The 72,089-nt window shown below is 36.5% G+C and overlaps 2 non-coding genes across 2 annotated transcripts; both read right to left on the bottom strand.

Annotated features, from left to right (window-relative positions):
* Nucleotides 1-26,036: 26,036 nt before the first annotated feature.
* On the bottom strand, nucleotides 26,037-26,142 carry LOC128294572 (small nucleolar RNA R71). Its single transcript, XR_008284881.1, has one exon. It is a non-coding gene; the product is annotated as a small nucleolar RNA R71 (small nucleolar RNA).
* A 9,057-nt stretch (nucleotides 26,143-35,199) lies between these two features.
* Nucleotides 35,200-35,305, bottom strand: LOC128294800 (small nucleolar RNA R71). The gene has a single exon (XR_008285107.1). It is a non-coding gene; the product is annotated as a small nucleolar RNA R71 (small nucleolar RNA).
* Between the last annotated feature and the right edge of the window lie 36,784 nt (nucleotides 35,306-72,089).

Here is a 72,089-nt window from a genome sequence, read left to right on the forward strand (position 1 = left end):
AATGAGGTGGAATAGAATTGATGGATGAATTGTGAACTATTAAGTGTTATTAGTTGATGTTTCATATTATATAAACTGTTGATTATTATTTATGGTACGAACTTACTAAGCTTTAAAGCTTACTATGTGAAATGTTCTCTGTTTTACAATGTTATAAAGCTAGCTCAGATTTGGGGATCGTTAGAGACATCAATCACATTATCGGACATCTATTTTGGTACCATTTTGAGAGTTGTACATATGGTATATTGCATGTATAGGCTAGAAGTATATGAATATGTTTTGTAAAGTGTATATCATGTCATGTGATATGGCTAGATTATGATTCAATTTAGAGTTTGATTTTGATATTTGATATGTGATGCAGAAGTGGTATATTTGATATATATATATATATAAGACCTAGTGAGAAATGGTCAATTTGGTAAGTTAGTAATGTAGTTTGGTTATGGAAATGGTATGATTTTGATATGAGAATGAATGTGAAACTTAGTGACAAGAACAAGAATAATTGAATGAGTTTGGTAGGTAAATATGGTATGTTTTAGTTTGGATAATGAGCATGAGTTTAGTTGATGAATATATGATATGAATGATGAGTGTTTTGTGGTTGAAATTGATTGGAAATATGATGTATTTGATGCTTGAATGGTATTTTTAGGGTTGACCCTAATTGGGTGGGAAATTGGTCTTGTAAATGGCCTATTTTTGTCCACACAGGCATGGACATGGGCGTGTGTCTCAGCCTTGTTGCTCAATGGCATTTCGAAATGAGCTTGGGTAGAGTACATGGTCGCACACACGGTCGTGTGCTAGGCCATGTAGCCAAGTCAGTTTCAAGCACGAGCTAGACGCACGGGCGTGTGACTGGCCGTGTGACCCAAATTAGGGGCCTCCCTAATTTTCACACTACCTAGCACATGGGTGTGTCATGTAGCCGTGTGGACAAGTCAGTATGTATGCCCTGTTTTGCCATGGTCTAGACACACAGGAGTGTATAATGCCTTGTGAGGTACACGGCCTGTTCACACTGGCGTGTGAACTTTATAACTTTGAAAAATGTTTAAGTTTCGAAAAATTTTGTATGAGCTCGATTTAGTCCTAACCCCTTTCTAAAGCATGTTTAAGGTCTTGTTCACCTTCATAAGGGACTCTATATTGATGTGTGACTTTGATGCTATGACATTTGTGAAATGAATGCGGAATGTTTAGAAGTGTCTGGTAATGCCTCTTTACCCTAGTCTGGTGACGGATACGGGTTAGGGATGTCACATTTGATTGGTATTAGAGCTATGGTTTAGTCGACTCTAGTACTAGCATAGCGTATGTGAGTCTAGCTATACATGCTATATATATGAACTGTGATAGTGTGATGATTCTTGACAGTTAAAATGTGTTTTTCATATAGCTAATGGATCCCCAACGAGTGATATTTGATGATGTTGCGAGCAATGTCCTACTCAAAGGGCAGTACCTGCTAAATCTAGGCCGATATCTAGTAGTAAGAGGGGAGAGGCTACGTAAGCCTTCTTTGAAATGATGACTAAGTGGTTCACGGAATTCGTACGAATGAATCAAAATACTCAACAACCTCCACCCCACCTGTTTCTCAACAAGTCCCGGTTGTGCCACAAGTAATAGATCCAATTCGATTGAGTAAGCCACCTGTTGATAAGATTCGAAAACACGGGGCTGAAGAGTTTTAGGCTACGATGAATGATTATGCCGAGAGGGTTGAGTTCTTGCTTGAGAACACCATCTGAGTATTCGATGAGTTATCCTGTACTCTAGATGAATGTATTTAATGCATAGTATCTTTGCTTAGAGATAACACATATCACTGGTGGAAAACGTTGATATCAGTGGTTCCTAGGGAAAGAGTTACCTTGGAATTCTTTCAGACTAAATTTTGGAAGAAGTACATAAGCCAGAGATTTCTCAATCAGAAAATAAAGAGTTTCTAGAATTGAAACAGGGTCAGATGACTGTAACAGAATATGAAAGAGAATTCATACGTTTGAGCAAGTATGCTCGAGAATACGTGTCTACTGAAGAGATTATGTGTAAAAGATTTGTTAATGGATTGAACAAAGACATAAAGCTATTAGTTAAAATACTTGAGCTGAAAGAATTTGTAATATTGGTTGAGAGGGTTTGTAAAGCCGATGACCTCTGTAAAGAAAAGAGAAAAGTTGATGCAGAGGCAAGAGACTAGAGAAAGAGATTGATGAATAAATCTTATCATTCCTTGTTGAAGAAATCAAGAGATTACTTTAATCGAGCTACTGGTTCAACAGGATATCAAAATAGAGATCACGAGAAGCAATACACTAATCCTAAAGCTCAAGCCACATTGGTATCGAGCGTTGGTAACATAAAAGATGTTAAGCCTGAGTGTAAGTAATGTGGAAGAAGGCATTTTGGAGATTGCTAGGGGAAAAGTAATAACAGAGCTTGTTATAGTTGTGGTTTACAGGATCACTTTATAAAAGATTGCCCAAAGTTAGCTAAAATAGATAATGCTCAAAACATGAGACTGAGTAACATTACAGCTAGAGGTAGACCACTGAGAAACACAGGAAATGCTAGTTGTGGTAGAGGTGAGATGCGAGACACTGTAGCTAGATCTGATGTTAGAAAACTTGCATGAGCCTACGCTATTCGAGCGTGGAGGAAGCGTCATCTCCAGATGTTATTACCTCTACTTTTACTCTTTATGATACTAATGTTATTACATTGATAGATCCAAGGTCTACTCATTCCTATATATGCTTGAATTTAGTATCCGGTAAGACTTTGCCTGTACAGTCTACTGAATTTGTAATTAGAGTATTGAACCCCATAGGCAAGTGTGTTTTGGTTGATAAAGTGTGTAAGAATTGTCCATTGATGATTTGGAGTAATTGCTTTCTGGCTGATTTGATGTTGTTACCATTTGATGAGTTTGACATAATCCTGGGTATGGACTGGTTAACATTGCATGATGCAGTTGTAAATTGCAAACGAAAAATGATTGATTTGAGATGTCAGAGTAATGAGATTATTCGAATTGAATCAGATGTTTTGAATGAATTGCCAACTGTGATTTCAATGATGTTAGATCAGAAATATGTGAGAAAAGGTTGCGAACCTTATTTAGCTTATGTGCTCGACACGAAAGTGACTGAAAAGAAGATTGAATTAGTGCCAGTTTTTTGTGAATATTCAGATGTGTTTCCTAATGAGTTACCGAGTTTACCTTTAATCTGGGAAGTTGAGTTTGTTATCGAATTAATACCGAGAACTACTCCGATATTGATAGCTATGTATAGAATGGCACCGACTGAGTTAAAAGAATTAAAGTCTCAGTTGTAAGAGTTGACCGATAAAGGATTCACAAAACCAAATTTTTCACCTTAGGGTGCTACTGTTCTGTTTGTGAAAAAGAAAGACGGCACAATGAGAATTTGTATTGATTATCGTCAGTTAAATAAAGTGACTATCAAGAACGAATATCCTCTACCTCGAATTGACAACTTGTTTGATCAGTTGAAAGGAACTACTGTGTTTTCAAAGATAGATTTGAGATCGGGTTACTATCAGTTTCGAGTAAAAGATTTAGACATTCTGAAAAATACATTCAGAACGAGGTACGGACACTATGAGTTTCTAGTTATGCCTTTTCGATTAACAAATGCACATGCTGTTTTTATGGATTTGATGAACAGAATTTTCAGACTGTATTTAGATCGATTTGTCATCGTATTCATTGATGACATTTTGAGTTATTCGCGTGATGAAACCAAACATGCTGAACATCTGAGAATAGTGCTGTAGACTTTGCGAGATAAGCAATTGTATGTGAAGTTTAGCAAATTTGAATTCTAGTTACGAGAAGTCATAGCTTATGCATCGAGACAATTAAAGTCGCATGAAAAGTACTATTCGACGCACGACCTTGAGTTAGCTGCGATTGTGTTCGCGTTGAAGATTTGGCACCACTATGTGTTTGGTGAAAAATGTCATATTTATTCTGATCACAAAAGCTTAAAATATTTGATGACTCAGAAAAATCTAAATCAACGATAGCGAAGATGGTTAGAGTTGTTAAAAGACTATGAGCTTGTAATTGATTACCATCCGGGAAAGGCCAATGTTGTTGCTAAATGCTCTAAGTCAAAAATCATTGTTTGCATTGCGTGTGATGAATACTCATTTAGCTTTGTCTGATGATGGTTCATTTTTAGCAGAATTGAAAGTGAGACCTTTGTTCTTACAGTGGATTATTGATGTTCAGAAGGTTGATAATGAGATTTTAACAAAATGAGCCCAGTGTGATCTTGATTCTTATTCTAAATTTCGAGTTAATAATGACGATTGTTTGAGATTCCAAGATCAGATTTGTGTTCCAAGAAATTCAGAGTTAATTCAGATGATTTTGAACGAAGCTCATAGTAGTCGGTTATCTGTACATTCGGGTAGTACGAAAATGTCTAACAATTTGAAATAGCATTATTGGTGGTCTGGAATGAAAAGAGATATCTTCGATTTTGTTCCAAAGTGTTTGATATGTCAGCAAGTTAAAGCTAAACATCAGGTGCCATCTGGTTTGTTACAACCGATTATGATTCCTGAGTGGAAATGGGACAAAACCACGATGAATTTTGTATGGGTTTACCTCTGACACTGAGTAAAAAGATGCAATCTGGGATGTTGTTGATAGATTGACTAAATTGGCTCATTTCATTCTGGTTCACATAGATTATTCACTTGATAAGCTTGCTGAGTTGTACATTTCTCATATTGTAAGATTGCACGGAGTACCTATTTCAGTTGTTTCGGATAAAGATCCGAGGTTCACATCACTGTTTTGGAAGAAACTGCAAGATGCATTAGTTACGAAACTACAGTTTAGCACTACTTTTCACCCACAAATGGATGGTCAATCCAAACGGATTATTTAGATACTTGAGGATATGTTGAGATGTTGTACTCTTTAGTTTGAAGGTTCGTGCCATTGATTGAATTTGCATATAATAATAGTTTTCAATCGAGCATTAAAATAGCACCGTACGAAGCCTTATATGGTCGAAAATGTTGAACACCGTTGTATTGGACAGAGCTTAGTGAGAATAAGATTCACGGGGTTGATTTGATCAAAGAAACAGAAGAAAAAGTGAAAGTAATACGAGATAGTCTAAAAGTAGCTATGGATCGTCAGAAACCGTATGCAGATTTAAAAAGAAAAGATATTGAGTTTGAAATTGGTGATAAAGTGTTTTAGAAAGTATTTCCATGGAAGAAAGTACTACGATTCAGCAGAAAAGGCAAATTGAGTCCAAGATTCATCGGACCGTATGAAATCATTAAGTGTGTCGGGCCAGTTGCGTATAGATTGCTATTAAAATCTAAGCTAGAAAAGATTCACAACGTATTTCACGTATCGATGCTACAAAAATACAGATCGATCCTTCGCATGTTATTTCCCTAACTGTGGTGGAAATTCAGCCTGATATGTCTTATGAAGAAGAACCAATCCCTATCTTAGCTTGAGAGGTTAAAGAACTGCGAAACAAGAAAATTCCATTAGTAAAAGTAATGTGGCATCGTCACAGTGTTGAAAAGGCTACGTGGGAGCCCGAAGATTCCATGAGACAACAATATCCAAAACTATTCACTGGTAAGATTTTCGGGGACGAAAATCCCTATGGGAGGAGAGTTGTAACAACCCGGTTTAGACCTTAATCAAAATAGTGGTTTTCGGACCACAAATCTGAGTAAAAAAATATTCAAATATTATTTTTCGTGTTTATATCATGTGAATTGATATCTGTGAAAATTTCGTGATTTAATTTTATCGTTTGCATGTCCAATTTGTGAAAAAGGACTTAATCGCGTAAAATGTAAAAGTGGCTAGCTATATGTTAAAAGTGTTTAAGTGTTATGGTTTTGTAAATGGGAGGTCCTTAACGACCCCACCCCCTTATCAGTTTTATTATTATAAGATTTCATTGTAGTATGATCGGAATAAATTCAGGGATAAATTCATACGATGTTATTCTTCTATTTCTATTGAATGGTATTCCATCTTATAAAAGTATATGAGATGTGATAGTTCAAAATGAGTTCAGAGTAACAGTTATTTGATTTTGGATATCTGGACATATAAGATTTCTGTTAATGTTATTATTGTTCTGATATGGAATAAGTATACAGAAGGATTAATGGTTATGTAAAGGATCTTTATATGAACTTTGATTGTGAAATGTTTGTTTATCTGGGTTGTAATAGATTATACAAGTATATGGAATAAAAGAAATCAGTGGTATTATAGAAGTGGTTGTGAGATAGAATTTCTATCCAAATTGAATCAAAAATTTTATTATTTTCTAAGAGAGAAATCTTATTGGATTATGATTTATCATTTGACGAGAAAAGATCGGTAAGATGGGGTTTGCATGTGCAAGGTTTTATTTGATGAAGTGAATAAAGTATCTATGATGTGATCTGTTGGTGTAGACCAAAGTTCCGGATTTTTTGGTAAAAAGAGATACATATGAAGAATGGAAAATTGTGATTCCGAGAATTTTGCTAAAACGTTTTTAGAGTGGAAACTATTTCTTCTGGTAAGATTTTTGGGGACGAAAATTCTTAAAGGGGGAGAGCTGTGATAGCTCTAATTTGGCCCTAGTCGGAAAGTGGTTTCGGGATCACAAAACCGAGTCCCAAAAATAATCAAATGTTATATTATGTGTTTATTTCATGTGAAAGTGCATGTGTGAAAATCCCATGCTTTGATTCTGCCATTTGTGAGTGAAATTATGAAATAGGACCTATGTTAAAATTTTTGAAAATGCTATAGGCTAATATGTAGTGGCCTAATAAATAGTAGTGCAAAATAGGATGATTTGCATGTCAAACTCCCCATTTTATGTGTAGTGGCCGGCCATGGTGTTAATGGTAGACAACATGTGCAAATTTTTTTATTGAAGTTATGGCATAAGTATGGCATAAATAATATATGTTATTTTGTGTCATAAAATGTTTAGTAATAGAATAACAAAAAGGAAGAAAAGGAAGGTTTTTGTTCATTCTTGCTCATGAAAGCTGAAAATGGAAGAGAAAGGAGAGGAAAAGAGCTCTTGAATGTTCGGTCACTTGGGGAAGAAAAATCCAAGCTCAAGAGCATAGAGGGGCAAAATTCGGATAAGGGAAAAGAGAAAATAATCGAATAGCCGTTGTAATCGTTCGACAACATTCAAGGTAAGTTCTTAAGTGTTTAAGCTTGATTCCTTTTTATATGCCTAAGAGTTAAATTAATATGGTAAAGGGAATGTAAATTTTATTTAGTTAATGTGCCGAATATGAAATGATTTAAGGCTACAAGCCGATTATGGCTATTATGCCTAAGTTGAATTGGATTTTGAAATTTGATGCACTAAATGAGTGTTACAATGAATAAACTATGCCGTATATGTGCTGGTAGAGATATTACGATTGTGATTATTGAATATCTAAAGGAAACTATGATGTGTATACAATTATTATATTTAGTCCGTTGTGGTAGCCGAAGGTGGCTTGGTACTAAAGTGATTAAATGTGAACTTCGATGAGGTAACTGTTAGTGATCGATGATATAAGTTATGCATTATAATATATATTTGGGTTTCAAACCTAACAGACGTAATGCCAGTGAAATGACATCGGACTTAAAGGTCTAGCAGGCTTATGGCCGGTGATGAAATCAGGTTATTACCTAGCAGGCAAATTGCCGATAAACTATTAAAAGTGTGGTGCTATAAGACTATGGGCTAATGCGATATGTGGATTCATTCCGTATAGTAAATTATTCAGGTACGAACAACCTAATTAAGTACATGTAAATTAAATGAATTTGATGATTGATGTGAATCGAACGTATAAGAAATGGTTTCATGTTTATGTTCAACTATGAGACCTTGTGGTAAATCGACAATCGAATTCGTTCAAATACATTAAGTTGGTCAGGTATGCGATATGTACTTATGCATGTTAAATCGATTGGAATTGAATCACAAATGTGAATTGAGAAGCATAGGTAAAAATGCCTATATGTGAGTAAGGGTAAAACCATCGTAAATTATCAATAAGGATGGGTTATGTGCGGAACCATCTTATAATTGTTAATTTGAAAGGTTGTATATGAATCAGTGAGCAATATGTACATATTAGATGAATTGTGACCTTTTGGTTCTACCTGAATTAAGTTGTGCGATAAATAATGTATGTATATGACTTAGAGTCGAATGGTCACTATGGGTTAAGTTTGAATGGTGAAATAGATATGTGATATTTATGTATGACTTTTGAACCGAAATGTAAATGATGGTGTTCATAAGGAGCTTATATCCGAATGTAGCAAATGACTACTAATGTGATATGTTGAATGAGAGGTGTTAAAATATAATTAAATATGCATGATATTCGATGTATATCCGGGTTAAATCCATGAGCTTCGTCTTGGTATTATATTCGGGTTAAATCCATGAGCTTTGTCTTTGGTATTATATCCGACTTCTGACCCATGAGCTTCGTCTTTGGTAAAATATCCGGTTAAATCCCGAGCTTCATCTTTGGTATTATATCTGGGATAAATCCCGCAGGCCTAGTGCTGGTATTATATTTGGGCCTTCGTGCCTAGCAGGCTTAGTGCCGGTGATGTGTATTCGAGCCTTCGTGCCTAGCAGGCGTAATACCGGTGAAATGGTATGTTATGTGAATTCGGTGTTCCTTGTAAGATAAGGGTTTAGCCGAATGTTAAAGATGAAATGATAGTGTATTGTATCATGCTTATATGGTCTAATGGCAAGTATAGCATGTTGGTAAAAATGCAATATGCTTTTATAATCGAATGATAAGTTTGAAATGAACGTGAGTGAAATGTTATGCATAAGCTATCAAATGCTAAGTGTGAAAATGAGATGAAAGAAAAGTGTTTGAGATGTATAATTATATACGTTCGAATGATGTTAATACTTAATTGATATGAATATGTTATATGGAACTTGTTGACTTGATTATTCGGACCTTTGAGCTTAGCAAACTATAATGCCGGTGAGATACTATTCGGGCCTTCGAGCCTAGCAGGCTATAATACAGGTGAACTGATATCGGGCCTCGAGCCTAACAGGCGAAATGTCGATGATTTGAGAAAATTCCATGACTAAGGTACCTCGTGTTAGGTTGACAAATGAATACATTCAGTACGTTAAGTGGGCCAGGTACGCATTATGTACTCATATGTGAGTTTGATCTGCAATGAATCATAAGCGTGCATTGTGATACATACGTGAATAAATGTTATAACTATATCTATGATCATGATACACCGGGTCAGGGTGTGAAAGTATTTGATTTAATTATGTTATACGAATTTAGATTAAGTGTGATAAGAATGCTGAACGTGCATTATGTGTTTGTATATATTTGGCTAGATGGCAATATACCTAGAATATGGCCACTTAAGAAATTGAATAATCGAAGTATAATTGCGTTTATTTGTTTGCATTGCTTAAGACTTACTAAGCTTATGAAAGCTTACTCGTTGTTACATTCCTCTGCTTTTATAGATTGTTGACTTTGTTACTGCTTTCGGGTTGGAGTTCGCAGAGATATTATCACAATCGTCGAGCTCAAGCTATTGGTGTAAGTAAATCCTAGTATTTCGAGTCTATGGCATGTATAGGGTTTTAATGTTGAGTATGTGATATTATAATTTAGCCAAAGGTGTTGGCTAGTGATGTTTTGGGCCTCGTAACCCCATATATGGGACAGATTGCATGTGAAAAGAAAAGTTTTAAATTGATTGAAATTTTTCGGCACTATTTTTGTGTGAGTGACTGAGTTTAAGTCGGGCAACACCTCGAACCCTGTTCCGGCGAGGGATACGGCGAGGGGTGTTACAGCTCGAGCTAGCCCATGCTTAAATTTAAGAAATTTTTGATAATTTGATGAGATTCCATTGATGAATTCATGAGTTTTGTGATGTAAAATAGTGAAATATGAAAGCTTAGTGATAGATAAACATGTTTTGTATTGTGATTTTTTATGAATTTGTTTATTATGGACTAATTTGTGAAAATGAGATTTTTGGGGGACTAAAATGTGAAATAAATGAAATATTTGGGCTTGTATGAGCTAATTGAATATTCGGCCTAATATATGTAAAATGAAATTTTGTGTATTTTGTAATTTTATGAATTAGGGACTAAAGTGATAAAATGTGAAAATGTGAGGGCTAATTTCTAAAATGCCCTAAATATGTGTATGGATGGAATTCAATAATTTGTTGAATAAAAGGGTTAATTTTGAATACATATAGATCAAGAAAAGAGGAATACGGATTGAGATCGAGGAAAATCGAAGATTATCGAGTAAACGATCCGAATCATTGATACGTGATATTCGTGACAGGTTTTAAAGATTTATGAATGAATCGTTCTTGAGACTAACTTATTATCACGATTGAGGCAAGTGTACCTATCGAACAATAGTATAGTTCAGCAAGATCGGATTTTTGAACCCAAAGGAACTACGAGTACTAGTATTTACTTCCTTTTTATTATCTAGCCTAAAATATTAAGAGTTTTGGTTATCCAAACTAATTATTAACTAAGAATGCACAGAAAGAAAATCTGGGAAAATACTTTTGGGAAAATTCGATTGATTAAGACAATACCTAAGGAAAAATCCACCTAGACTTCACTTGTTATTTGACTTTGAATCAGACAATTTATTCATTTGACTTGATCCGTAGAAATCCCTAAGTTATATTATTATCTCTCTCGAGACTAATAACGTCTAACCCTAGGTTGAATAATTGAAATCTCTTTCTAATTAACACCCTAGAATTGCATTAACTCGACCTATGGATTCCCTTATTAGTTTCACCCTAATCCGGCAAAATCTTATCACCCTATCTCTAGGCGTGCAATCAACTCCGCTTAATTATGACAAATTTACTCTTAGACAGGGTCTATTCCTCCTCTAAATAAGAGCTTAACTTGAATCAATATCCTGGAATATCAAAACAAGAATTAAGAACAAGTTAAATATTTATCATACAATTCAGAAAATAATAATAATATCCATTTTAGGTTTCATTCCCCTTAGGTATTTAGGGGGTTTAGTTCATGCTTATGAAAGAAAACATCTCAAAAGCATAAAGATAACAAAACATAAGAAAACCCAAAACTCCTGAAGGAACTTGAAGGGATATCTTCAGTCTTGATGATGAATCCGACTTCTGAGATGGATCAATAGGGTTTCATTGAGTAATTCTTGGCTTCCTATTCTGCGTACCCCTTCTATGTGCCTCCTTAGGTGTTTAAATAGGCTTTTGAATGCCTAAGAGCCCCCAAAATTGGCCTTTTCTGAATAGGGTTATACTTGGGCTCAGCAGGGACACGCCCGTGTGACATGCCTGTGTACGATTACTCCAGCCTATGGCCAAGGCTGTTGAACAGGCACGGGCATGTAGTATACCCGTGTAAGTCATGCTTCAATCCTGCCAAGGGACACGGCTGTGTGACATGCCCGTGTGAGATAGTCCAGGCCATGTTGATTTCCCACGTGGGTCCATTTTCTCCGTTTTTGGCCCATTTCTCGCTATTTTTACTCTCTTATGCTTACCTAAGTATAAAACATGAAATTAAAGGATTAGGAGCATCGAATTCACCAATTATAAGGAGAAACCATCCATTAATGTGCTAAGCATGGGATAAAAATATGTATAAATTACGGTTTATAAATTGACAATTCTGAGTACGAGGTAAGTTCGTATGTGATAAATGATGTTACAATTTATGTCTTAATGTTTTGATAATATTTAAAGTGTATATATTTGAGCTTGGTTTGAACACGATGATAAATCAACTATGTTAGGCACTAAGTGTGCGAGTTGGAATAGCTTTGGCTATATGAGGCACTAAATGTGTGATACCGAGATAATTTCGGTTAATTGAGATGGCACTAAGTGTGCGAGATCTTTATAGCTTCGGTTAATCATTAATGCACTAAGTGTGAAAATTCTTAAAGCATAGAAAGAATTCCAAATGAATTAATGTATTTGAACGAGAGGTGATAATAGAATGAATAAATATGGGAAAGTTCAGGTATGTTCGATACCTATATGGTAGACAATTCTATGTGTATGAAGTTTGATAAATTCATATGAACATATTAAATGAGATGAATAGAATTGATGGATGAATTGTGAACTATTAAGTGTTATTAGTTGATGTTTCGTATTATATAAACTGTTGATTATTATTTATGGTACGAACTTACTAAGCTTTAAAGCATACTATGTGAAATGTTCTCTGTTTTACAGTGTTATAAAGCTAGCTCGGATCTAGGGTTCATCAGCCACATTAATCACACTATCGAACATCTATTTTGGTACCATTTTGAGAGTTGTACATATGGTATATGGCATGTATAGGCTAGAATTATATGAATACGTTTTGTAAAGTGTATTTCATGTCATGTGATAGGGCTAGATTATGGTTCAATTTATAGTTTGATTTTGATATTTGATATGTGATGCAAAAGTGGTATGATTTGGTAAGCTAGTAATGTAGTTTGGTTACGGAAATGGTATGATTTTGATATGAGAATGAATGTGAAACTTAGTGATAAGAACAAGAATAATTGTATAAGTTTGGTAGGTAAATATGGTATGTTTTAGTTTGGATAATGAGCATGAGTTTAGTTGATGAATATATGATATGAATGTTAAGTGTTTTATGGTTGAAATTGATTGGAAATATGATGTATATGATGCTTGAATGGTATTTGTAGGGTGGACCCTAATTGGGTGGCAAATTGGCCTTGTAAATGGCCTATTTTTGTCCACACGGGCAGGGACATAGGCGTGTGTCTCAGCAGTGTTGCTCAATGGCCATTTCGAAATAAGCTTGGTGATACGTGATATTTGCGACAAGTTTTAAAAATTTATAATTAATCATTCTTGAAACTAACTATTATCACGATGAAGGCAAGTGTACCTATCGAACAGTAGTATAGCTTTAGCAAGACCGGATTGTCGAACCCAAAGGAACCAAGAGTACTAGTAATTAATTTCTTTTTATTATCTAGCCTAAAAATTAAGGGATTTGTTCCTCTAAACTAATTAACTAAACTAAGAGTGCACAGAGAGAAATTTGGAAAAAAGCTTTTGGGAAAACTCGCTTGATTAAGATAATACCCAAGGAAAAATCAACCTAGACTTCACTTGTTATTTGAATCTGAATCAGACGATTTATTCATTTGACTTGATCCGTAGAAATCCCTAAGTTATATTATTATCTCTCTCGAGACTGATAACGTCTAACCCTAGGTTGATTAATTGAAATCTCTTTCTAATTAACACCTAGTGTTGCATTAACTCGATCTATGGATCCCCTTATTAGGTTTCACCCTAATCTAGTAAAATCTTATCACCCTATCTCTAGGCGTGCAATCAACTCCGCTTAATTATGACAAATTTACTGTTAGACAGGGTCTATTCCTCCTCTGAATAAGAGCATTAACTCGAATCAATATCCTGGAATAATAAAACAAGAATTAAGAACAAGTCAAATATTTATCATACAATTTAGATAATAATAACAAGATCCGTCTTAGGTTTCATTTCCCTTAGGTATTTAGGGGGTTTAGTTCATAATTATAGAAGAAAACATCTCAGAAGAATAATGAATACAAAACATAAAGAAAAGCCAAAACCCTTGAATGGAAATTGAAAGGAGATCTTCAATCTTGATGATGAATCTGGCTTCTGAGATGGACCAATCGGCTTTCCTTGAGCAATTCCTTGCCTCCTACTCTGCGTCCCCCTTCCTAAGTGCCTTCATATGTGTTTAAATAGGCTTTAGAATGCCTAAGAGCCCTCAAAATTGGCATTTTCTAAGTAGGGTTATACTTGGGCTCGGCAGGGACACGCCCATGTGCGATTACTCCAGCTCGTGGTCAAGGCTGTTGAATAGGCACAAGCGTGTAGTCTACCCTTGTATGTCATGGTTCGATCCTTCCAAAGGGACACGGCCGTGTGGCACGCCTGTGTAAGGAAGTCGAGGCCGTGTTGATTTCCCATGTGGGTCCATTTTCTCCGTTTCGGCCAGTTTCCCGTTCTTTTTACTCTCCTATGCTCACCTAAGTATAAAACATGAAATCAAAGAATTAGGAGCATCGAATTCACCAAATCTAAGGAGAAACCATCCATAAATGTGCTAAGCATGGGATAAAAACATGTATAAATTACGGTGTATCACCTGGGCAGACCAAACGGTTGCACACACAGGCGTATGCTAGGCCATGTGGCCAAGTTAGTTTTGAGCATGGGCTAGACACACGGGCGTGTGACTGGCCATGTGACCCAAGTCAGTAGCCTCTCTAATTTTCGAACGACTTGGCACACGGGCGTGTCTTGTGGCCGTGTGGACAAGTCAATATGTATGCCCTATTTTACCGCGGCCTAGACACACGGGCGTGTCTAATGCCTTGTGAGGCACACGGCCAGTTCACACGGGCGTGTGACCTTTATAACTATGAAAAATGTTTAAGTTTCGAAAAATTTTGTATGAGCTCAGTTTAGTCCCAACCCCTTTCTAAAGCATGTTTAAGGTCTCGTTGACCTTCGTTAGGGACTCTATATTGATGTGTGACTTTGATGCAATGACATTTGTGAAATGAATGCTAAATGTTTAGAAGTGTTCAGTAATGCCTTTTTACCCTAGTATGGTGACAGATATGGGTTAGAGGTGTCACAGCATGATGCCATAGTAAATTGTTGTCAGGAAACTATTGAATTGAAATGTGAAAAAGGTGAGGTTCTTTGGGTTGAAACCGACGGATCAAGTGAATTACCTATTGTGATTTCATCTATATCTACTCAGAAGTATGTAAGGAAAGGTTGTGGAGCTTACATTGCTTATGTGTTGAATACACAGATGTCTAAATTGAAAATTGAATTAGTGCCGATAGTTTCTAAATATCTGGATGTGTTCCCAAAAGAGTTACCAGGGTTACCACCGGTCAGAGAAGTGGAGTTTGCTACTGATTTGGTACCTGGGACTTCACCGATATTGATTGCTTCGTATAGGATGGCTTCGACTAAATTAAAAGAATTGAAAGCTCAGTTGCAAGAGTTGACAAATAAGGGTTTTACGAGACCTAATTTTTCTCCCTGAGGTGCTCCAGTGCTATTTGTAAGGAAGAAAGATGGATCTATGGCGCTTTGTATCGATTACCGACAGCTCAACAAGGAGACTATAAAGAACAAGTATCCCTTGCCAAGAATTGATGACTTGTTTGATCAGTTGAAAGAGCAATGGTATTCTTGAAGATTGATTTGAGATCTAGCTACAATCAATTGAGAGTTAAAGAGTCAGACCTGCCAAAGGCTACTTTCAAGACAAGGTATGGGCATTATGAATTTATTATTATGCCTTTCGAATTAACTAATGCACCTACAATTTTTATGGATTTGATGAATAGAATTTTCCGACCATATTTAGATAAGTTTGTGGTTGTGTTCATCAATGATATTTTGATTTACTGGCGAGACGAGTCCAAGCATGCCGAGCACTTAAGAATTGTATTGCAGACTTTGGGAGATAAACAGCTATTTGCTAAATCTAGTAAAAATGAGTTTTGGCTTCGAGAAGTTGGATTTTTGAGACACATCATTTTAGGTGATGGTATTCGGGTTGATCCAAGTAATATTTTGGCAATTGTTAATTGGAAACCGCCAAGGAATGTATCTGAAGTTAGAAGCTTTTTGGGTTTAGCCTGTAACACCCCTAACCAGAGTCCATTGCCAGAATAGGGTTACGAGGCATTACCGATCAAATTCACATCAATATTACATACTTTAAACATTCATAATCAAAATCCATTGTACACATTCACATTGTCCCTTATGAGGCTCTACGAAACCTTAAAACATGCTTAAAAGAGGTTCGGGACTAAACCACTAACATTTTCAAACTTTGGGAAACTTAGAAAATTCTCATGCATTCAAGGGTCACACACCCATGTGAACAGCAAGTGTGTCTCACACGGCCACTAGACACACCAATGTCACAAGCCGTGTGGAAATAGGGCATATATATTGACTTGCACCACACGGCTGAGGACTCACCCGTGTGCCATGGCCGTGGGAAATCTGGAGGGGTTACTGACTTGGGTCACACAGCTAGCCACACGCCCATGTGCCAGCCCATATGTCACACAAGGTCAACACACACGCCCGTGTGTCTAGGCCATGCCAAACCTATAGGGTAAACTGACTTAATTCAATAGGCTACCCCAGGGGACACACGGCTGTGTAACATTACCGTGTGTCGCACATGGCTAAGACACACGCCCGTGTCTCTGCCCGTGTAGACAAAAATAGGCTATTTGCAAAGCCAATTTGCCACCCTTTTCTCATGCACACCTAGCAATCAAAATGGTACCATTTCAATAAATTTATAGGCATCCAAAACATGCCAATTCATATACAATTCATGCCATTTTATAATCAAACATTTCACTACTTAGATCATAATCCAAAACATGGCACATTAATATACCATAACAAACATTTTTCACCTAACTTCCAGATGCATAATCTTATCATCTATTTCCTACTTTAAAACATACCAATTCATCACCAACAAGCCAATCCACAACATGCCATTTTCCAAACAATAATACACCAATTGATAACTAGCTAATTTGAACAAACTTATAATCATCACAACAATTATACAAAACATGCCAAAACACGATGCCATAAATTCATCATATATCAACTATCAAACTCATAAATTAAGCCAACTTAAATGGCCAAATGCACACCAAAATTTACATAAAAAACAAGTCAAATCGCATGGCTATATCATATCTCAAAACATATCATCTTAACACTAGCCTATACATGCCATATATCATATTTGCAAATTACTAAAAGTACCAACAAGTTGATCGATACTGTGACGATGTTCTTGATAATTCCCAATGTCTGAGCTAGATTCGATAATCTATAAAACAGGAAAAGAACACACAAAGTAAGCTTTAAAAGCTTAGTAAGCCACATACAAAAAAAGTCATCATAAGAATATTTGCATAACAATTAATTATGCTAAGCATAGCTAAACACATACAAGTTCACAAACCTTTCTCATTGTACACATATTCAATATCATAATTGACTTCATCAAATACTTGTCTTTTCAATACTCATATGAAGCTTGTACGTACCTAAGTCACTTAACTCATTCACACATTCTTTCTCGACTTGAATTTGCCTATTGAACCATTCGAAATCGTTAAGGATACTCAAAACTCACATATAACTCATACAACACCATATGCCAGATATGGTCTTACATGTTATCACATATCGATGCCACTATCCAAAACAGGGTCTTACACGAAATCATATAATAATGCCAATGTCCCAGACATGGTATTACACGTAATCACAATACAATGCCAATGTTCCAGACATGGTCCTACATGTAATCACATCTCGGTAATCCTTCATGACATTCGTATCATATACTATTCTTAAGGTTCGTACGAGACTTTCATATATCATAACTTTATCGATTCTTGCTCATATTTTCTCGTTCAACGTTCATAGAAATTCAATGACAAATAAACATTTATAAATCAATTTAATGACATTTATTTGCATATGAACTTACCTTGTATTCGGAATAAACGGACTTGATCGACTATTCAACAACTTTTGATTTTCCTTGATCTAAATCTGATTTCTTTCGTTCTTGATCTATATATATTCAAAATTAATCCATTTAACCAACTCATTCAATGTAGTCCAAAAATACCTATTTTGGCTTTTTTACACTTTAGGCCCTAAAGTTTCACATTTATTCAATTTAGTCATTTTTTCACAATTACACAAAATTCTTGCAATTCAATTTAACCCATTCTTAGCCGATTTATACTTGAGTCCCTAGCAGCCCAAAAATTTCATTTATTCACACTTTTAACCCCACATTTTCATCTTTTCACAATTTAATCCCTAATTTGTATTTCATCTAAAAATCACTTTCTAATTCAAAAACATTCATTTTCCCTAAACATATAAATCTATCAACAATTATTCATTTTCCATCATCAACATTCAAAAACATCAAGCTATCATCAATGGAAACTCAAAAATTCATCAACCAATTCAAAAATTAAGGTACAGGCTAGCTAGAACACGAAGCAGCGATTACAAAAACATAAAAATCATCAAAAACCAAGCCAAAATCGTACCTTAATCAAGCTAGGAGAGTGCAAAAAATTTCAAAGCTTCAAACCCTATCTTTTTCCTTTGATTTTTGGTTGGAAGATGATAAAATAAAACTAATTTTTTTTTGTTTTATTAATAATAACATTATTAACCAATTTACAATTTTAACCTTACTTAAAACCATTTAAAAACATTCATTTAATGACCATTTATGTCAAATTCCACCATCAATGGTCTAATTACATCATAGGGACCTTTCATTTATTAATCCATGGCAATTAAGCACATTTAACATATAGAATGCCACTTTTACGTTTTACGCGATTTAGTCATTTATCTCAAATTGAGCTACTAAACGATAAAATTAGCTCACGGAATTTTTACACATCTATAATCACATGCTATAAACACCAAAAAAAAACATTAAAATAATTTTTCGACCTCAGGTTTGTGGCCCCGAAATCACTATTCTGATTTAGCTAAAACCGGGTTGTTACAACTCTCGCCCTTAGGGATTTTTGTCCCCAAAAATCTTACTAGTGAATAGGTTAAGGTATTAATTTCTCATAGCATCCTTGGGTTACCAAGTAGCTTCTTATACGCCGTGTCGATGCCATAAGACTTTCACTAACGCAGTTTTCCTATTTCTCAGCTCTTTGATTTCATTAGCCAAAATTCGAATCAGTTCTTCAATATAAGACATATCAGACTGAATTTCAAACTCAATCGGGGAAATGACATGCGAGGGATTGGATCTATATCTTTGTAGCATTGATACATGAAATACATTATGAATCTTTTCTAACTTAGATGGCAATGCTAGCCGATAAGCCACTAGCCCAATTCACTCAATAATATCATACGGCCAGATGAACCTCGGGCTCAATTTTCCTTTCTGACCAAATCGTAATATCTGTTTCCAAAGCGATACTTACAGAAATACTTTATCCCTAATTTGAAACTCAATATCTTTCCTTTTCAAGTCTGCATATGATTTCTGACGATCTAACACTGTGATAAATCGTAATTTATACATATTTTTACCCCATGCTTAACACATTTTATGGATGATTTTTCCTTAGAATTGGTCAATTCGATGCTCCTAATGCCTTAATTTCATGTTTTATACTTAGGTGAGCATAGGAGAGCGAAAGGAACGAGAAACGGGCCAAAAACGGAGAAAATAAGCCAATGTACGAAATCAACATAGCCTGGACTTCCTCACACGGGCAGACCACACGGCCGTGTCAATTTGGTGGAATCGAAACATGACTCACACAGGTAGAACACACACCCGTGCCATTCTAACAGGTTCTAGCACGGCCTGAAGTAATCGCACACGGTCGTGTCACATAGGCGTATCCCTGCCGAGCCCAAGTTGAGTCCAATTCGGAAAAGGCTAATTTTGAGGGCTTTTAGGCATTCTAAAGCCTATAAATACACCCTAGAGGAGGAAGAAAATGAGACACAAAGATAAGGAGGCAGGGAACTACTCAAGGAAAGTCGATTGATCCATCTCACAAGCTAGATTCACCATCAAGACTGAAGATCTCCCTTCAATTTCCCTTCAGGAGTTTTGGGTTTTCTTTATGTTTTGTATTCATTATTATTCTAAGATGTTTTCCATTTTAGTTATGAACTAAATCCCCTAAATACCTAAGGGGAATGAAACCTAAGACGAATCTTGTTATTATTTTCTGAATTGTATGATAAATATTTGGCTTGTTCTTAATTATGTGTTCTTAATTCTTGGTTTGATATTCCAGGATATTGATTCAAGTTAAGATTTTATTCAGAGGAGAAATAGACCCTGTCTAAGAGTACAATTGTCATAATTAAGCGGAGCTGATTGTGTGCTTAGAGATAGGGTGACAAGATTTTGCTAGATTATTGTGAAACCTAATAAGGGGATCCATAGATCGAGTTAATGCAACCTTAGGGTGTTAATTAGAGTAAAGTCTCAATTATTCAATCTAGGGATTAGACGTTATTAGTCTTGAATAGGGATAATAACATAACATAGGGATCTCCACGGAATAAGTTAAATGAATAAATCGTCTGATTCGGAGCTAGAATAACAAGTACAATCTAGCTGGATTTTTCCTTAGGTATTGTCTTAATTCAATCGTTTTCCAAAAGTAATCCCCCAATTCTATTTTATGTGAATTCTTAGTTTAGTTAATTAGTTAGTTAAAACAAACCTCCTTATTCTTAGGCTAGATAAAAAAAGACAGTCATTACTAGTACTTTTAGTTCCTTTGGGTTTGACAATCCGGTCTTGCTAAAATTATACTACTGTTTGATAGGTACACTTGCCTACATTGTGATAATAGTTAGTTTCAAGAACAATTCATTATAAATATTTAAAACCTGTCACGAAAATCACGATAAAGTTTTTCGCGCCGTTGCCGGGGAACTAAGATATTAGGAATGCTCAATTTTTACTACTTTAGCCATTTATTTTTCTTGCAAGTTAATTCTATTTTATCATTATTATTATTTATTAATTTACTTTTTCTTTATCTTGGCAGGTTTTTATAGTTTATGACTAGAAGAAACTTGTCAGGACCACTACTTTTTGACGAAGAAATCGATCACATAGTTCGCAGAAACCAAAGAGAAATAAGGCGAAGCTTAAGATACACAGATAATGAGGATAATACTCAAACCCCAACTGAGGATATGGCTAAAAACCAAGACAATTAGCTACCTTCTGCGATACCTGTTGAACTAGCAAATCAAAATCCTGCTCCTTGTACTATGTAAGATTATGCTAAACCTACTTTAACAGGAATAGAGTCAAGTATAGTTAGGCCTGCTATTGCTGCAAATAGTTTTGAACTAAAACCTAACATTATTCAAATGATACAACAATTTGTTTAGTTTGATAGTTTGCAGGATGAGGATCCAAACACTCACTTGGCAAATTTCCTGCAATTCTACGATACATTTAAAATTAATGGCATTTCTGATGATGTCATTCGTCTTCAGTTATTCCCTTTTTCATTAAGGAACAAATGTAAGGCCCGAAAAATCCTGTAACCCAAAAATCCCAAAATCCTGAACTTTCTTTGTTTTTGGTTTTGATAAAAACTGTGTTTTATGTTCCTAGCCATGTGATAATTATAGTAAGTCTTAATTATGGTTTGAGTTCGAACCTAGGAATAAATGAAATTATAGTTTAATTATTAAAATAATTAGGGTTGGCAAGTAGTTGGGCTTTTAAATAAAAATAGGGGAAAAATAGCATCAAAAAGCCTTGTGGAGGAGTGGCTAAGTGACGCCACTTAGGGAGTAGGGAGGTGGCATTAGTAGCTAGAAAGGAGATCCAAGGTTCAAATCCTAGCTTAGTATTTTTAAAAGTTTAATTTTGGCCTTCTAGAAGGATGGAAGTGGCGTGAAGATGGACTCCAAGGGGAGTGTTCAGAAAAGAAAATAAAGGAAAAGATCGAGGGGTTATCACGGAGAAAAATAAGAAGATGAGAAGGGAGAAGTGATGGAGCCGAATTGGGAATTGGGCATGGAAAATTTAGCTATAAGGGCTATAAATAGGGGCTGAATACAGGGTTGCCAGGCTACTACCAAAATTCTTCTTCACCTTGTTGCCAGAAACCCCTTTCTCCAAAAGATGAAAACCAGAATCTCCCAAGGGCTGAATACTCTTTGACCGAATCTAATGTAAGTGTTGCTCTTCCAATCGGTTTTCTTTTCTAGAGCCCAATAATGGCAGCAGAAATCGAGAGTCCATTCTAGAGCGACTTCGATCGAACGAGGCTGAAATTTTTAAAGGCGTGGCTGGCATGGCCTCTAATGTGGCTGAATATTGGTTGGAGGCCACTGAAAGAATAATGGAGGATTTGGACTGCTCACAAGAATAAAAGCTGAAAAGAGCTGTGTCACTATTAAGGGAAGAAGCCTACCAGTGGTGGTTGACAGTGAAAGAGGGCACCCAACCGGAGCAGGTCACTTGGGAGTTCTTCTAAGCTGCTTTCCAAGGGAAGTATGTGGGTGCAAGCTATGTGGATGCTAGAAGGAAGGAGTTCTTGAACCTGACCCAAGGAAACAAATCAGTGGCAGAGTATGAGGCTGAGTTTCTATGCCTTAGTAGGTATGCAAGAGTAATGGTCGCAACGGAGTATGAGTGTTGTGTTAGGTTTGAAGATGGAATTAGATATAGCCTCAGGGTATTGATAACTCCATAAAGGGAGCGAGTTTTCTTGGAGTTGGTGGAGAAGGCAAAGATAACGGAGGAGGTAAAGCATACTGAGCACTTAAATCGAGAAAAAGAAAGGGTTAAGAGTAAAAGGGAAGCTAAGACTCCTGGTGTTGGACAGATGCCTAGGGCTAGGGCTAGAGTTAATGGTCCAGATAGAGCAGGGCCCCCTGCTGTTAATCTTGGGGTGCCACTTTGTGCTGATTGTGGGAAAGGTCATGTAGGCGAGTGTTGGAAGAGGACGGGAGCTTGTCTAGCTTGTGGATCTATGGAGCATAGGATCAGGAATTGCCCTAGAATGTCAGCTCAGGTGCCAGTCATGGACCGAGGTGGTGTACAGCCACTGAGGGGTGGTTAGCTACCGCCGAGAGGCCGTGATCAGGCCAGGGGTGGAAACGGTTTGGGTCGTGGAGCACCAGGCAGAGGTGCTAGTCATGTTGAGGCGAGACAGCCAGCTTTGGTCTATGCAACACGTCGTCAAGAGGATGGAGACGCTCTAGAGGTGAATAATGGTACGTACATACCCATAGTGTACTATTTACCTAAGTTGGAATTAGAGTGCGCAGCGGAAGTGTGGTGTGGTAGTCTGTGTTAGTAGTTGGAAATTGTGAGGACAAAATTTCTTTTAGGGGGTAGAGTTGTAACGCTCCAAAAATCTCAAAACCTAAAAATCCCAAAATCCCAAACTTTCTTTGTTTTCGGTTTTGATAAAAATTGTGTTTTATGTTCTTAGCCATGTGATAACTATAGTAGGTCTTAATTAAGGTTTAAGTTCGAACCTAGGAATAAATGAAATTATAGTTTAATTATTAAAAGAATCAGGGTTGGCAAGTAGTTGGGCTTTTAAATAAAAAATAGGGGAAAAATATCATCAAAAAGCCTTATGGAGGAGTGGCTAAGTGACGCCACTTAGGGAGTAGGGAGGTGGCATTAGTAGCTACCAAGGAGATCCAAGGTTCGAATCCTAGCTTAGTATTTTTAAAAGTTTAATTTTGGCCTTCTAGAAGGATGGAAGTGGCATGAAGATGGACTCCAAGGGGAGTGTTCAGAAGAGAAAATTAAGGAAAAGATCAAGGGGTTATCAAGGAGAAAAACAATGAGATGAGAAAGAAGAAGTGATGGAGCTGAATTGGGAATTGGGCATGGAAAATTCAGCTATAAGGACTATAAATAGGGGCTGAATACAGGGTTGCCAGGCTACTGCCAAAATTCTTCTTCACCTTGTTCCCAGAAACCCCTTTCTCCAAAAGCTGAAAACCCTTTTCTTTTCAAGATCCAAAAAGCCAAAAACCCTTTTGTTTTTATTTCTTTTCTTCCTGCCGATTTCTATTCTTCTTTACACAATTTTTTGTGTCTCACTTGGCCGATTTCTTCTTCTACTCTTCTTCTTTAATCTGTACCAAATAAACTTTATTCACCATACTAAGTTTGAAAAGTCGAAAAGCCGAATCTCTCAAGGGCTGAATACTCTTTGACCAAATCTAGTGTAAGTGTTGCTCTTTCAATCGATTTTCTTTGCTAGGTATCGATTATTGTCCCTTACTCTTTCAATCCACTTTGGTAGGGAATTAGTATCGGATCTCGGATCTTAGCTCTCTGTCGAATTGCTCTTTAGGTGTTTGCGGCTTTGGTAAGTATTCCTCATCCATTGGCTAAGGTTGGCCAAATAGCCATAGTAAGGTAAGGGGACTTGTGTTGGATATGAGTCACCTGTTATTCTGGTTTTAATAGTTACAATTGGTGCAGATCTAGGAGTTGATCGTGGCTAGTGAAGGGGTTATTATACTTATCGCGCAAGGTAAGGTTAAGGTGAGATTCTGACTTTTGGTAAAGTATTCAATAAGTATCTAAGATTAATCTTTGAGTGATATCGATCGTAGGTTTGGGCTATAGAGATTGCATCACGCTTGCTTACCAGGTGTGTACATACACTGCACACACATTATGTATCGGCAAAAGCTGAAATGCCGAAAAGCCGAAAGTTTGGCTACGGTAGTCTTACGAGTGCGCAAACACTCGTAAGGGGGAGACCGATAGGTTGCCTAAGGCCCACGGGCGATTCTGTGGACTTGGGTTTTGATTTGGCCATATGGGGCAGAATGAGCTAAATGGACCGGAATGGGCTGTTGGGCCCATAATAGGCAAAAACTGAATGTTGATGCTATGTGATAGGAACTTGTCTGTGAGCATGAATATGAATGTGACTGGGCCTAACGGGCCATATAAATGTGATTTGGGCCTAATGGGCCATATACAAGTGATTTGGGCCTAATGGGTCATATGAATATGACTGGGCTTAATGGGCCAGATACAGGTATGTGAAATTGTTTGGGCTTTGTAAGGGGTTTTGGGCCTAGTATATGATATCTACATAAGACTTAATTAATATATTGCGACTGTAGACAAGTCAAAGGGTTAAGGTGTGGCAACGGGTATATGCATGTCTAGGATTGGATCTAGGGAGAGATTGGTACTTAAGCGATCTTAATGACTCACCTCCTCTTCTCTAGAATCTTACCTGGTGCATAGTGTTCTTTCATTTTAGCTCACGGGACCCGTTAACGGGCCAAGGTAAGTGAAAATCATAATTAATGGAAAATACCGAAATGCCCCTAAGGGAAAAAATGACCAAAATACCCCTATTTGTAGAATGTAAGTTTTATGGATGTGACATGCATACATATGATATTCTGCTTAGGTTGCATATGGGTGGGAATTATGGAACAGAGGAAGTATATGAGGATCACATGGCTGCTTGACAATCGTGGATTCACCAACAGCTTTTAAAGCCCAATATGTGAATGAAGGTAGTTCCACAACCGGGCTACCATGGTGTGCGGATGGGTGGGTCGATATTTATATCCCCACATGCTGTGATGGGGGACGGAGCTGTAGTGTAGCGGAGGGATAATTTGGATGGGATTGCATTGCATGATTGATGAATGATTTTTTTTTAATGCTTGTTTTTGCCGAGGGTTGTACACACTGAGTTTGCGAAAACTCACCCCCCTCTTTTATTTTATTTTCAGGTGATGCTCAGTAGAAGGTTCGATGTTTGGAGGGACTCTGTGTGGCCGGCTAGCAAGATAATTCGGACTTGGTTTTTTTAAGCATTTAAGTTTTTATTTCTTTTTAAGTGTGTTCAGACCAGATTGTAATAAGATTTTCAATTACTACTTGAATTATTTTTATTATTTTCATTGTAATTACGAGAAGTTGAACATGAATTTCTTAAATTATAGTTTGTTTTTTACGTTTCCGCAACTAAGTTTTTTTTTTAAAAATATCAAATGATTTAAACAAGGCTTTCGTAACTGAAAGGTTTTTTTTAGTTTATTAGGGTTTTTTTTAGAAGGGTATTCAATGAAAACACAGTTTTTGCTAAAACACTTCAATGTAACACGCCAAATTCGACCATAACGTCTGGGCCGAGTTTGGGGTGTTACAACAAAGCTAAGCAGTGGTTGAACTTGTTACCACAAGGGTCAATTACTACTTGGGAACAAATGACCGAAAATTTTTTATTAAAATATTTTTCGCCGGCTAAAACAGCCAAATTACGTAATGATATCTCTTCCTTTGTGCAGATGGACTTGGAAACTCTTTACAATGCATGAGAGAGATACAAGGACCTACTGCGAAGGTGTCCTCACCATGGATTACCTCTATGGTTGTAAGTTCAAAAATTCTACAATGGTGTGAACCCCTCGACAAGGAAAATGAAAGATGCAGTAGCCGGGGGAACCATCAACAACAAAACACCTGAAGAGGCTTATGAATTTATTGAAGAGATGTCATTGAATAACTATCAGTGGCAAGTCATGAGGACTAAGCCAACTAAAACAGCAGGCGTTTATAACTTCGATTTGGTTACTATGCTGTCAAACCATGTAGAACTTTTAAATAAAAAGATTGATGGTTTACTTGGTTCTACTCAGGTACATCCAGTAATAAGGTGTGATACGAATGGAGGAGGAGCATGCACAGAGTATCAACCCTTCAACCCTAGCATCGAGGAGGAAGAAGTCCAATATATGGGTAACAATAACTCTATATCCTAAAATAACCCATATAGTAACACTTATAATGCAGGTTGGAGGAACCATCCCAATTTCTCGTGGGGCGGTCAAGGAAATCAAAGACCACAACATCCTCCGGGTTTTCAACAACCACCCTATCAACAGGAAAAGAAACTGAACCTTGAAGAGATGTTGTCTAAATTTATCTCGGTGTCAGAACCCGTTTCCAGAACACCAAGAAAACACTTAAAAATCAACAAGCGTCGATCCAAGGACTCGAAACTCAGATAGGCCAGCTTTCCAAACTAATCTCCGAACGACCACAAGGTAGCTTGCCAAGTAATACTGAACCCAACCCAAGGGAACAACTCAACGCGATTAATGTTTGTAATATCCCGAATTAGGGCCTAATCGGAATAGTGGTTTCATGACCATAAATCTGAGATAGAAATAATTATTTTATAATTATTTTGAGGTCTATGATATGATTGCATGATGGTGTGAAAATTTCGTGAAGAAATTCTATGCATAAAGTGCTTAATTTGAAGTTAGGGACTAAATTGAATAAGTTGCAAAACTTGCATTCTAGAAGTTTCTAGTATGACATTGCTTTGAAATATTAATTAGGAGGTCTTAAATAAAAATTTGACCAATTTCAAAGTTTATGGACAAAAACTGGACATGGATGAAATTTTTGGAAAGTTTAGTAGTAAGGGCATTTTGGTCATTTAGGGGTAAAATGAATTAAAATACAAAATTAAAAGCCAATTTTGCTCATCTTCTTCACTATGGACGTGTATACCAAGGGAGACTCCATGGATAGGGTTTCCAAGCTTCCAAGCTCGATTGTATGTTCGTTCTAACCTCGTTTTTAATGATTTTTACGTTTTTGGAGGCACGGTAACTTGATTTAGCTTATGCTAGCAATAATTCAACCTAGGGTTCATATTTGGAAAAAATACCCATAGGTGAAATTTGTGTATTTTGGTGTTTTATGATAGAATATGAGGTTTTAAATTATGTTAGACAACTTGTGCTACTCGGTTTTAAGTGAAAACGAGCAAAAGGGCTTAATCGGTAAAAATACCTAATAGTCATAAGTACATGTTAGAGTGAGAATTTGATGTTGCCATAAAAGGGAAAAATGATTAGAATGTCATAAAACATAAGAAAATAGGATGAAGTTTAATTTCCGAACCTTGGGGCAAAAGTGAAAATATGCAAAAGTTTAGGGGTCAAAATGAAAATTTTTAAGAATATGAGTTTTCGACCCGTATGAATAGTGTAACTAGTTATTAGGCTAAATGTGATATTATAGATGAAGGAAATCGAGATTCGGGCTTAAATCGGGAAAATACAAGGTTATGGACTAAAATGGTAAATTGTTGTTTCTGGATCGAGGTAAGTTCGTATGTTAATAATAATGCAATACCATGCATGAATTGTAATTCTCTATTGATATGGCATAAATTGTATGACTTAATATGTTTAAGAGAAGTTGATGGATGGTATGTATGATATGGAAAAAAATAAATTGTAATGCTAGTTGTATTATGTGAAATTGAATGGAAAATTATTGCTACGTGAATTGAGTGTTAAATTACTATTACCTGGGTTGTATGAATTGCTGCACGGTTGTACCTGATGAGATTTCGAAAAGTTTGTACGTAAATAATTTATCGATTCTTTTTATTTTATTATATTATGTTATCATATGAAATGAGGCTACCTATAGATTGACTATTTGTTGTAAATTGAAAAAAAAAAAACTATGAATAAATTTGTAACATGTTGGAAAGTGAGAAATTTCCCGGTTGAGCCTTCGGAATAAAAACGATACGAATGATCTATTGTGAGGTCGCATGTGTAGTACTAAGTGCAGGCTACTATGCGTACCCGAAAACTGTGATCACGTGTGTAGTACTAAGTGCAGGCTACTACGTGTATCAGATGGTTAGATCACGTGTGTAGTATTAAGTGCAGGCTACTACGTGTATCAGATGGTTAGGTCACGTGTTTAGTACTAAGTGCAGGCTACTATGTGTACCAGATAATTGGTCGCATGTGTAGTACTATGTGCAGGCTACTATGCATACCAGATAGCTTTGGCTACAAGTGTCAAAATATGTGCAGGCAATTGAGTATCAGTTATTATTCCGAAGAGTTCAACGGGAAAATCGATTAAGTAAAAATACATATGAACATGATTATATGATGAATAAGTGCAGGTATATGTTTATGAAAATTATGAGCAATGTGCTCGATAGTTGGGTGAACTTCGATAAGATAAAATGGATTAAGTGGAATTATATAAGAATGAATTTTAGTATTAAAATAGTGTTGGACAGCAGCAGTTGCGTGATTTTGAAAATTCACGAAAAATTGTGAAAGTTGAATAAAAATGTAAATGATATATGAAAATAAATCTTAATGAGTCTATTTTTACATGAAAGAAACAGGGAAAGCAAAAAAAAATTATATTGTGTGATATTTAAATTCTTGTGAAATAGGGTTTGAATGATTTCGAGATCCCCTGTTCTGACTTTAGAAATTCACCATAAATTGTAAACAAATTATTAAGAGTCATACCTTACATGTATGGATTTAGTATTCAGTCTATTTTTAAGGGAAACAAACGTTATGGTCGTTGGAATTCTTTACTGGGAGAAATTTGGTTTGTAGTGAACAGAGGTCAGAATAGTCGTACTCTGAAACAGGGGAGACTTTAACTAATAAACTGTACTAATTGGCCAGACTAAAAATTCTGAAAATTTTATGGGAGAAAGATATATGAATCTAGTTTCAGGTTAAATTAACGAAATTAAATTTGGAGTTTTGTACCTTCAGATATGAATGATTTAGTAACTATAATTCAATAACACAGCTTAACCTGAACATGTGTAATTGTACAATTATCGTGTTTTGTCTTAAAAACCGTGGTAGCAATTGCTTATTATTTTCATATGAACTTACTAAGCGTAAAGCTTACCTATCCTCTCCATTTATTTATTATTGGTAGGTCGACTCGGAGTTGGAGATCGTCGGAGGCAAAATCACACTATCAAACTATCATTTTTGGGAGAATTAATTCAAATATTAGAAATATCAAGTGAGTGGCATGTATAGGAAGTTGCTTTGTGATATGTATTTTTATTATGATTTTGACCATACGTATTAGTCTGCATTGAGTTATTGTATAAAATCATGAGATGTGGTCCTTATCCATTATGGTTTATAAGTTTAATTAATCATACCATGTCCTATGTTTTGATGTGATGATATAGTTAGCTTTGTTTGTTATTCATGTGTTCGAAAAGTTTTGAATTAAATGAAATTTTATGGCCTGGTTTTCGTTTATGTGTATTGTTAAGTTTGGTAATGCCTCGTACTCTGTTCTGGCCTTGGATACGAATAAGGGGTATTACAATGTTCAAGATGAAGAAGGATTCGTTGAGTTTGAGCCAGAACCGAGGCAAGAAACTGTGGTGAGCAGAGGTCAAGGTGAGGTAGGTCATAATAAAAACAAATCAGTGAATGTCGAATATAAACCTTATGTGCCATACCCCAACGTGACAAGGAAAGACCGCTCAGATGAACAATTTTGTAAATTCCTTAAACTCTAAAACAATTACATATTAACTTAACGTTTATTGAAGCTCTATCGTAGATGCCAAATGCAATAAAATTTTTAAAGGAGCTTTTAGCAAATAAGCGGAAGTTGGATGAAGCGTCGCATGTAGAGCTAAACGTAGTTTGCTCAGCTATTCTACAGAATAAACTACCCAACAAACTAAAAGATCCAGAGAGCTTTACGGTTCCTTACTTAATTGGTAGTTTAGATGTTAATAATGCATTAGCTGATTTAGGGGCTGGTATTAACGTCATGCCCTACAAAATGTTCAAACAATTAGGTCTTGGGAAACCCAAACAGACTAGGATGAGCATTCAATTAGCAGATAAAATTATAAGATTTCCTAGCGGTATTATTGAAGATGTTCTAGTTAAAATCGATAAATTTATATTTCCCATTGACTTCATTATTCTAGACATAGAGGAGGATAGCAACACTCCTTTGATTTTAGGATGCCCTTTTTAGCAACTGCTAAAACGATTATTGATGTTGGCACAGGTGAGCTCACGCTCCGTGTGGGAGATGAAACAATCATCCTTCAAGCTCGCAATTCTAGCAACACATCGGAAATTGAAGGTGATTGTCTAAACCATTCTACTAAAACTGACAATATGGTGCAACCTACTTTGCAGGAAATAAGTCTGAAGGAAGTACATGAGCCATTCTCAAGTAGTAGTAGAGGACCTATTCATGAATATCGAAGGCTACAAATCGAGGAGCTAGATGAATGGCGGACGCATAAACCGAAAACACACGATAAACCAAAACTAGGCCAGAACGAGCTCAATACTTTTCCAAATCAACTTAAGGGTGGAGATAAAGTATTATTAGATGCTGTAGATCCTCGCATTGTCACTACCAAACTGAATGAAGAAATCCCTCTTACGGTACTTAGCATTTTCCCATTCGGTATAGTCGAGGTAAGTCATCCCAAGTTCGGCACTTTTAAGGTAAACAACACCCGTCTAAAACCTTATTTTGATGAGAATGATAGCAGGAATGAGGAGTATAAACTCCTCGAACCACCATGACCATTCAATGGAGAGGTAAGTCGAGCTCAGACTATAAATAAGCGCTTCTCGAGAGGCAACCTGAGCACTAACTGTATTAACTTCTTTAAATTTAGTTTTTAACATGTAACTTGCAAACAGAGCTCTTGAATACAGGTTTCCCACACAGACACAGCCTATACACGGGCGTGCCTTAGGCCGTGTGAAAACAGGGCAAAGATTTCCCCACCACGGGCTACAATAAATTGCCACAGCCATGCGACATGGCTGTGGGCAAACCTGCCAAAACAACACGGGTGTACGACACGCCCGTGCCTTGAAATCGTGGCTGAAACTGTCAAATTAACACGGACGTGTGGCACACCCGTGTCTAGCACCCCTGGTCAAACCTCTTAAATTAACACGGGCGTGGGAGAAGTGAACGAAGCCAGGCACAGTTGTGTGACATGGCCATGTGCACCCATACGCCCAAGGAACACGGGCGTGGACTAAATGTCAGACACGCCCAAATTCAAAATTCGCGAATCACACGGGCTGAAATTGGGGAACACGGGCATGCTACCTGGCTGTGTGCCCAAAAATCTATAAATAGGCTGCACTATTCATTGTCTTCTTCACCCAAAAACCCTAACCCTAGCCGCTGCAAGTCCATACGCCCTCCCCGCCATGCCCGTGCGCCACCTCCAACTCTATTTTAGATGCTCATTCTCCCCTTTCTAGTGTTTGTTTACTCTTTTCCCTTTAATTGCACTCATTTTTCATGTTAAGTTATCATAGTACTATGCAATTTTTATGTTCTTTTCATCTCTTTATCACTCACATTTCATATCTAGGGTTGTTATTATCTTTTCATCATAAAGTTCTTCCTCGTTGCATGATTTATCTACTAGATTTTATTAGTTTAAAGTGAAAATACTCATGACTTTTAGGTTGATATTCTCCATCAAAAAAATGTACTAACATGGAATTATTTGCCTTATTCTTTTTAGGAAACTCATACTATTGTCATGCTAATGATACACCATAAAATTATTTTTGATTAAGTCTGCTAGTAGTTGTGACTGAGATTATTAGTTCTAATTTATGACTTCTGCCTTTTTGGATTTCCTTTTGTATTACCTTGAACGTTCCTCACGACGAAATAATGGTTTTGCTTGTAGGTATACAATGTCTTCTTCACAAGGAAAGAAAATCGCTGTCCCTGCTTCAAGGAAAAGGAAGGGAGCGTCATCTTCCTCGGGTCCCACCACCCTTTCTTGCAATTCCCCATCGGGCCCCAAGAAGAACATTTCCAAATACTCCAGGCTCGACCTTTAATTGCGGGCTGCTACTTCGACTGGGCTGCAGTAGAACAAGTTCAGTTGGCTAATGCAATTCGGGCCCTCCTAACCACCGATCCTTGGGAGATTTTCTTTGGGATCACCGAGCCAACATATTCTGAGCTCACGATAGAACTATGCTCAACGTTTCATCTTCAGACCGTAATGACGAACTACGATGATCTCGACACGGTGCAATTTCGCCTAGGCGGATTATTCCACCAGCTCAGCGTCCTAGAATTCGGTATTGCATTGGGCCTATATACGGAGGAGTTCAAGGAGGAGAATGACTTAGATACTTTCAACCGCCATATCCATCGTTCTCCTTCACGGTGCTTGGACGCACTAGTACTAGGTTCAGCCACCTACAATCCTAGCCGCTCCAAGGCATTGGCTCTCCCTCTATCTCTAAGTTACCTATACGCCATTTTGAATTACACGATTACAGGAAGGCGAGAGAGCACTGGCATCGCCAGCACTCACGACGCCTACTTTCTATGGTGTATGTCGTACGGGCACGTCATCAACCTTGCCTATTTCATTACCCTTGCCATTCAACACCAGACAGAATGGCACAGGAAGGGGGTCATCTCCATTGGCCCCTATGTTACTCGGTTGGCTCGACACTTCGGGCTCCTTCGCATTGTGGCCCAAGAATCATCCTTGACCCTCATTGGCTAGATGTCTCCACAAGGCATCTCGAGCATGCTTAGCATGAGGATGATCGAAAAGGGCCAAGGAACTGCTAAACTGTAATTTATACATATTTTTACCCCATGTTTAATGTATTTTATGGATGATTTCCCATTAGAATTGGTGAATTCGATGCTCCTAATGTTTTAATTTCATGTTTTATACTTAGGAGAGCATAGGAGAGCGAAAAGAACAAGAAACGGGCAAAAAACAGAGAAAATGGGCCAAATTACGAAATTAGCACGGCCTGGACCTCCTCACATGAGCAGACCACACGGCCGTGTCAATTTGGCAGGCTTGAGCACGGCCTAAAGTAATCGCACACGGGCGTGTCCCTGCCGAGCCCAAGTTGAGTCCAATTCGGAAAAGGCTAATTTTGAGGGTTTTTAGGCATTCTAAAGCCTATACATACGTCTTAAAGGAAGAGATAAGAGGACATAGGGAGGGGGTAGGAAATTACTCCAAGGAAGCCGATTGATCCATCTTAGAAGCCGGATTCATCATCAAGACTGAAGATCTCTCCTCAATTTCCCCTTCAGGAGTTTTGCGTTTTCTTTATGTTTTGTATTCTTTATTATTCTGAGATGTTTTCTTATTTAGTTATGAACTAAAACCCCTAAATACCTAAGGGGAATGAAACCTAAGATGAATCTTGTTATTATTTTCTGAATTGTATGATAAATATTTAACTTATTCTTAATTATGTGTTCTTAATTCTTGTTTTGATATCCCAAGATACTAATTCAAGATAAGCTCTTATTCAGAGGAGGAATAGACCTTGTCTAAGAGTACATTTGTTATAATTAAGCGGAGTTGTTTGTGCACCTGGACATAGGGTGACAAGATTTTTCTGGATTAGGGTGAAACCTAATAAGGGGATCCATAGATCGAGTTAATGCAACCCTAGGGTGTTAATTATTCTTGAATAGGGATAATAACATAACTTAGGGATCTCCGTAGAACAAGTTAAATGAATAAATTGTCTGATTTGGAGCTAGAATAACAAGTACAATCTAGGTAGATTTTTCCTTAGGTATTGTCTTAATTCAATCGTTTTCCAAAAGTAATCTCCCAATTCCATTTTCTGTGAATTCTTATTTTAGATAATTAGTTAGTCAAAACAAAACCTCTTTATTGCTAGGCTAGATAATAAAAAGACAGTCATTACTAGTACTTTTAGTTCCTTTGGGTTCGACAATCCGGTCTTGCTAAAACTATACTACTGTTCGATAGGTACACTTGCCTACATCATGATAATAGTTAGTTTCAAGAACGATTAATTATAAATATTTAAATCCTATCACGAAATAACGCGATCAAGTTTTTGGCGCCTTTGCCGGGGAACTAAGATATTAGGAACGCTCAATTTTTATTACTTTAGCCATTTATTTTTCTTACAATTTAATTTAATTTAATTTTTATTATTATTTACTAATTTAATTTTTCTTTCTCTTGGCAGGTTTTTATAGTTTCTGACTAGAAGATACCCGTCAGGACCACTACTTTTTGACGAAGAAATCGATCGCACAGTTCGCAAAAACCAAAGAGAAATAAGGCGAAGCTTAAGATACACAGAGAACGAGCAAGAGGACGATACTCAACCCCCAACCGAATAGATGGCTGAAAACCAAGACAATCAGCTATCTCCTGTAATTGCGGTTAATCAAAATCCTGCTCGACACACTATGTATGATTATGCTAAACCTTCTTTAACAGGAACTGAATCGAGCATGGTTAGACCTGCTGTAGCTGCAAATACTTTTGAACTATAACCTAACACTATTCAAATGATACAACAATTTGTTCAGTTTGATGGTTTGCAGGATGAGGATCCCAATGCTCACTTAGCAAACTTTTTGGAACTATGCGATACATTTAAAATTAATGGTGTTTCTGATTATGCCATTCGTCTTCAGTTATTCCCTTTTTCATTGAGACACAAAGATAAACAGTGGTTGAACTCATTACCACGAGGGTCAATCACTACTTAGGAACAAATGACCGAAAAATTTCTATTAAAATATTTCCCACCGGCTAAAATGGCCAAATTACATAATGATATCTCTTTGTTTTTACAGATGGACTTAGAAACTCTTTACGATGCGTGGGAGAGATACAAGGACTTACTGAGAAGGTGCCCTCACCATGGGTTACCGCTTTGGCTTCAGGTTCAAACATTCCATAATGGCCTGAATCCTTCGACTCGACAAATGGTTGACGCAGCTGCTGGCAGAACCATCAATAATAAAACACCTGAAGATGCCTATGAGTTTATAGAGGAGATGTCACTGAATAACTATCCGTGGCAAGTCATGAGGAAAAAACCAACGAAAATAGACGGTGTTTATAACGTCAATTCAGTCACCATGCTCTCTAATTAGGAAGAACTCTTGAATAAGAAAATTGATGGTTTTCTTAGTTCTTCACAGGTTCACCCTGTAATACAATGCGAAGCAAGTGGAGGTGGAACAAGCCATTCGGAATACCAGCCTTATTGCCACAACATGGATAACGAGCAGTTAAATTACATGGGTAATAATTCTCGATCTCAAAACAATCCATATTGTAACACTTACAATGCAGGTTGGAGGAACCACCAAAATTTCTCATGGGGAGGCCAAGGAAATCAGAGACCACCTCCAGGCTACCAACAACCACCTTACCATCAGGAAAAGAAGCCAAACCTTGAAGAGATGCTCTCAAAGTTTATATCGGTGTCAGAAACTTGTTTCCAAAACACCGGGATAGCACTTAAAAATCAACAAGCGTCAATCCAAGGGCTCGAAACTCAGATAGGCTAGCTTTCTAAACTAATCTCCGAACGACCACAAGGTAGCTTGCCAAGTAATACTGAACCCAACCCAAGGGAACAGCTCAACGCAATTAATATTCAAGATGACAAAGGAGTCATTGAGCCTAAACCAGAACTGAGGCAAGAAACTGTGGTAAGCAAAGGTCAAGGTGAGGTAGTTCATAATAAAAACAAATCAGTGAATGTCGAATATAAACCTCGTGTGCGATATCCCAACGTGACAAGAAAAGACCACTCAGATGAACAATTTGGTAAATTCTTTAAACTTTTAAAAAAATTACATATTAACTTACTATTGAAGCCCTATTGCAGATGCCAAACACAATGAAATTTTTAAAGGAGCTTTTAGCAAATAAGCGGAAGTTGGACGAGGTGTCGCATGTGGAGCTAAACGAAGTGTGCTCAGCTATTCTGCAAAATAAGCTACCGAGCAAATTAGTAGATCCAGGGAGTTTTACATTACCTTGCTTAATTGGTAGTTTAGATGTTAATAACGCATTAGCTGATTTTGGGGCTAGTATTAACGTCATGCCCTACAAAATGTTCAAACAATTAGGTCTTGGGAAACCCAAACAGACTAGGATGAGCATTCAATTAGCAGATAAAACTATAAGATTTCCTAGCGGTATTATTGAAGATGTGCTAGTTAAAATAAATAAATTTATATTTCCCATGGACTTCATTATTCTAGACATAGAAGAGGATAGCAACAATCCTTTAATTCTAGGAAAGCCTTTTTTAGCAACTACTAAAACGATCATTGATGTTGGCACAGGTGAACTTACACTCCGTGTGGGAGACGAAACAATCACCTTTCAAGCTTGCAATTCTGGTAATACATCGGAAATTAAAGGTGATCATTTAACCTATTCTACTAAATCTGGCAATGTTATACAACCTACTTTGCAGGAAATGAGTCTGAAGGAAGCACATGAGTCATTCTTAAGCAATAGTAGAGGACCTACTCATGAAGAACAAAGGCTGCAAATAGAGGAGCTAGATGAATGGTGAACACATAAACTGAGAACACATGATAAACCAAAACTATGCCAAAACGAGCTCGATACCTCTCCAAATCAACTTAAGGTTGGAGATAAAGTCTTACTAGATGCCGCAGATCCTCACATTGTCACTGCCAGACCAGATAAAGAAATCCCTTTTACGGTACTTAGTATTTTCCATTCAACGGAGGAGTAAGTCGAGCTTAGACTATAAATAAGCGCTTATCGAGAGGCAACCCGAGCACTAATTGTATTAACTTCTTTAAAATTTAGTCTTCAACACCTAACTTACTAACAGAGCTCTTGAATACAGGTCTTCCATAGAGACACGGGCAAGCACATAGGCTTGCTTGGGGCCTTGTAAAAACAGGGCAACGATTTTCCCAAACACGTGCTACGATAAAACACCACGGCCGTGTGACATGGCCATGGTCGAACCTGCCAAAATAATACGGGCGTACGACACATCCATGTGGAAGAACCATGGGTGAACCTGTTAAAATAGCACAGGTGTGCGACACGCCCGTGTCTAGCACCCGTGGTCAAATCTGTTAGATTGACACAGGCGTGGGTCTACATACACGAGTGTGGGAGAAGCAAACAATACCAGACACGGTCGTGCGACATGACCGTGTGCACCTACACACCCAAGGAACACGGGCATGTACTAAATGTCAAACGCGCCCAAATTGAAAATTCCCGAATCACACGGGCTGAAATTGGGAAACACGGGCGTGTTACCTGGCCGTGTGCCCCAAAATCTATAAATAAGCTGCACTATTCATTATCTTCTTCACCCAAAACCCTAACCCTAGCCGCTGCAAGTCCACACGCCCTCCTTGCCACGCCTGTGCGCTGCCTCCAACTCTACTTTTGATGCTCATTCTCCTCTTTCTAGCATTTGTTCACTCTTTTTTCGTTTATTCTTACTGATTTCTAGGGCTATTTATCATAATAATATGAAAATTTTCATGTTCCTTTCTTATTTTTATCATACAAATGTTATATCTAGAATAATTATTATCTTTCTCATGTTAAAATTCTTACTCATTATGTGATTTCTCTACTCCATTTGACTAGTTTACGTAAATATTCATGATTTCTCATGCCTTTTGTGCTGACATTTTTGTTCATCCATACAATATTCTTTGCAATTTTATTTTATTTTAGTTATTCATGCTACTATTATGTAATGCCACAAAAGTATGGATTAGTTTAATTAAAATTGTTAAGTGTTGATAGTTATGGTTGAAATTATGATTTTTATTTAAAATTTGTCTTCATTTTACTTTGACCACTCATCAAGACGACTTGATGATTCTATTTGCAGGTACCATGTCATCTTCACGTGGTAAAAAAGGGCGCTACCCCTGCTTCAAAGAAAAGGAAGGGAGCATCATCTTCCTCGGGTCCTACACCCTTTCTTGAGGTTCCCCATAGGTCCCCAAGAAGAACTGTTCCAAATACTCTGGGCCCGACCTTTAATTGTGGGCCGCTGCATCGACTGGGTTACGGAAGAACAAGTTCAGTTGGCTGAAGCGATTCGGGCCCTCCTAACTATCTACCCTTGGGAGCTTTTCTTTGGGATCATCGAGCTGACGTATCTCAAGCTTACGATGGAATTATGCTCCACATTTCAGCTCTAGACTGTGATGACAAACTACGATGATCCCGACACAGTCCAATTTTGCCTAAGCGGATTAGTCTGCCAGCTCAGCGTCCCAGAATTTAGTACGGCACTGAGTTTATATATGGAGGAATTCAAGGAGGAGAATGACTTACATGCTCTCAACCACCACATCCATCGTTCTCCTGCACGGTGTTGGGACACACTAGTATCAGGTGGGGCCACCTACAATCCTAGCAACTCCATGGCATCGGCTCTCCCCCCATCTCTGAGGTACCTACACGCCATTTTGGTTCACACGATTACAAGAAGGTGAGAGAGCACCAGCGTCGTCAACACTCACGATGCCTACTTTTTATGGTATATGTTGCATGGGTACATCATCAACTATGCCTATTTCATTGCCCTCGCGATTCAGCACCAGACGGAGCTACATAGGAAGGGGGTTATCTCCATTGGTCCCTATGTTACTCGGTTGGCTCGACGCTTCGGGCTCCTCAGCATAGATGTCTCCACAAGGCATCTCAAGCATGCTTAGCATGAGGATGATCAAAAAGCGCCGAGGAACCTACCCTCTTCAATATTATCTCGCCCAATCTACCAAAGAGGAGGCCTACGAGGACATTCCTGATGATGTCCCTCCACAGCACAAGGACCCACCGACTCAGCCACCACCACCCTCTCATCCAATTCATGCGGCGGCTTCATATGCTGACATATCTGAGCACTTCACTCGATTCGGGTAGTAGTGTTTTCAATGATTTGACAACATTGATACTAATCTACAGCAGATTTGTCAGCACCTCCACATCTCATCGTCGGTCCCACCTCGCGAACTATCCAGCGATGAAGATGTTTAAAAACATTTATTTATTATTTTATGTTTTTAATTTTTATTAAAACTACTTTTTATTTTTATTAAGATTTTAGAATTTTATTTTATTATCAATTTTGGCTATTTCATTAAGCGTAATTTTTCTTACTAATATCCCCTAAAAAGTTCCTGATTTTATCACAGTTATATACAGCCCCTAAGCTCATCATCGCATAGGAACTAAAAACTCCACCGGGAAAGGTTCTCCACAACTACCATGTCATGATCGACCACGACCATAGCTACCGCTAGATATAATATTCTTTTGGCGCAGGACTTATGGACTAATGAAACTCTACCACCGCCAGAGTATCCTCCTCCACTCTCACACCGATTACTCTCCAAAACTCTAGTTCGAGGAATTCATCATACAGGAAGTTTCACTTCTCTCCCTATCTTCTTTCTATATTCTTATATCTATTTTTGTACATTGAGGGCAATGTACATCTTAAGTGTGGGGGGGTATTTACTTCATTTCCCTATTACAAAAATCCCTGATGACTGCCTTGTTCTCTTGAAAAGCTTTCATATCATATTTAGGACAAATTTTAATTGATTTATGATTTTGATTGATATATCTTGAATTAAAACATAGGGATTTATGCATTGATTGTTTAAACTTTAAGACATTAGAGAATCAAGCATGATAAGTTGATTTTAAGAATTTAAAATCTTAGAGAATCTATTAATTCTTTCATGCTCACTTTTATTATTGCCTTGCGTACGTCAATATTAAACTGTTATTCTAGAACTTGCTTGATTATGCATGTCAAGACCACACCATTTTATTTGATTTGTCAAAATGATTAAGGCACTTAGGATGAACCCACTGATGCCATGAAAAGCCTACCTCCACGATTAACCCCTAGTAAACCCCCTAAAGCCTAACAAGCCATTTCTCGTATTACCCTTAATATTAACCCTTAACCCATTTTTTGTTGAAATCCCCTTAATTATTTTTGATCCCTATTTTTGTCGAGATTTAAGTTGAATAAATTGCTTAGCTATGTCTTGTTCTTAATAGTTAGTCTATGTTATTTAACTTGTTCTTAATTAAAAAAAAATGTTTATACATCTTAATAGTAGTAATCTTCTGAGCTAAAAAAGTTAAATTCCATATTCTGAGAAAAAGCTCTGTTGTATGCAATTGATGACTAGCTATTTTTCTAGTTAGGCAAATTTTTCAAGTCAATCTTGATTCTAACCCTTTCTTTCAGCTTGTAACCACACCCCCTAACCAAGCCTCATTACAACCCTCTAAAGACCTTTTGATTGATGTATCATCTCAAATTATAGTGGTGGAGATTTGATTTTCATGCAAGCCTATGGTAATGAATTTTCATTATTGACTATTGAGTGCTTCATTTATTGTCCTTAAACACCTCGAGTGATTTGAGTGAATCTTTAGTGAAGATGTAAAACTCTGTGACATTTTCAATACAAGGTAATTACCTAGACAAGGGGAGACACCTATGTTTTTAGAATAAAATGCTCAACTTGGAATGATTGAAACTGTGATGTTCTTTTAGTTGAATTCTCAATGTATGATTACCTATGGATTATTTTGAGATATTATCGATAGAAATTATAAATTGAGAAGAATTTATTTTGATTATGAGTTGAGAATTTTGCTTGAGGATAAGCAAATGCTTAAGTATAGGGGTATTTGATAAACCGTAATTTATACATATTTTTACCCCGTGTTTAACGCATTTTACGGATATTTCCCATTAGAATTGGTGAATTCGATGCTCCTAATGCCTTAATTTCATGTTTTGCACTTAGAAGAGCATAAGAGAGCGAAAGGAATGAGAAACGGGCCAAAAATGGAGAAAATAGGCCAAAGTACGAAATCAACACAGCTTGGACCTCCTCACATGGGCAGACCACACGGCCGTGTCAATTTGACAGGCTTGAGCATGGCCTAAAGTAGTCGCACACGGGCGTGTCACACAAGCGTGTCCCTGCCGAGCCCAAGTTGAATCCAATTCGAAAAAGGCTAATTTTGAGGGTTTTTAGGCATTCTAAAGCCTATAAATACGTCTTAAAGGAAGAGAAAGGAGGACACAGGGAAGGGGTAAGAAATTACTCCAAGGAAGCCGATTGATCCATCTCAGAAGCCGGATTCATCATCAAGACTGAAGATCTCTCCTCAATTTCCCCTTCAGGAGTTTTGGGTTTTCTTTATGTTTTGTATTCTTTATTATTCTGAGATGTTTTCTTATTTATTTATGAACTAAAACCCCTAAATACCTAAGGGGAATGAAACCTAAGATGAATCTCGTTATTATTTTCTGAATTGTATGATAAATATTTAACTTATTCTTAATTATGTGTTCGTAATTCTTGTTTTGATATCCCAGGATACTGATTGAGCATAAGCTCTTATTCAGAGGAGGAATAGACCCTGTCTAAGAGTAAATTTGTCATAATTAAGCAGAGTTATTTGTGTGCCTAGACATAGGGCGACAAGATTTTACCGGATAGGGTGAAACCTAATAAGGGGATCCATAGATCGAGTTAATGCAACCCTAGGGTGTTAATTAGAGAAAAGTCTCAATTATTCAATATAGGGATTAGACGTTATTAGTCTTGAATAGGGATAATAACATAACTTAGGGATCTCCACGGAAAGTTAAATGAATAAATCGTCTGATTCAGAGCCAGAATAACAAATACAGTCTAGGTGGATTTTTCCTTAGGTATTGTCTTAATTCAATCGTTTTCCAAAAGTAATCCCTCAATTCCATTCTCCATGAATTCTTAGTTTAGATAATTAGTTAGTCAAAACAAAACCTCTTTATTCTTAGGCTAGATAATAAAAAGATAGTCATTACTAGTACTTTTAGTTCCTTTGGGTTCGAGAATCCGGTCTTGCTAAAACTATACTACTGTTCGATAGGTACACTTGCCTACATCGTGATAAAAGTTAGTTTCAAGAACTATTAATTATAAATATTTAAAACCTATCACGAAATAACGCGATCAGGAACCTACCCTCCTCAATATTGTCTCGTCGAATCTACCAAGGAGGAGGCCCTCGAGGACATTACTATTGATGTCCCTCCACAGCACGAGGACCCACTGTCTCAGCCACCACCAGCCTCTCGTCCAGTTCATGCGGCGGCTTCATATGCTGAAATTTCTGAGCACCTCACTCAATTCGAGCAGCAGTGTTTTCAACAATTTGACAACATTGAGGCTACTCTACAACAGATCTGTCAGCACCTCTACATCTCATCGCCACCTCCACCTCGCGAACCATCTAGCGATAAAGATGTTTAAAAACTTTCATTTATTATTTTATGCTTTTACTTTTATTTTATTTTAAGACTATTTTTTTAATTTTCTTTCATCTTATTTTTATTAGGATACATTATTTTTATTTAACAATTTTAAATTTTGGCTATTTCCTACCTAGTAGTCATTCTTCCTTATATATTTTCTCAAAGAGTTCCTAATGCTATCACAGTTATAAAAAGCTCCAAAGCTCACAATTACTCAGGGACTAGAAACTCCACTGGGAAAGGTTCTCCACGACTGCCATTTGCTGCTCGACCATGACCATAACCAATTTAAGAAATAATATTCTTTTGGCACAGGAGTATCCTCCTCCACCCTCACGCCGATTATTCTTTGAAACTTTAGTTCAAGGAAAGCCATTCATCACTCAGGAAGTTTCACTTCTCTCCCTATCTTATTTTGACATTCTTTTCTATATATCCGTCTTTGTACATTGAGGGCAATGTATATTTTAAGTGTGGGGGGGGTATTTATTTCATTATCAGAAAAATCTCTGAATGACTGCCTTGTTCTATTAAAAAGCTCTCATATCATATTTAGGATAAATTTTGATTGATTTATGATTTTGATTGATATTTCTTGAATTAAAACATAGGCATTTATGCATTGATTGTTTAAACTTTAAGACATTAAGAGAATCAAACATGATAAGTTGATTTTTAAGAATCTAAAATTTTAGGTTGTTTCCCCAAAGCTTAGGTATTACTTTGAGTTGGAATTCACAAGTTTTAAACACCAAAAAGCCATAATTCTTGTGAGATTTTTTAGACTTTTGAGTATCTATTAATTCTTTCATGCTCACTTTTATTATTGCTTTGAGTGCGTCAGTATTGAACTGTTATTCTTGAACTTGCTTGATTATGCATGTCAAGACCACACCATTTGATTTGATATGTCAAAATGATTAAGGCACTTAGGATTAACCCACTCATGCCATGAAAAGCCTACCTCCACGATTAACCCATAGTGAACCCCCTTGAGCGTAACAAGTCATTTCTTGTATTACCCTTAGTATTAATCTTTAACCCATTATTGTTGAAATACCCTAAATTAAATTTGATCCCTATTTTTGTTGAGATTTGAATTGAAATAGTTTCTTAGCTATGTCTTGTTCTTAATAGTTAGTCTACGTTATTTAATTCTTGTTTTGAAAAAAAAAAAATGTGTCACACATTAGTAGTAATATTTTGTTTTTGAGCTTAAGTATTTAAATTCCATATTCTGAGAAGAAGCTCTGTTGTACGCAGTTAAGTGATTTTTCAATTCAATCTTGATCCTAACTTTTTCTTTCAGCTTGTGTATGGTAATGACTTTTTATTATTGACTATTGAGTGCTTCATTTATTGTCCTTAGACACCTCGAGTGATTTGAGTGAATATTTAGTGAGGATGTGAAACTCTGTGACATTTTGAATCAAAGGTAATTAATTAGACGAGGGGAGACACTTATGTTTTCAGAATAAAATGCTCAACTTGGAATGTTTGAAACTTTGATGTTCTTTTAGTTGGATTCTCAATGTATGATTACCTGTGGATTATTTTGAGATATTTTTGATAGAGATTATAAGTTGAGAAGAATTGATATTGATTATGAGTTGAGAATTTTGCTTGAGGATAAGCAAATGCTTAAGTGTAGGGGTATTTGATAAACCGTAATTTATACATATTTTTACCCCATGCTTAACACATTTTATGGATGATTTTTCCTTAGAATTTGTGAATTCAATGCTCCTAATGCCTTAATTTCAAGTTTTATACTTAGGTGAGCATAGGACAGCGAAAGGAATGAGAAACGGGCTAAAAATGGAGAAAATGGGCCAACGTACGAAATCAACACGGCCTGGACTTCCTCACACGGGCAGACCACACGACCGTGTCAATTTGGCAGAATCGAAGTACGACTCACACTGGTATAACACACGCCCGTGCCATTCTAATAGGTTTGAGCACGGCCTGAAGTAATCGTACACGGTCGTGTCACATAGGTGTGTCCCTGCCGAGCCCAAGTTGAGTCTAATTCGAAAAAGGCTAATTTTGAAGGCTTTTAGGCATTCTAAAGCCTATAAATACACCCTAGAGGAGGAACAAAAGGAGACACAGAGAGAAGGAGGTAGGGAACTGCTCAAGGGAAGCCGATTGATCCATCTCAGAAGCCAAATTCACCATCAAGATTGAAGATCTCCCCTCAATTTCCGTTCAAGAGTTTTGTGTTTTCTTTATGTTTTGTATTCATTATTCTTCTGAGATGTTTTCCTTTTTAGTTATGAACTAAAACCCCTAAATACCTAAGGGAATGAAACCTAAGACGAATCTTGTTATTATTTTCTAAATTGTATGATAAATATTTGGCTTGTTCTTAATTATGTGTTCTTAATTCTTGTTTTGATATTCCAGGATATTGATTCAAGTTCAGCTTTTATTCAGAGGAGGAATAGACCCTGTCTAAGAGTACAATTGTCATAATTAAGCGGAGTTGATTGCGCTCCTAGAGATAGGGTGACAAGATTTTCCCAAATTAGAGTGAAACCTAATAAGAGGATCCATAGATGGAGTTAATGCAACACTAGGGTGTTAATTAGAGAAAAGTCTCAATTGTTCAATCTAGAGATTTGACGTTATTAGTCTTGAATAGGGATAATAACATAACTTAGGGATCTCTACGGAACAAGTTAAATGAATAAATTGTTTGATTCGAAGCCAGAATAACAAGTGAAGTCTAGGTGGATTTTTCCTTAGGTATTGTATTAATTCAATCGTTTTCCAAAAGTTATCCCCCAATTCTATTTTCTATGAATTCTTAGTTTAATTAATTAGTTAGTTAAAACAAACCTCCTTATTCTTAGGCTAGATAATAAAAAGACAGTCATTACTAGTACTTTTAGTTCCTTCGGGTTCGACAATCCGGTCTTGCTAAAACTATACTACTGTTCGATAGGTACACTTACCTACATCGGGATAATAGTTAGTTTCAAGAATGATTCATTATAAATATTTAAAACCTGTCACAAAAATCACGATCACACTACTTTCTGACTATTGCAAATTACTTTCAATTTTTGTCCCGTCTCTTTAATCAAATTGACCCCAAGAATCTTATTCTGACTAAGTTCAATTTAGTGCAATGGTGTTTGACACTTCCGACCGTATAAAGCTTTGTACGGTGCCATTTTAATACACTATTGAAAATTGTTGTTATACAGAAATTCAATCAACGACAAATACATTTCCCACGTACCTTCAAACTCAAGAATGCAACATCTCAACATATCCTCGAGTATCTATATAACTCACTCGGATTGACCATCTGTTTGCGGGTGAAATGTGATACTAAAATGTAGTTTTGTACCCAGTGCATCTTGAAATTTCTTCCAAAACCTCGATGTGAACCTCATATCTCTATCCGAAACAATAAAAGCTAGTACTCTGTGTAATCTCACAACCTCGGAGATATACAACTCAGCTAATTTTTAAAGTGAATAGTTCGTTCATATCGAAATGAAATGAGCCAATTTTGTCAATCTGTCAACTATAACCTAGATCGCATCTTTCTTTCTCGGAGATAGGGGCAATCCCGACACAAAATCCATAGTCACTCTATCCTATTTCCACTCGAGAATCATAATCGGCTGCAATAAACTAGACGACACTTGATGCTCAGCTTTAACTTGCTGACAAATCAAACATTTGGAAATGAACTCTGAGATATCCCTTTTCTTGCCATGCCACCAATAAAGTTGTTTCAAGTCATTATACATTTTCGTGCTTTTCGGATGAACAGATAAATGACTACTATGTGCTTCATTCAAAATCATCTAAATCAACTCTGAATTTCTCGAAACACATTTCCGGCCTCTAAATCTCAAATAGTCATCGGAATCAACTTGAAACTCTGAATCAGGGTTCAAATCACATTGAGCTCGTTTTGCTAACATTTCATTATCAACTTTCTGAGCTTTGTGAATCTACTGTAAAAATAATGGTCTCGCTTTCAACTCAGCTACAACCGAGCAGTCATCAAATAGAGCTAACTGATTATTTATTGCACGAAGAGCAAACAAAGATTTTTGACTTAATGCATCAGCAACACCATTTGCTTTTCCCGGATGGTACTCAATCACTAGTTAGTAATCTTTTAACAATTCTAGCAATCTTCGTTGTCAAAAATTTAAATCTTTCTGAGTTATCAAATATTTCAAACTCTTGTGATATGAATAAACATGGCATTTCTCATCGAACAGATAATGACACCAACTCTTCAACACAAACACAATAGCTGCTAACTCCAAATTGTGTGTCGGGCAATTCTTTTCATGCGGTTTCAACTGTCTCGAGGCATAAGCTATAACTTTGCCTTCCTGCATCAAAACACAGCCTAGACTATTCAACGATGCATCACTGAACACCACAAACTCTTGACCCGATTCAGGCTAAATTAACACTAGTGCCTCCGTCAATAAAGCTTTAAACTAATCGAAACTTTTTTGACATTTATCTGTCCACTCAAATTTCACATTTTTTGAAGCAATCTTGTTAACAGAATTGCAATCATCGAAAAGCCTTTTACAAATCATCTATAATATCCCGCTAGTCCTAGAAAACTGTGGACCTCTGAAACATTTCTTGGAGGCTTCCAATCTATTATTGTAGAAATTTTGCTCGGGTCAACTCGGATACCAGCGACTGAAATATATGTCCCAGAAAACTAACTTCTCTAAACCAAAATTCACATTTTCTTAACTTAGCAAATAACTGCTTATCTCTTAGAGTTCATAGTACAATTCGCATATGCTCAGCATGCTCAAATTCATTTCGCGAATAAATCAAAATATCATCTATGAACACAACAACAAATCGATCTAGATACGATCTGAAAATCCAGTTCATTAAATCCATAAAGGTAGCAGGTCCATTCATTAGTCCAAAAGGCGTAACTAAAAATTATAATGACCATACCTAGTTCTAAATACGGTTTTCGGCACATCAAAGTCTTTAACTCGTAACTGGTAACCCAATCTCAAATATATTTTTGAAAACATTGTAGCCCCTTTTAGTTGATCAAACAAATCATCTATTCTGGTCAGAGGATACTTATTCTTGATCATCACTTTGTTAAGCTATCGGTAGTCGATACACATTCTCATTGTACCGTCTTTCTTTTTCGTAAACAACACCGGTGCACCCCAGGGAGAGAAACTCAGTCTAGCAAAACCTCAATCCAGTAGTTCTTGCAACTGAGCTTTCAATTCTTTTAATTCTATCGGAGCCATTCCGGATGGAGCTATCAATATTGGCGTTGTACCTGGCACCAAATTTATACCAAACTCAATCTCTCGGATCGGTGGTAAACCCAGTAACTCTTCAGGAAACACATTCAAATACTCACATACAACTGGCACTGTTTTGATATTCTTTTCAGTCACTTTTGTATCAAGCACATAAGCAAAATATGCTTCGCAACTCTTTCTCACATATTTCTGAGGCTTGTAAACCATTCAAATCATCTAACTCAATCCGGATAATCTCATTATTCTAACATCTCAAATCAATCATCTTTTGTTTACAGTTTACGATAGCATTATGTAGCATTAGCCAATCCATACCCAGAATTATATCAAATTCATCAAATGGTAACAACATCAGATCAACCAGAAAACAGAAATCCCGAATTATCAATGGACAACTCTTACACACTTTATCAAGCAAAACATACTTGCCTAAGGGGTTCGATACTCTAATCACAAATTTAGTAGGCTGTACAGGCAAAGTCTTATTGGATACTAAATTCACACATATATACGAATGAGTTGATCCTGGATCTGTTAATGCAATCACATTAGTATCATATAGAGTAACAGTACCAGTAATAACATCTTGAGATGACTCTTCTTCTCGAGCGCGAATAGCATAGGCTCGTGCAGATGCTCTGGCCTCTGACCTCATAGTAGAATCTTTAGTCATTTTTTGGCTACCACTCACATTTCCCATGTTTCTGGGTGGTCTACCTCTCGCTGCAGTGTTACTTGGCCTCGTGTTTTGTATTGTATCTTGCTCAGCCAACTCAGGACAGTTATGAATCAAATTATCTAATGATCCACATTTAAAACAGGCTCAATCATTCAATCTACAATCACCGATATGCCATTTTCCACAATGTCTACACTCGGGCCAGTTTTGTCTCAAACTGCCAACACTAGCAATAGATGTAGCTTAAGCTTTAGAACTCATAGGTTGCTTTTCACGATCTCTAATTGAATGTCCCATAGATGCATTAGAATGATTAAACGAGTCTCGATAATCCTTTGATATAGATTGATAAGATTTACTAGTTGATCTCTTTCTCGAATCTCTTGCTTCAAAATCAACTTTTCTCTTTTCTTTACTAAGATCTTCAGCTTTACAGGCTCTTTCAATGAAAACAATAAATTTTTTCAATTAAAAAATCTGACTAGCAACTTTATATCCCTGTTCAGTCCAGCAACAAACCTTTTACACATGATCTCCTCAGTAGAAACATATTTTCGGGCATACTTGCTTAAACGTATGAATTCTCTTTCGTATTCAGTGACAGTCATCCGGCCTTATTTCAATTCTAGAAAATCTTTATGCTTCTAATCAAGGAATCACTATCTTATGTACTTCTTTTGAAACTCAGATTGAAAGAACTCCAGGTAACCTGTTCTCTAAGAACCACGTATATCAATTTTTTCCACCAATGATACGCATTATCTCTAAGTAAAGATACCTGATCGCGAGGTTTCATGATAGGTTTTAAATATTTATAATTACTCATTCTTGAACTAACTATAATCGCAATGTAGGCAAGTGTACCTATTGAACAGTAGTATAGTTTTAGCAAGATCGGATTGTCGAACCCAAAGGAACTAAAAGTACTAGTAATGGCTATCTTTTTATTATCTAGCCTAAGAATAATGGGGTTTTGTTTTAATTAACTAATTATCTAAACTAAGAACGCACAGAGAAAAGAATTAGGGAATTGCTTTTGGGAAAATCGATTGAATGAAGACAATACCTAAGGAAAAATCCACCTAGACGTTATTTGTTATTCTGGCTCCGAATCGGATAATTTATTCATTCAACTTGTTCCTTAGAGATCCCTAAGTTATGTTATTATCCGTATTCAAGACTAATAATGTCTAATCCCTAGATTGAATAACCGAGACTTTTTTCTAATTAACACTTTAGGGTTGCATTAACTCGATCTATGGATCCCCTTATTAGGTTTCACCCTAATCCGACAAAATCTTGTCACCCTATTTCTAGGCGCTCAATAAACTCCGCTTAATTATGAAAAATGTACTCTTAGATAGGTTTGTTCCTCCTTTGAATAAGAGCTTGTCTTGAATTAGTATCTCGGGATATCAAAACAAGAATTAAGAACACATAATTAAGAACAAGTTAAATATTTATCATACGATTCAGAAAATAATAACAAGATTCGTCTTAGGTTTCATTCTCCTTAGGTATTTAGGGGATTTAGTTCATGACTAAATAAGAAAACATCTCAGAAGAATAAAGAATACAAAACATAAAGAAAACCCAAAACTCCTGAAGGGAAATTGAGGACAGATCTTCAATCTTGATGATGAATCCAGCTTTCGAGATGGATCAATCGGCTTTCTTAGAGTAATTCCTTACTCCCCCTTCTCCGTCTCCCCTGTTCTTCCTTCTCTAGGGTGTATTTATAGGCTTTGGAATGCCTAGAGGCCTTCAAAATTAGCCTTTTCCGAATTGGACTCAACTTGGGCTCGGCAAGGACATGCCCGTGTGACACACCCGTGTGCGATTACTTCAGGCCATGTTCGAGCCTGTTAGAATGGCACGGGCGTGTGCTTACCCGTGTGAGTCATGCTTCAATTCTGTCAGATTGACATGGCTGTGTGGTCTGCCCGTGTGAGGAAGTCCAGCCCGTGTTAAGTTTGTACTTTGCTATTTTTTCCATTTTTGGCTCGTTTCTCTTTCCTTTCGCTCTCCTATGCTCTCCTAAGTATAAAACATGAAATTAAAGCATTAGGAGCATCGAATTCACCAATTATAATGAGAAATCATCCATAAAATACATTAAACATGGGGTAAAAATATGTATAAATTACGGTTTATCAAATACCCCCACACTTAAGCATTTGCTTTTCCTCAAGAAAAAATTCTCAACTCATAATCAAAATAAATTCTTTTCAACTTACAATTCCTATTGATAATATCTCAAAATAATCCATAGGTAATCATACATTGAAAATTCAACTTAAAGAGCATAAAAGTTTCAAACATTCTAAGTTGAGTATTTAATCATGCAAACATAGGTGTCTATCCGCATCTAAGTTATTACCTTTGATTCAGAATATCACAGAGTTTCACATCCTCACTAAAGATTCACTCAAATCACTCGAGGTGTTTAAGGACAATAAATGAAGCACTCAATAGTCAACAATGAAAAGTCATTACCATATGCTTGAATGAAAATCAAATCTCCACCACTATAATTTAAGATGATACATCAATCAAAAGGTCTTTAGAGGGTTGTAATGAGGCTTGGTTAGGGGGTGTGGTCACAAGCTGAAAGAAATGGTTAGAATCGAGATTGAATTGAAAAATTACCTAACTAGAAAAAGATTTAATATTTACTTGCGTACAACAGAGCTTCTTCTCAGAATATGAAATTACAGATATGTATACATAGTTTTTTTTTACAAGAACATGTTAAAATAATATAGACTAACTATTAAGAACAAAACATAGCTAGGCAATCCATTCAATTCAAATCTCGACAAAAATAGGGATTAATTTAGGGGATTTCAACAATAATGGGTTAATGGTTAATATTAAGGGTAATACAAGAAATGGCTTGTTAGGCTCAAGGGGGTTTACTAGGGGTTAATCGTGGAGGTAGGCTTTTCATGGCATGAGCGGGTTAATCCTAAGTGCCTTAATCATTTTGACATATCAAATCAAATGGTGTGGTCTCGACATGCATAATTAAGCAAGTTCTAGAATAATAGTTCAATACTGACGCACTCAAAGCAATAATAAAAGTTAGCATGAAAGGATTAATAGATGCTCAAAAGGCTAAAAAATCTCACAAAAATTATGGCTTTTTGATGTTTAGACTCGTGAATTCCAATTCAAAGTAATACCTAGACTTGGGGAAACAACCTATAATTTTAAATTCTTAAAAATCAACTTATCATGCTTGATTCTCTAATGTCTTAAAGTTTAAACAATCAATGTATAAATGCCTATGTTTTAATTCAAGATATATCAATCAAAATCATAAATCAATTAAAATTTATCCTAAATATGATATGAGAGTTTTTTAAGAGAACAAGATGATTATTCAGGGATTTTTCTGATAATGAATGAATGCCCCCCCAACTTAAGATGTACATTCCCGTCAATGTACAAAGATAGATATTAGAGTATAAAAATAAGATAGGGAGAGAAGTGAAACTTCCTGTATGATGAATTCCTCAAACTAGAGTTTTGGAGAGTGATTGGTTTGAGAGTGGAGGAGGATACTCCGGCGGTCGTAGAGGCTCATTAGGCCATAAGTCTTGCACCAAAAGGATATTATCTCTAGTGGTAGCTATGGTCGTGGGCGAGCAGGACATGGCAGTCGTGGAGAAACTTTCCCGGTGGAGTTTAAGTTCCTATGTGATGATGAGCTTAAGAGCTCTATATAACTATGATAACATCAGGAACTTTTTAGGGGATATTAGGAAGAATAATTACTTAAAAAGAAATAATCGAGTTTAATAATTAAAAAAAATTCTAAAATCTAATAAAAATAAAAAATAGTTTCAATAAAAAATAAAAACATAAAATAAGAAATAAATATTTCTAAACATCTTCATCGCTGGATGGTTCGCGAGGTGGGACTGTCGATGAGATGTGGAGGTGCTGACAAATCTGCTATAGAGTAGCATCAATGTTGTCAAATCGTTGAAAACACTGATGCTCGAATCGAGTGAGGGGCTCAAAGATGTCAGCATATGAAGCCGCCGCATGAACTGGACGAGAGGGTGGTGGTGGCTGAGTCAGTGGGTCTTCGTGCTGTGGGGTGACATCATCAGGAATGTCCTCGTAGGCCTCTTCCTCAGTAGATTGTGCGAGACGATACTGGAAAGGGTAGGTTCCTCGGCGCCTCTCGATCATCCTTATGCAAAGCATGCTCGAGATGCCTTGTAGAGACATCTGGCCGATAAGGGTGAGGCATGATTCTTGTTTCGCGGTGTTGAGGAGCCCGAAGTGTTGTGCTAGCCGGGTCACGTAGGGGCCAATGGAGATGACCCCCTTCCAATGCTGCTCCGTCTAGTGCTGAATCGCAAGGGTAATGAAATAGGCAAGGTCGATGACGTGCCCTTGTGACATGCACCATAAGAAGTAGATGTCGTGGCTGTTGACGATGCCAGTGCTCTCCCGCGTCCCTATAATCGTGTAAGCTAAAATAGCGTGTAAATACCTCGGTGATGGTGGGAGAACTGATGCCTTGGAGAGGCTAGGATTGTAGGAGGTCGTGCTAAGGGCCAACATGTGCCAGCACTTCGAGGGAGAGAAATGTATGTGGCGACTGAGAGCATGTAGTTCATTCTCTTCCCTGAGCTTAGTTGGTGGATTAATCCACCTAGGAAAAATTGGGCCGTGCCGGGATCATCGTACCTCATCATTACGGTTTGAAGATGGAACGTTAAGCATAGTTTTATCGTGAGCTCGAGGTATGTCGACACGATAATCCCGAAGAACAGCTCCCAAGGGGCGGTGGTTTAGAGAGCCCGAAGTGCGTCAGCCATCTAAACTTGTTCTATGGCAGCCCAGTCGATGCAACTACCCGCTGCTAATGGCTGGGCCCGAAGTATTTGGAAGAGCTCTTCTTGAGGCCCTCGTGGAAACCGTAGGAGATGGTGACGAATTTTCGGGGTTAGACCCGTGAAAGATGACGCTCCCTTCCTCTTCTTCAAGGCTGGTATGGCGATTTTCTTTCCTCTTGAAGATGACATTGAAAGCCTGTAATATAAAGAATAATAATGATAGGTAAACATATTCGAAGGGGAAGTAAACTATTTTAGCCAAGACTACTGATATGAAGCAAACTCAACCACAATAATAATGAGAATGATAATAGAAATGTAACAGGTATAACGTTTTCGTAGTCTCAATTTAACATAAATTTTATGGTAACTAACCTAGGAATGCAATTTAAATGATAGACATTGGCATGATAATAGCATGAAAATAAGCATAGTAATGTCATGGATATGAGGTGTGCCTAACAAGTTGATTTAATTTGAAATGTATAATAAAGAACCTAAAAATGCAAACTAAATGATAAAGTAATGAACAAAAATGAAAACTAGTTCAAAAGTAATGGAGATTATTGTAATAATAAGCATTAATAATAAGTAAAATAGAAGTGAAATGAGTAAACCAACGCTAAGGGAGAGAGATTGAACTTTAAAAAGGAAGTTGGAGGAGGCGCACGAGCGTGGCAGGGGGGCCGTGTGGAGCGGCAGGTGCTAGGGTTAGGGTTTTTGAATGGAGAAGAAAGTGAATAGTGCAGGATATTTATAGATTTTGGGGCACACGGCCATGGCACACGCCCGTGTTCCCTAATTTCAGCCCGTGTGATTTGCAAATTTCAAATTTGGGCACGTCTGACATTTAGTACACGCTCGTGTTCCTCAGGCATGTGGGTTCACACAGCCGTGTCGCACGACCATGTCTAGCTTCGTTCGCTTCTTCCACGCCCGTGTGTGCAAGCCCCACGCCTGTGTTCATTTAACAGGTTCGACCACGAGTGTTAGACACGGGCGTGTCACACGTCCGTGCTGTTTTAACAGGTTCGTCCGTGGTTCTTCCACGCGGGTGTGTCTCACGCCCGTGTTGTTTTGGCATGCTCGACCACTGCCATGTTGCACGGCCATGGCATTTTATCGCAGCTTGTGTTGGGGAATTCTTTTGCCCTGTTTTGACATGGCCTTAGGCACGCCCGTGTGCTTGGCCGTGTCTCTTTGGAAACACCTGTATTCAAGATTTCTTTTAGTAGGTTAGGAGTTAAATATCAAATTTTAAAGAAATTAATAATGTTATTGCTCGGGTTGCCTCCTGATAAGCGCTTATTTATAGTCTAAGCTCGACTTACCTCTTCAGTGAATGGTCATGGTGGTTTGAGGAGTTTATCGACTTACCTCTTCAGTGAATGGTCATGGTGGTTTGAGGAGTTTATACTCCTCATTCTTTCTATCAATCTCATCAAAATAAGGTTTTAATCGGGTGTTGTTTACCTTAAAAGTGCCAAACTTGGGATGACTCACCTCCATCGTACTGAATGGAAAAATACTGAGTACCGTAAGAGGGATTTCCTCATTCAGTGTGGTAGTGACAATGTGGGGATCTGCGGCATCTAATAAGACCTTAGCACCAACCTTAAGTTGATTTGGAGAGGTATCGAACTCCTTCTGGCATAATTTTTGTTTATCGTGTGTTTTTGGTTTATGTGCTCGCCATTCATCTAGCTCCTCTATCCGTAGCCTTCGTTCTTCATGAATGTGTCCTCTATCATTGTTGGAACATGGGTCGTGAACTTCTTTGAAACTCAACTTTTGTAAAGTAGGTTGTTTCATATTGTCAGTTTTAGTAGATTGGTGTGGACCATAACCTTCAATGTTTGATGTGATGCCAGAATTACGAGCTTGAAGGGTGATCGTTTCGTCTCGCACACGAAGTGTAAGCTCACCTGTGCCAACATCAATAATTTTTTTAGTAGTTGCTAAAAAAGGCCTCCCTAAAATCAAAGGGGTGTTATTATCCTCTTCTATGTCTAGAACAATAAAGTCAACGGGAAATATGAACTTATCTACTTTCACTAGTACATCTTCAATAATACCACTAGGAAATCTTATAGTTTTATCTGCCAATTGAATGCTCATCTTAGTTTGTTTAGGTTTCCCAAGACCTAGTTGCTTGAACATTTTATATGGCATCAAATTAATGCTAGCGCCTGAATCAGCTAGTGCTTTTTCAACATTCAGACTACCAATTAAGCAAGGGATAGTGAAACTTCCTGGATCTTTCAATTTGGTTGGCAGTTTGTTTTAGCGTATAGCTGAGCACACCTCGTTGAGTTATCCTATAGATAAGTTCTTGAACTTCCTTTTATTTGTTAGAAGCTCATTCAAAAATTTTGCGTAGGTAGGCATCTACGATATGGCTTCAACGAAAGGTAAGTTGCTATGTAATTGCTTAAAAAGTTCAAGAAGCTTACCGAATTGTGCATCAATGCGATCTTTTTTTAATTTTTCTGGATATGGAACTAGTGGTTTATATTCCTCTGGCACTGGTTTGTTACTATTTTCGGGTTTTTCTTCCCTCTTTCGATTTCCACGGCTTCTTGTGCTAACTTCTTTTTTGATTCCGCTCATACTTTCCCACTTCTTAGTGTAACTGCTTTGACATGCTCTTTTGATTTGGTGTTACTAAGTAAATTTCCTAGTGGCCTTTCTAAGATCAGTTTGGATAGCTGGCTTATCTGAGTTTGGAGCCCTTGGATCGATGCTTGTTGATTCTTAAGTGCTGTCTCAGTGTTCTAAAACGAGTTTTCAACACCGAAATAAACTTTGAGAGCATCTCTTCAAGGTTTGGCTTCTTTTCCTGTTGGTAGAGTGGTTGTTGGTAGCCCGGAGGATGTTGTGGTCTTTGATTTCCTTGACTGCCCCATGAAAAATTTGGGTGGTTCCTCCAACCTGCATTATAAGTATTACTGTATGGGTTAGTTTGAGATCTAAAGTTATTGTTACCCATATAGTTGACTTGTTCCTCTTTGGTTGTAGGATTGAAGGATTGATATTCTTTATGCACACCTCCTCCACTTGAGTCACACCTCATTACTGGATGTACCTGCGTAGAACCAAGTAAACCATCAATCTTTTTATTGAGAAGTTCTACCTGATTTGACGGCATAGTAACTGAGTCGACGTTATAAACGCCTATTGTTTTTGTTGGCTTAGTCCTTATGACTTGCCACTGATAGTTATTTAGTGACATTTCTTCAATAAATTCATAAGCCTCTTCAGGTGTTTTGTAGTTGATGGTTCCTCCAGCAGCTGCGTCAATCATCTGTCGTGTCGAGGGATTCACACCAATGTAGAATGTTTGAACTTGCAGCCATAGAGGTAACCCATGGTGAGGGCACCTTTTGTAACACCTGTATCCCGTAACCGTTGTCGGAATAGGAAAGGGGCATTACCAGACTTGTAACTCAAATTTAGTTTTCATATACAAATTTCATTTCATGATCAAATGTAGCAATTTGCACATTGGTTCCATCTATGCTAAACAATGATTGAATATACATTTCGAAGAAATAACTTACTTAATATATAACTCACATTACCAAGTACATATAACCTTAATGACGAATGTATATCACTCCAATTCCTATGACCTAGCCATTTACCCCTTTTTAGCCAAATATCCATAAAACATCTAGTTCACATACACAAATACAATCTCTTAAGGCTTATTATATTTTCAAGTACAAATCAAATTTATATAGCCGAATATACTTATATATTTAACTCATCAACCAATGTTTAATCATATTTTTCCCTAATACAAATGTATTCGGCAATGACCACAACCATTTAACCAACTTTAAAACAAACCGTAACATTTTAAATTTATTTTTTTATTCCTCCCCCTTTTTGACCGAATGTACACACCAAATAAAACTCAACTAAACAACAACATTTTTTTCTTTCCAAAATACACATACACACATACGGCAATTTCAATTCATACTTTTCAACCATGAATTCTACTTGTTTAGCCATCATTCAAGCTATTTAACATCTAACTAACATCTTCCCAACAACTTATCAAAAATAATATCAATTTAGCACTTGCCGAATGGACACTTGTTCATTAATTCATGAATTTAGATCATGGGTTATCTATGTTATGTATTCATCCATCTAATTTCATAATCAATTACAAATAAAAAAAAATTGCATTACATACCTTTAAATGGAGAAAACCATGGCCGAATTCCTTAGATTATTCTTCACCATTTTTTTCTTTCCCAAATTCGGCAATCAAGAAAGAAAATGAACATCTATCTCTTTTTTTTTATCATTTTTTATTGTTTTACTAATTAATTTTATTTCAAAAATAAAGCTATTACCTATTATAATACTTAAATAAAACATATATTATACATCAACCATCATTTATGGCCGGCCACTATACAAAATTGGTCCATTTGACATGCAAATCCCTCATGTTAACATTTCATGCATTATTTGACACTTTACAAATTTACCTATCACACTTTCAAGTTTTATCACATGAGTCCTATCTTATAAATTTTACATACAAATGACAAAATCAAAGCATGAGACTTTCACACATGCATTTACACATATAATAAACATAGAATTTAACAGTTAATTATTTTTATGACTCGGTTTTGTGGTCCCGAAACCACTTTCTGACTAGGGTCAAATTAGGGATGTCACAACTCTCCCCCTCTTTAAGGATTTTCATCCCTGAAAATCTTACTAGCGACTACGTTAAGATAACGTCCTCTTGTTTTAAAACAAATACATAACATCAACTCAGATATTCATAACCCACATTTTCATTCATATATATATATAAGCCGTAACATGGCCGAAAGTATACATGTTCTTAAACATCCTAATGAATATCCTTTATAACATTATCATATCTAAATATTCGACTTAACTTATTTCCAAAAGAAGATCAACTTCCACGTACCTGAACATTTAGTTCATTCAATACATCCAATCATATTTAAAGTTACCCGTATACAGTCGAATAGGCATAAAGCTTAACACAAGTGATGCCAGTGTACTAAACACGATCTTACACACTATCACAAATCAATGCCGTCGTCCTAAACGAGATCTTACATCAAACGAAATCCACACACATAGTGCCCACTGACCGATCTCGCACACATAGTGCTCGGTTAAAGAATTCGCACACACAGTGTCCACTGACCCATCTCGCACACATAGTGCTCGGTTAAAGAATTCGCACACATAGTGCCTATATTCATTCGTTATTACACATTGAAATAACTTAACCAAGTCTATAAAACATCATATAAGTACACTTTAAACGTGTCCTTTCATTTAACTTTGAATTCATATAGTAATGAACACTTAAACTTTGCTCGAATCACTGGCATTAAGCCTGCTAGGCATGAAGGCCTGATTACACATCATCGGCACGAATGCCCTTCAGGACTTAGCCCGGATGTAACACCAGCATGAATGCTCTTCGGGACTTAGCCCAGATGTAACACCAGCACGAATGCTCTTCGGGACTTAGCCCGGATGTAACAACAGCACGAATGCTCTTCGGGACTTAGCCCGGATATAACACCATTTCCCATACGCATTTCGTAAATAACACTCACATACCTGAACAAACTTAATTTAGTGAACGAATTCGGATACCGTATAGCATAAGCTTCATAGTTCTAGTCTCTTTAATAGTTTTCCAACATTCAGCCCACTAGGGATAACCTGAACTCGTCACTGGCACAAGCCTGTTAAACTTTGAGTCTGAAACACATTACCAGCCATCATGCTCGTTACAGCTCGATAAAGATAGAGATTCATTACAATACAAAAAATACATTTTATCTGTCAGAAATCATCACGCTATCATTTTATCATTATATGACATGTATAACTAGACTCGCACGTGCTACGTTAGTCCTAGAATCAACTAAACCATAGCTCTGATACCAATAAATGTAACACCTCTATCCCGTAACCGTTGTCGGAATAGGAAAGGGGTATTACCAGACTTGTAACTCATGTCAGAACAGTAAAATTTTAAACTTTTTCTTGAAATAAAGATCATTCATTTAGATAAATGCTAAATACAGCCATGGATAAAATTAAACTTCTATAAGTACACATTCAAAAGATGCCATTTTCGCATGGCTTATATACATTAACCAGAGTATTATTCCGCTATTAGTTTATTCTATACATGTCATAAAATAATCCAAAACATAGTAGTACCATACAGTGGATAGTGATGGTGTGACGAGTTATTGACGATCCCCGAGCAAAGGCCAAATTTGATAATCTATAAAACAGAGAAACGTAACAACAGAGTAAGCTTTCAAGGCTTAGTAAGTCTTAAGTAAAACAATTAACTTTGCTGGATTAAATACATTTATAACTTCCACAAAATCCAAGTGAAGTCTCGATGGGCTTAATAAGCCTACACAAGTACATAATACATACCTGACCAACTTAATGTGCTGAACATCCGTAATTGTTGATTTATTACTAAGTCGCATAAGATTAGACCTTACACAAATCACGTTTTGAAATGTCAAGATATATCACCATTCGGTCAAATAGATTAAACCCTATGTATGCACATGTAATTCATCTATTTCATCCAAATTTAAGAGTATATACCCCTTCGCATTTAAAAAAAAACATCAATGCTATTTTTAGTTTAATCAGTCGAACTAACACATAACACTATAATCACATTCGGTTTCCATATTTGGAAACACATATTCATGTTTTCATATTACATAAACAATTTGATAGAGTCAATACTCGTTGAATATAACTTATAACCATCTCATAAGTGATTTCTAAAGTACATTTGTAATACAAACGAAATCGAGTTCACATAGCAAGTAAGTATCACTTACCATATACTTGACCTTTGTACACTTATCGTTTCCATAGTTACCAATTACCAATTCAATCTTTCAATACCTCTAACCACTTAATCATATGCACTCATTTCGTGCACATACATAAATGTATATATGTATTTAGGAGCTTAGTTCTTTAGTTCATATTCACATTAATATTTCAAATAATCAAATCATGACAAGTATTAAAGTTTTATATACGTATATAAGGGACTAAACATATTCCTTATCACATATACATAAATGACCAAATGCAATCCATACCTTGTATTTGCACATCCTGCCGAATACAACTCAAATTAATAAATGTTTATGAAACTAATTAAATCCTTATCTTAAAGATATACAAATAGTCTTGGTTTGAAATAATTCAAGACACTTAGCCATAGCCTACTAGGTTTTAAAAAATCCGAATCCAGCTTACATACCAAGCTGCGGAACTTTAAGCCCGGATATGTCATCATAGTTAATTCACAAAGTTGTATACACATCAATTCACATACCTTCGATTTTTCCAACACGGAAACACATTAATAAGGTATCACTTCATTCAAACTTATTCGTATCTCAATATAGCTAGTCTCATTTCACCAGAGCCATTAGGCCACATCACGTAGTCAGCGAGTCTTAACCCGGATACTTTCCAAATTCCATGTATATTTAATCACATGTTACCACATTTCACACAAACTATCACCATTGTAATTCATTAACCTCATTCGAATATAACCATATAGCATGTACCTTAACTTCATGTCATAATATCATTTGACTTTAATACATATATATATGTATATCCCTTTCAATAAACTTCCAACTAAATAAGAAAATACACACATGACTTACATTCTTCTCATGACAACCATTCGGCTAAACAACATATAAGTCACTACACCTTCAATTTATAAAACTATCAACACATATTTCATATACATTGCTTACGTTTATAAAATAGCCATTCGGATAACTTACACAAATTTAAATTTTAGCCATTTTGGCCTCACCACCTATATATTTATCTTGTACATCAATTCAGCAATAGCTTATAAGCAACTCAATTAGTTTCATCAATGTTTACAACAAAATCATAGATTCACTACAAGTTGTTTTCTTGAGCATCAATCATTAAATTATTTGTAACTGGAGCTACGGAACTCCAAATGAAATGCCGTAAATTTTCCCCAAAAATAGACTCATATATCTTATATCCATAAAATTTTCAGGATTTTTGGTTTGGCCAATCAAAACCAGAATTTTCTTAAAGTTTTCCCCTATTTAACTGATCGACTATACTGACCACTCTTCACTACAAATCAAATTTCTCATTGTACAGATTTCAAAATATGTTCTTGTTTATTTCATTTGAAACTAGACTCATTAAGGAGTCTAACAATATAAATTTTATATTATAACAATTTTTGTACTATTTATAATGGTTTTGTAAAAACAGAACAGGGGATTTCAGATTCATTCTGACACTGTCACACACAACTTTAAATATCTCTCTATAGGAAATTCCTTTGCTTGCACTGTTTATTTTATAAGAAACTAGACTCATTGAGCTTTGATTGCATATTTTATTCAGTCTCTAATTCCACTCCAACAATTTATGGTGATTTTCAAAAATCATGCTACTGCTGCTGTCCTAAGCAGATTATTACAATTTGCTCTTAAATTTCCAAGTCCAAACACTTAAGAACTTACCATTTGAGTTCAAAACATATCATCACATGTAAGTACTTCTTATTATCACATACATATCATAATTTAAATATCACTTTTCTAACAACCAATTGGCTAAGGCTCATAGAAGTAACTTATTCCTTATCATTCTTCATTATAACTAAACTTATATGCTAGAAACTTACCTCGGATGTTGTCGAACAGTTACGGGTAGGCTACTCGATTTCTTTCTCCTTCCCCTTATCTGATTTAGTTCCTCTTTGCTCTTGAGCTTTAAAATTAAACAATTGAATTTGTTTAATTACCTACTCAACTTTAATTCTTTAATAATCACATTTGATAATCATATAACCTCCATACATGTTAAGTTTTATAAAATGTACTATGACTCGATATCATGCCTATTATTTACGAATTTATCTATATAATATATATATATATATGTATAACTGAATGTCTCTATGTCACAAGGTACTTACCTAAGGCATATATTTATATACCTATGCGTGACTAACACAATTTAATCAATTACTCATTTTATGCACAACCACGCATACACATATATATATAATCATAACATGCCTTAATATCTCATATACCACATTCGCCCTAACCACTCAAATTTAGTTTTCATATACAAATTTCATTTCATGATCAAATGTAACAATTTGCACATTGGTTCCATCTATGCTAAACAATGACTGAATATACATTTCGAAGAAATAACTTACTTAATATATAACTCACATTACCAAGTACATATAACCTTAATGACGAATGTATATCACTCCAATTCCTATGCCTAGCCATTTACCCCTTTTTAGCCGAATATCCATAAAACATCTAGTTCACATACACAAACACAATCTCTTAAGGCTTATTATATTTTCAAGTACAAATCAAATTTATATAACCGAATATACTTATATATTTAACTCATCAACCAATGTTTAATCATATTTTTCCCTAATACAAATGTATTCGGCAATGACCACAACCATTTAACCAACTTTAAAACAAACCATAACATTTTAAATTTATTTTTTTATTCCTCCCCCTTTTTGACCGAATGTACACACCAAATAAAACTCAACTAAACAACAACATTTTTTTCTTTCCAAAATACACATACACACATACGGCAATTTCAATTCATACTTTTCAACCATGAATTCTACTTGTTTAGCCATCATTCAATCTATTTAACATCTAACTAACATCTTCCCAAAAACTTATCAAAAATAATATCAATTTAGCACTTGCCGAATGGACACTTGTTCATTAATTCATGAATTTAAATCATGGGTTATCTATGTTATGTATTCATCCATCTAATTTCATAATCAATTACAAATAAAAAAAAATTGCATTACATACCTTTAAATGGAGAAAACCATGGCCGAATTCCTTGGCTTATTCTTCACCATTTTTTTCTTTCCCAAATTCGGCAATCAAGAAAGAAAATGAGCATCTATCTCTTTTTTTTATCATCTTTTATTGTTTTACTAATTAATTTTATTTCAAAAATAAAGCTATTACCTATTATACTACTTAAATAAAACATATATTATACATCAACCGTCATTTATGGCCGGCCACTAAACAAAATTGGTCCATTTGACATGCAAATCCCTCATGTTAACATTTCATGCATTATTTGACACTTTACAAATTTACCTATCACACTTTCAAGTTTTATCACATGAGTCCTATCTTATAAATTTTACATACAAATGAAAAAATCAAAGCATGAAACTTTCACACATGCATTTACACATATAATAAACATAGAATTTAACAGTTAATTATTTTTATGACTCGGTTTTGTGGTCCCGAAACCACTTTCTGACTAGGGTCAAATTAGGGATGTCACACCTTCGCAATAGATCCTTGTATCTCTCCCATGCATCATAAAGTGTTTCTAAGTCCATCTACACAAAATAAGAGATATCATTACTTAACTTAGCCATTTTAGCTGGCGGAAAATATTTTAGTAAAAATTTTTCGGTCATTTGTTCCCAAGTAGTGATAGACCCTCGTGTCAACGAGTTCAACCACTGTTTAGCTTTGTTTCTCAATGAAAAAGGAAATAACCGAAGGTGAATGGCATCATCAGAAACGCCATTAATTTTGAAAGTGTCGTAAAATTCTAGAAAATTCACCAACTGAGTGTTGGGATCCTCATCCTGCAAACCATCAAACTGAACAAACTGCTGTATCATCTGAATTGTGTTAGGCTTCAGTTCAAAATTATTCACAGCAATAGCAGGTCTAACTATACTTGACTCTGTACCTGTTAAAGAAGGTTTAGCATGGTCATACATAGTACGTGGAGCAGGATTTTGATTAGCCACAATTGCAGGAGGTAGTTGATTGCCTTGGTTTTCAGCCATCTCTTCGTTTGGGGGTTGAGTATCATCTTCACGCTCCTTCTCCGTGTATCTGAAGCTTCGCCTTATTTCTCTTTGGTTTCTATGAACTGTGCGATCGATTTTTTCGTCAAAAAGTAATGGTCCCGACGAGTTCCTTCTAGTCATAAACTATAAAAACCTACCAAGAGAAAGAAAGAGTAGGTTAATAAATAATAATAATAATTAAATTAAATTAAATTGCAAGAAAAATAAATGGCTAAAGTAATAAAAATTGAGCGTTCCTAACATTTTAGTTCCCCGGCAACAGCGCCAAAAACTTGATCGCGAGGTTTTGTGATAGGTTTTAAATATTTATAACTACTCGTTCTTGAACTAACTATTATCGCGATGTAGGCAAGTGTACCTATCAAACAGTAGTACAGTTTTAGTAAGATCGGATTGTCGAACCCAAAGGACCTAAAAGTACTAGTAATGACAGTCTTTTTATTATCTAGACTAAGAATAATGGGGTTTTGTTTTAATTAACTAATTATCTAAACAAAGAACACACAGAGAAAAGAATTGGGGAATTTCTTTTGGGAAAATCGATTGAATGAAGACAATACTTAAGGAAAAATCCACTTAGACTTGAGTTGTTATTCTGGCTCTGAATTGGATGATTTATTCATTCAACTTGTTCTGTAGAGATCCATAAGTTATGTTATTATACCTATTCAAGACTAATAACATCGAATCCCTAGATTGAATAATCGAGACTTTTCTCTAATTAACACTCTAGGGTTGCATTAACTCGATCTATGGATCCCCTTATTAGGTTTCACCCTAATCTGGCAAAATCTTGTCACCCTATTTCAAAGCGCGCAATCAACTCCGCTTATTTATGATAAATGTACTCTTAGCCAGGCTCTATTCCTCCTCTGAATAAGAGCTTGTCTTGAATCAGTATCCTGGGATATCAAAACAAGAATTAAGAGCACATAATTAAGAACAAGTTAAATATTTATCGTACGATTCAGAGAATAATAACAAGATTCGTCTTGGGTTTCATTCCCCTTAGGTATTTAGGGGATTTAGTTTATGACTAAATAAGAAAATATCTCAGAATAATAAAAATACAAAACATGAAGAAAACCCAAAACTCCTGAAGGAAAATTGAGGAGAGATCTTCAGTCTTGATGATGAATCCGGCTTTTGAGATTGATCAATTGGCTTCCTTGGAGTAATTCCTTACTTCCCCTTCTCTATCTCCCCTTTTCTTCCTCCTCTAGGGTGTATTTATAGGCTTTGGAATGCCTAGAGTCCCTCAAAATTAGCCTTTTCCGAATTAGACTCAACTTGGGCTCGGTAAGGACACGCCCGTGTGCGATTACTTCAAGCTGTGTTCGAGCCTGTTAGAATGGTACGGACGTGTGCTATACCCGTGTGAGTCGTGCTTCGATTCTACCAGATTGACACGGCCATGTGGTCTACCCGTGTGAGGAAGTCCAGGCCGTGTTAAGTTCATACTTTGGCCTATTTTCTCTGTTTTTGGTCCGTTTCTCATTCCTTTCGCTCTCCTATGCTCTCCTAAGTATAAAACATGAAATTAAAGCATTAGGAGCATCGAATTGACCTATTCTAATGAGAAATCATCCATAAAATGCATTAAACATGGGGTAAAAATATGTATAAATTACGGTTTATCAATACCACACATTTCATACACTCATCAAGAGTACAAGACAATTCATCGAATACTTGGATCATGTTCTCGAGCTAGAACTCAACTCTCTCAGCATCATCATCAATGGTAGCCCAAAACTCTTCAGCCCAATATTTACGAATCTTATCAACAGGTGGTTTATTTAATCACAGAAGATCAATACCTTGAGGAACTACAAGGGTTTGTTGAGGAATAGGTGGCGGTGGAGGTTGTTGACCAGCTCAATTCGTTCGAACGAACTCCGTAAACCACTCACTCATCATCTGAAAGAAGGCTTCCTTAGCCTTTCACCATTGACTACTTGAAATCAGCTTAGAATCAGCAGGAGCTGCCCCTTGAGCGGAAGCGGGCGTATTACTTTCCATGTCGTCAGCTGAAGCTTGTTCGGGATCCATTGCTATACGAAAACACAATTGAAGCTGTTAGGAATCATCACACTATCGTAGTTTATATATATGGCATGTATGGCTAGACTCTCACACGCTACGTTAGTCCTAGAATCGGCTAAACCGTAGCTCTGATACCAATTAAATGTAACACGTGTAACTCGTATCCATTTCTAGAATAGGGTTTTAAGGCATTACCGATCAAATCACATCAATATTACATACTTTAAACATTCATAATCAAAATCCATTGTACACACTCACATTGTCCCTTATAAGGCTCTACGAGACCTTAAAACATGCTTAAAAGAGGTTAGGGACTAAACCAATAACATTTGTAAACTTTGGGAAACCTAGAAAATTCTCATCCATTCAAGGGTCACACGCCCGTGTGAATAAGCCGTGTGAGGACACACAGCCACCAGAAACGCCCGTGTCACAAGGTGTGTGAAAACAGGGCATACATATTGAATTGCACCACACGGTCGAGGACACGCCCATGTGCCATGGCCGTGGGAAATCTGGAGGGGTTACTGACTTGGGCCACACAGCTGGCCACACGTGTATGTGCCAGCCCGTGTGTCACACACGGCCAGTAGACACGCCCGTGTGTCTAGGCCGTGCCAAACCTGTAAGGTATACTGACTAATTCAAAAGCTACCCCAGGGGACATACAGCCGTGTAACATTACCGTGTGTCACACAAGACTAAGACACGCCCGTGTCTCTGCCATTATAGACAAAAATAGGCTATTTGGAAAGCCAATTTGCCACCCTTTTTCTCATGAACACCTAGCAATCAAAATGGTACCATTTCAATACATTTATAGGCATCCAAAACATGGCAATTCATATACAATTCATGCCCTTTTAACAAAAAATTTCACTACTTAAATCATAATTGAAACATAGCACATTAATATATCATAAAAAACATTTTTCACCTAACTTCCAAATGCATAATCTTATCATCTTATCATCTATTTCCTACTTTAAAACATAGCAATTCATCATCAATAAGCCAATCCACAACATGCCATTTTCCAAACAATAATACACTAATTGATAACTAGCTAATTTGAGCAAACTTATAATCATCACAACAATTATACAAAACATGCCAAAACACAATGCCATAAATTCATCATCAATCACTTATCAAACTCATAAATTAAGCCAACTTAAAAGGCCAAATGCACACCAACATTTACATAAAAAACAAGCCAAATCTCATGGCTAAATCATATCTCAAAACATATCATCGTAACACTAGTCTATACATGCCATATACCATATTTACAAAGCACTAAAAACACCAACAAGTTGATCGATAGTGTGACGATGTTCCTGATAATTCCCAATGTTTGAGCTAGCTTCGATAATCTATAAAATAGGGAAAGAACACACAAAGGAAGCTTTAAAAACTTAGTAAGCCATATAAAAATAAATTCATCATAAGAATATTTCCTTAACAATTCAATTATGCTAAGCATAGCTAAACACATACAAGTGCACAAACCTTTCTCATTGTACACATATTCAACATCATACTTGAATTCATCAAATGCTTCTCTTTTCAGTACTCGTATGAATCTTGTACGTATCTGAGTCACTTAACTCATTCCCATATTCTTTCTCGACTTGACCTTGCCAGTTCAACCATTCGACATTGTTAAGGATACTCGAAAGTCACATATAACTCGTATAACGCCATATCCAAGATACGGTCTTACATGTTATCACATATCGATGCCACTGTCCCAGACAAGGTCTTAAACGAAATCATATAATGATGCCAATATCCTAGACATGGTCTAACACGTAATCACAATACAATGCCAATGTCCCAGACATGGTCTTACATGTAATAACATCTTGATAATACTAATGTAATGACATTCGTATCCTATACTATTTTTAAGGTTCATACATGACTTACATATATCATAACTTCATCGATTCTAGCTCGTATTTGCTCGTTCAACATTCATAGCAATTCAATGACAAATAAACATTTGTAAATCAATTTAAAGACATTTATTTTCATATGAACTTACCTTGTATTCGAAATAAACGGACTTGATCGACTATTCAACAACTTTCGATTTCCCCCGACCTAAATCTGATTTCTTTTGTTCTTGATCTATATACATTCAAAATTAATCCATTTAATCACCAACTCATTCAATTTAGTCCAAAAATACCTATTTAGGCATTTTTACACTTTAGCCCCTAAAGTTTCGCATTTATTCAATTTTGTCATTGTTTCACAATTATACAAAGTTCATGCAATTCAATTTAACCCATGCTCAGCCGATTTATACTTGAGTCCCTAGTAGCCCAAAACTTTTATTTATTCACACTTTTAACCCTACATTTTCATCTTTTCACAACTTAATCCCTAATTTGTATTTTCTCTAAAAATCACTTAACAGAACATATAAATCTATCAACAATTATTCATTTTCCATCATCAAAATTCAAAAACATCAAGTTATCATTGATGGCAACTCACAAATTGATCAACCAATTCAAAAATTAAGGTACAGGCTAGCTAGAACACGAAGCAGCAATTACAAAAACATGGAAATCATAAAAAATTGAGCCAAAATCGTACCTTAATCAAGCTAGGAGAGTGTCGAATTTTTCAAAGCTTCAAACCCTATCTTTTTCCTTCGATTTTCGGTTGGAAGATGATAAAATAAAGCTAGTTTTTGTTTTGTTTTATTAATAATAACATAATTTGTAACACCCCAAACCTGGCCTAGACGTTATGGCTGAATCTAGCGTGTCACATTAAAAAGCTTTTTCGAAAAAAACTTTATCTTATTAATAAATCTCACTTGAAAGAGAAAAGCCCTTTTGTTTAATTCTAAAGTCAACTTAATTATTTGTTAACCATTTTAAACTAGCCTTAGTTTTTAAAACATGTTTGTTACAGAAGCATTTCAACAATGTTGCAAAAACATGATGTTATGAAAATAGATTCCATTTTGGAAAACCGCGCTCTACTTTTAACAGAAATAAATCATAATTGTTAAAAACCCCTAAATTAAATGCTAGAAAATTAGAGAAAAGGCCTTATAACATCAAAAACCCAAAGAGAAAGTAATTTAAGTAATGTAAAAGGAAATACAAAAATTTAAAGTCGTTCGTACTATGGCCACCTCCAAGTCCTCCCATACGTTGAACCGTCTATTGAGGATTACCTGAAAAATTAAAAAGAGGGGGTGAGTTTACGAAAACTCAGTGTGTACAACCCTCATTGATCACAAAGCATGTGTCACATCAACTTGGGCCTAAGCACATTACAATAATGGTGACACTTGGGCCTTAATCCATAGTAGCCTTAGTTGGGCCTGAGCCCATGTCACAACCAGAATCAGATTATCCAATGCACAAATATCCAACCAACCCTGCACTCCGTATCCCGTCCAACCCTACACTCTTGTGGGAATTTAATCGACCCACCCATCCCTACATTCCTAACGTAGCACCGGTTGCGACACTAACCAATTTCGCAACAGAGCTATCAATCACATAATGGCTTTAAGCCGTTGGAGGATCCACAGTCGTCAAGCGACCAAGCGACCCTAAAAAATCATATATCTTTTCCAAATTAATGATCCCGTCCCCCATGTAGCATAATATCACATGAATGCAAACATATCATAAATGGCATACAATAACAATCATTTAACATGTAGGGGTATTTTAGTAATTTTGCCCTTCAAGGGCATAATGATCATTTCGTAAATCAGGATCTAAGTACACTTACTGACCCATCAGTAGGTTCACAGTCATCTCGCGCGACCCGTGCAACCTTTAGCAAACAAACAGAGTGATTGGGCCTATAGGCCCACACGACCCATTGGCCCACCAAGCCAGATTTCGATCGAAGCCATGTGAGTGACACGGTTGGTCCAAAATTTTCCCACCTATTGGTGAGTTTTACATATCAAGGGACAGGCCCATTGGGCCCGTACGGCCCAAAGTGGCCCATTATGGCCAAAACCCATGAGTTCGCTCATTGTGGCCTCTACTATCGCATCAGATTTTCCACACGTATGTTCAAGCATCGTGTAGTAACCGTTGCCGTTCTTTCAACTTCTTGGATTTTCTGCATTTTGGGATTTGCTAATCTAGAGTTAAGGTGGTGTATGTACACACCTCGTTTACGAAATGTGCTATGAATCCCCTAGAAATGAACCTACAATATTCAGGACTAATAGTTAGCCACTCGATTCATATTGTTGTTCTCCTTTTTCTACAACATGAATCGAAACCACACTAATACATACCTTAAATGATAAAGCCTTGCTAAAAGGGATTGTTAAAACATGTGGTTCAATCCACACTTGGTAATTCATAGGGTCATTATGAACATTCGACCTTCACTCATAATAAGGTAAAAACACTTACTTGACCAAAACTAGAAGTGGGATGTCGATTGCTTCATATCACTTGCCCCACTATCAACCCTCGAGCGAACCTTGGTACAAACCAGCATCAGACTAAGAGAGATAGGGAAGATTCGACAACAGGGCAAAGAAGAAAACCAACAATGAAAACCAAAATAAAGAAAATGAGACACCATGACTTACACTTGATCCTGGCAAAAGAGAAGAAGAACGCAACCTTATGATAGGAGAATAGAAGGGAGATGGATTCAGCAATAGCTGTAACATCCCAAAATAGGGCCTAGTCAAAATAGTGGTTTTGGGACCACAAATCTGATGTTTAAATATTTATTTTATGGTTATTATGAGGTCTAGAATATTATAATATGCATGTGTTAAAGTTTCATGAAGAAATTTTATGAGTAAGGTGTCCAATTGGAAAATAAGGACCAAATCAAATAAATTTTAAAACTTGGATTCTAGAATCAATTTGAATGAAATTGGTTTAGATGATTAATTAGAAGGTCTTAAAGAGAAATTTGCCCAATTTCTAAGTTTTTGGACAAAAATGGGCATGTATGGATAAAATTTGAAAGAAAGGGCTTAAGGGCATTTTGGTCATTTGGCTAATTAATGAAATAAAATGGGAAAATGAAGGAAAAAATCAGCCATTCTTCTCCCTCATCAAGCTGAAATTCTCAAGCCCTCCATAGCTACGGTTTTCAACATTTTCAAGCTCAAAAGTAGGTGCTTACAAGCATTGTTTTTAATGTTCTTCGTATTTTTGAAATCCGGTAACTTACTCTCTCCATTTCTACCCATATTTTAGGTTAGGGTTCATGTATGTAAAGTGACCCATGTGTGACATGTTTATTCTTTGAATATTTATAGAGGAATATGAAAGTTGGATGTGTGTTAAACATCATTTTCTAGGTGATTTTCATGAAAAACCCCTAAAAAGACCTTTTTGCAAAAGGTGTAAAATATGTGGTAGAAATGTGAAATAATGGAAAAATGTGGTCTGCCATAAGAGGAAAGAATATTCGGTTA

The sequence above is a fragment of the Gossypium arboreum genome, chromosome 6, assembly GCF_025698485.1.
Source record: "Gossypium arboreum isolate Shixiya-1 chromosome 6, ASM2569848v2, whole genome shotgun sequence".
Classification (NCBI taxonomy): domain Eukaryota; kingdom Viridiplantae; phylum Streptophyta; class Magnoliopsida; order Malvales; family Malvaceae; genus Gossypium; species Gossypium arboreum.